This window comes from Gallinula chloropus (assembly GCF_964237585.1).
Source record: "Gallinula chloropus genome assembly, chromosome: 2".
NCBI classification, from domain to species: Eukaryota; Metazoa; Chordata; class Aves; order Gruiformes; family Rallidae; genus Gallinula; species Gallinula chloropus.
In genome coordinates, this window is record NC_140086.1 from 27,518,762 (window position 1) to 27,574,063 (window position 55,302).

At 40.9% G+C, this 55,302-nt stretch overlaps 2 protein-coding genes and 1 long non-coding RNA gene across 3 annotated transcripts; 1 reads left to right on the top strand and 2 right to left on the bottom strand.

Moving 5' to 3' along the window:
- Positions 1 to 595: 595 nt before the first annotated feature.
- Positions 596 to 13,338, bottom strand: OTUD6B (OTU deubiquitinase 6B). Its single transcript, XM_084260057.1, has 7 exons — positions 13,207 to 13,338; positions 10,535 to 10,689; positions 8,508 to 8,603; positions 6,870 to 7,182; positions 4,769 to 4,830; positions 3,732 to 3,838; positions 596 to 3,242 (listed from the first exon to the last, which is right to left on the bottom strand). The coding sequence occupies exons 1-7, from the start codon at positions 13,295 to 13,297 to the stop codon at positions 3,158 to 3,160; spliced, it is 909 nt and encodes a 302-aa protein (XP_084116183.1). The 5' UTR covers positions 13,298 to 13,338; the 3' UTR covers positions 596 to 3,157.
- Positions 13,339 to 23,292: 9,954 nt separating this feature from the next.
- On the bottom strand, positions 23,293 to 28,412 carry LOC311205384. Its single transcript, XR_014618150.1, has 3 exons — positions 28,324 to 28,412; positions 25,459 to 25,668; positions 23,293 to 23,326 (listed from the first exon to the last, which is right to left on the bottom strand). It is a non-coding gene; the product is annotated as an uncharacterized lncRNA (long non-coding RNA).
- A 1,538-nt stretch (positions 28,413 to 29,950) lies between these two features.
- On the top strand, positions 29,951 to 53,500 carry PIP4P2 (phosphatidylinositol-4,5-bisphosphate 4-phosphatase 2). The gene is made up of 7 exons (XM_084280118.1): positions 29,951 to 30,094; positions 36,077 to 36,225; positions 37,556 to 37,662; positions 39,418 to 39,541; positions 45,039 to 45,091; positions 51,837 to 51,927; positions 53,078 to 53,500. The coding sequence occupies exons 1-7, from the start codon at positions 29,989 to 29,991 to the stop codon at positions 53,219 to 53,221; spliced, it is 774 nt and encodes a 257-aa protein (XP_084136244.1). The 5' UTR covers positions 29,951 to 29,988; the 3' UTR covers positions 53,222 to 53,500.
- The last annotated feature ends 1,802 nt before the right edge of the window (positions 53,501 to 55,302 follow it).

Here is a 55,302-nt window from a genome sequence, read left to right on the forward strand (position 1 = left end):
ACGCATTTAGCTATGATAATTCTCACTTTTAAGATCCACATTAGAGGTGAGCAGAGCAGAAGGAAGGCTACAGTCACACAGCACCAGTGCTGCCCAGTCACACCACTGCCAGCACCTCTTACTCCTTGAAACAGAGTAGGAGTAGGTCGGATGTGCTCTGCAGACACCCAAAATAGATAGTGCTATTTTGCAAAGTGTCATCTGACAAAAATGACTAGGAGAATTTAACTTAACTTCTATGTATAGAGAAGTTCAAGAGTTTTTTTCAAACACAGCTTTCCAGATGACTCCCATTTAACCACTGAAATGCTGAGGATAAAATTCACTTAGAAACAACCTTTATCTCATAAACAGCAAAATTTTATCTGCTTCAATAGGAAGGGACAGTTGCTAGAGAATTCATAGCCATAGAATTGTCTTGGTTGGAAGGAACCTTTCAGATCAAGTGCAATCATCAACCTCATATGACAATTCAGACTACAGTAGGACCCTGAAGCCATAAAAAAATTAAATGAGGATACTTTTTAGTTCCTAGCATTAATAAGTGAAGAATCTAAATACAAAATAAAAAGTGACCACAACAAGATATGCCACAAATAAACCAATTTATTACTTTTTGGCAAGTCCCGTACAGCATGAGCAAGGATCTTTCACTCAGTATATTTAAAACATTATTTCACTTTATACAAATTGTAAACATCTTCAACAGGACAAACTGTTGGTACAGGCATTCCAGGATTCTGGCATCTTTTCTCTGTCAGTTGATCAAGCCAGGATGAAAACCCCATAAACCAAAGAACTTTTTTAACAGGGTATCTATAAAAAGCAGCATGTGCACTTCATATCACATCAATTCTAAGCAACACAGTGAAGAGTATTTCTGATTATTATTTTTAGTGAAATTCATAGTGGTATTAGGAATAGAGACACATTTTCCATACTGTTACATCCAATTTTTTGTTTGAAATTAAATCCATCATTTCATACAATCAAGGTAATAAAAATTCTACAGTAAGCCAGCTGCTATAAATACAGCTATATTTGCTAGACTGTATCACATAAATAAGGATGTAAAAACTCCTGATGTGGTTAATACTTTGTTTTTTTTTCTGGCAGGCACCAGTATAAAGAAGTTATAATCCAAGTTCTGCTTGTACAACACTCCCTACTATAACTGTCTGACTTTCCCCCCCTCCCACTCTGTCAAAGTGCTTTAAATCAGACACAATCTGATCTATACAGTGAACACTTTTCTCCTTTTTCTTAAGCAAGAGCAGATTTTTCTAATTCATAAGTCACATGTGTAGGGCTGCTTAGCTTTACTGAAGGACTGCAAGATGCAGGTCATTAGCTCACAAACCTCAAATCAGGGCAAAGGTGTTCAAAATTGACATGAATCACTTTTCTGTAAATCAACTCATCAGCACTAAAATACAGGCAATTATTATGTTACTAAGGCTTTTAAGGAAAAAAAAATCATTTCTATTGTTAAAACACAATTGTATGACAACTTTGGTTTCAGTATGCTGCTAATTTTTGAGTCACATTTAGATTTTTGTCTTTTAAGTCACTCTATGTATCTCATGTAAAAATCAAGCCACATTAAAAAACCCACCTTTGAAGTCTCTGTGCATCGTAAGGAGCAACAAACTTAATTCTTCTGCAGATGACCTTTAAAGCTACTGACAAAACCCAAGACGGTTTTCACACCTGTGTGCTACCAGCTATTTTACAGCATTGTAAGGCATGAGACTTCAGATCACAAAGTGCTTAGATCAGCAGATCCATCAACAATGAGTTCAGAGGAGCTTCTCTACCTGAAGTGAGGCCACTGAAGAGCTCTGTAAGATTTCCCTATCACTGAAACATACAGATGAAGGACTGTGAAGGATGAACAGCAGTTGACTTGCATCAGTGTTATAACAGATATTCATAAATATCTGTTGTTCAGATATTCATAAATACCCCCATCTGGAGTACTGTGTCCAGATCTGGGGCCCCCAATACAAGAAGGATGTGGAACTGTTGGAGAGGGTTCAGAGGAGGGCCACAAGGATGATTAGAGGGCTGGAGCACCTGCCCTACAAAGAGAAGCTGAGGGAACTGGGCTTGTTCAGCCTGGAGAAGAGAAGGCTGCGGGGGGACCTCATTGCAGCCTTCCAGTACCTGAAGGAAGCTTATAGGCAGGAGGGGATTCGACTTTTTAAAAGAGCAGATAATGGCAGGACAAGGGGGAATGGACTAAAGCTAAAGGAGGGAAGGTTTAGATTAGATATTAGGGGGAAGATTTTTACAGAGAGAGTGGTGAGGTGCTGGAACAGGCTGCCCAGAGAGGTAGTGGATTCCCCATCCCTGGAGGTGTTCAAGGCCAGGTTGGATGGGGCCCTGGGCAGCCTTGTGTAGATCCAGGCCTGGAGGTTGGTGTCCCTGGCTGTGGCAGGGGGGTTGGAGCTCTATGATCCTTGGGGTCCCCTCCAACACAGACCATTCTATGATTCTATGATTCCATGAAACAACAAAGCTCTTCCTACAAATTCAGTACTCAAACCTTGGTAAAGATCTTTGATCAAAGTCTTTTAAATGAAAAGATTTTTAATTTCCTTCAGCCAAGCAAGATACTCCACCACTGGATTTGCCTCCACCTCTTCTCTGCCCAGATAAAGAAGGGGATCCCTACTACAGCGTTAAAGGTAGATTCTGATAGAACTAAAAAAACACTGTAGAGGATATTCCATCAAAGTAAAATTATTTTAAATGCCTTAACTCTTCCATGATCATCAAAATCTGCCAGAAATAATGTAACAGCAACTGCCAGGTCATCTTAATTCTTCAGTATAAACACAGATTAACCAAAACATTTCCTACTTGGTATTTTCACTGCAGCATGGGATGAAGCTCTATTTAAAAAAAAAAAAAAAGTATCCTGATCTACACAGCCATCACTTTAGAGCAGATCTTCTAAACATGATTAATACCAACAAGTTTAAAATACTGTTGTGTGGTTTTAGTTTGGTTTTGTTTTAAATCTGATTTACAGTCAAACCTTTGATGTCTTTTTTCATTTTTAATCCATTCTTTCCAGTCTGTCTGGGACTTGTCTGGAGCCCAACAGATCAAGATGCAACTGTTATCCATGTGGATTTATGACTTTTATATGCTAGCAGCCGTTTTCTGCTGCAGTGTCTGTTAGAAGTTTTACAGAATTGTAATGTTCTCCTAATCCATAGGCATGTCTCATATACCTAAAAAAAGAAAAAGGAAAAAAAGGTTACAGAATTAGCATTCAATTTAACTAAAAGTATGTGTCATGACAAGCATTAACAGTGCTGGAAGACAGCTTAATTAAATTCAAGGTTTAAAACAGGAAATATGTACGGTCATGAAACAGGAGATCTGGTGATTTCCGGGCACAGACTGGTAACTTTGATGGGAAAAGTTTTCAGGCTGCATTTTGTATCAATTTCACTATCATTTCCTAATTATCTAACAGGTAAAATGACCCTGTAGCATTCTATAAAGCAGTGCCTGAATCATAGTTCTGAGTGATTGTCAGCATATCTTTAAACTGTGGCAGTCACAAACAATTTCTGACCTGCAAGATCATTATTCAAGCACCATTTCAACATCAGAAACATAACAGAAAATAAAAGATCAGGTGAGCATCAAAGCTGAGCCCTCCACTACAGAAATGAACACACTTATTTTAAGAAGAGATGAAGTTACATACTTACACAAGTATTATGGGTTTGCCTGAATATTCTTCACCAAGGACAATGGGACGGGAATCCATCTGCACTACTTCAATAGGTGTTTGCAAAATATGCGACAAAGCCCTTAGCTTGAAGACAAAAACAGTAACAGGCTTAAATCCAATGCAGGGAGGACCAAGGAATTCATGGCAATCAGTTTTAGCAGACATGAGTTTGGGCATAACAATTTGAATATTGGTATAAACTTTAAAAAAAATATTCTTTTAAACTCGAGCAGAGTAGGTTCAGATTAGATACTAGGAAAAAGTTCTTCACTATGAGGGTGGTCACACCCTGGCACAGGTTGCCCAGAGAGGTGGTGGAGGGCCCATCCCTGGAGATATTTGAGGTCAGGCTTGATGAAACTCAGAGCAATCTAATCCAGTTAAAGGTGTCCCTGCTTACTGCAGGAGGGTTGGACTAGACGATCTTTAAAGGCCCCTTCCAGCCTAATGCATTCTGTGAATCTATGACTAAAATAAGAACATTTATTTAAACACTTTAAACTTTAATTGAAACAAGGTTGCCTTAAGTTAATCATTGCTTTGATGGTGTAACACAGGTAACACTGGACTAGCTTCAGCAATTTGGTCAGTATTATTTCATAAACCAATACGTAATAAATTAAAATAAATGCATATTTTTCTCAAGCTCAAATTCTGGTTTACATTACAAAAATCTAACATTGCTCCTCTCTAGTCAGCGTTGCTGACATCTAAGTCTGCACATTAAAATGCTTTCTGCTTAAAGCCTTCCCCCACTCACACTGTCAGTCTTCCTAATGATATTTACAATTACTGAATTCCTTAACCTGCATCTTGTCAAGCACATCAGAACAGCAACGGGCCATCAGAAAAGGTACTCAGTTGGGAAAACAACTTATAAGCATTGGAGAAAGTTCTTGACAAACTACTTATGGCTATGTTCCCTTTTGCCTTTGGATATTCTTTCTTAAGATGACCTTTTTTATATATTCACATACTTTAGAATTTCACAAAAGTGATCAATGTAATACTTACTTCCAGCTGACCACCCCATGCAGCTGTATTTGCTATATCATCACAGTATTTTTCAAACTCCTCTGCAGGGAAAGAAGTGAGAACTTTTAGTACTTCTCTTGTTTGAGAACAAGCAACTGAGGAAAAGTACTGAATACAGTGAAGAACCACAACCTGTAGAGTACAAACACATTATACAGGAAAATCTGTATGTTCCCTGAAAAGAAGGAAAGGAGAAGAAAAACACCAGAAGCCAAAATACAAACCATAACTGTTTTAATTTATTTTTCTAAGACTGAACACATGAATAAAAACAAGTCTGGGAATAAAAAGTATTACAGGTTTATAAACATTTCATTCTGGGAGCCATTAACAAGAAGCATGAAATTGTATATGGTTTTCTTCCTGCTAAGTTGCAGAAGGTGTTGTTTTGAGACCCTACAAGGAAATGTGGCAGCAAGTAGTTGGCTTAGTTTTTACCTTTAGGAGTTGGGTGTGTTTCTAAAATCTTTTAACTGTATGTAGTGCAACCGTTGTTTGTTTGGTGAGTTTTCTTCTTTATTTCCCAATTAGCTGCCTTACTTTTAACCTACAAAGTATATATATATAGTTTCCCTCTTAATAGCTAAATTAACCTTTTGCAGATTATGTTCTACAGAAACCAAACTTCAGTTTATAGATTATAACCCTTCTGGCTTCCAAGCCCTGTGAAAGATCCTGACAAAGATATAACAGATTTTCTGAAGACTGCTTAGAATGATTTTTCATAGATTCCTCTTACAACAGACTTGAGACATAAGGAAACCACAACTCCCTGATGGTCCACAGAACTTCATTCAGTCTTCTCTTGGGGCACATCTATCCTGTGACAATTACCTCTGGAGCATGGGAAAGATGCCTCCTATCTCACAACGGCCCCAGTCACCAAATGAAGTCCACACCAATTGCTATTACATTAATGTAGGAATAAGTTTAAAAAAAAAAACCCACAAAAACATAGTCACTTGCATGGTGTTCCAGACACGCAGCAAGAAATGAATAAACTGCGTATTGCTCAAATAAGTCCATATATTTCATTTAACTGAATTTACTCAACCTACACCACTGCTCAACAATTAAGGCTTTATTTTTTACTTCAGTTTGTTTATAAGAAAGGGCTCCAAAAGACCTAGCATAGTGAAAATAAGGGGTACAACAAGCAACCATAGAAAATACTGTAACAAAGATTTGCTTGAATTTCACATTCATTTTTAAGAGCTATGATGTAAATTGAAAACACTGATAAAAAATTTGATAAAAATTTTTTCCCATATATGGTAGGCAAGCTGTTTCCTGTTGAGGAGTGGCTGACACACCAGAAGGCTGCGCTGCCATTCAGTGAGATCAGGACAGACTAGAGAACTGGGTGAAGAGGAACCTAATGAGATTCAACAAGGGCAAGCATACGGTCCTGCACCAGGGAGGAATAACCCCAGGCACCATTACAGGTTACGGGTTGACTGAAGAATCATGAGGATGGGGCCAGACTCTTTTCAGTGGTGCTCAGCAAGAGGACAAGGGGCAACGGGCACAAACTGGAACACAGGAAATTCCATCTCAACATGAGGAAAAACTTCTTCAAGAGTGACAGAGCACTGGGACAGGCTGCCCAGAGAGGTTGTGAAGTCTCCTTCTCTGGAGATATTCAAGACCCACCTGGACATGATCCTGCTTTAGCAGAGAAGGTGGACTCGATCTCCAGAGGTCCCTTTCAATCCCTACTGTTCTGTGAATACAATTTCAATCACATCCTGGAACATGGTTACCATCTAGTAACCAGCAAGTTCTCTTTTTCGTTGGGAGTTTGGTTTTTTTGTTTGGTTGGGTTTTGGTTTTGTTTTTTTAAATAGTAATATAATGCTAGCTAGATTAAATCAAATAAAAAAATTACAAAGATTCAGGTGTACCAAGTTTCATAGTGGATGATAATTCCGTGTTCCATGGAACACAGCCAAATCAACAAAGTAACAAAGTTAAGAACAATTCCTATAATGGGTTAGTCCAAATTCAGCTTTAACTGAGACTGAGAATTATCAGTAATAGATATAGTCTTTTTTAAAATTTCTTACGCCACAGATCTTACCTTTGCTATACACATGTCCAGTACTAGGGTTTGTAAGAAATGGCTGGAAGTCATAAAAATGACTTTGCATATATTTTGCTGTTTGGCTCCTCAGAGTTGCAACAGTCCAGGAATTCTGGCCATCTTTAAGTTGATCTTCAATAGCTTTGTACATGCAATGGCCATCTGAAGGGATCTGTTTAATTTCTAAATGCCTTGCTGCCAACAAGGCAGCAAGTTTCTGGCTTTCAAGATGTCTAGCACCCGTTAAATTTTCTATCTCAGCTTCAGCTATCCTTTCTTCTCTTTCTTTCTCCAAGGCAGCTTTCTTTTCCTTCAATTAAAAAAAAAAAACCACAACAAAAAAACCACATATAAAAATTACATCAAACATTAAAATTTAGAAGATGCTGGTACAGTTCTTGGCTTACACCCTTGCTTCCAGTTCTTCAAACGTTTTCTCAGTACATTCATATGTGTGAAACGTTCTCCTGAACCAGTGCTACCAAATCTCACGATACCTTCTAAACCCAAACTTTAGCAAATGTTAAGTGGCCAACATATCCTAATTGCCTCTGACACCACACCAAAAATTACATGATGAGAGAAATCTTAATTACATCAACGTGCAAAACACTTTACAATGCCTGTGCAAAGGTCATTAACTAGCAGTTGTTTCTTCTGGATCACCTATTTCACCACACTGGCAAACAATTTAAGTATGGGAATTCTAATTAGGCAACAGAAGTTATTGCTCTTTCATAGTAAGTGTGAGATCCACCCCTTAGATGTCTGATTGCATAATGGCGCTCATGTCATGAAACTGAAACTCCTTCAGGCCAGGTACTTTACATCATAAAAGACTGCTCCTGAACTAAAGGATGGATAAAAACGTATACAGGGAACACTAGAGAGGAATGTAATAACACACAACATAAAAATGACTTTTATAGAACGTAAGAATATAGAATCAAGACCAAACCAGCGTAGGCGACCACAATTTAATAAAATTAGATTACAGAGTCCAGTTTGCCTAGACATGGTGTGATGAATCAAGAACATCCTTTCATCTTGTTTGCTACAAAGAAGCTCTGCAGGAATGATCATCTAACAGCTAAGCAGTGCTCCTATGGCCTTGAACCAACATTCATGCAGGCACAATGAGAATGTTAATCCATCGCTATCTAACATCTTAACAAGACTGAACCCTAATGACATGGACACCAGGTAGTGTTTCTTAACAACTCAAAAATTTCAACAGTAATGCTCTTCAGTTAAATGTGTAAATTCCTACTACTTACATATTTCCCATTTAGAATTTCCCATTATTTTAATTCAAATGCTTTATTTATTAACATTTTTGTGAAATTCTTAAAAAAAAAAAAAAGGTAAAGGAAATGTTTTTTTACTGACTCCCACGTCCTGACCTATTCCAATTCCCAGCTCATGGCTGTGGGTGAATTAGTACAACTATTTATAAAATGCTTACCTATCTCTAGGTAGCAGCTTTACAGATTTTCAAGGCACCCAGTAAGTACAGCATCAATACTGAATTAGCCAGGTAGTGTCTCACGCAAAATTGTTTAGCTCTGGTTGTTACACTTAGGTGCATATAAATTCAATCAAATATTTGTAAAATGTTTAAGTGTTTAGTCATACCCGCCTCTTCTGTGCTTTCGATATTCGAGGTTGCTGAATCTGCTGCTCTCCTCCTTCAAGCTCTAAATTTGCAACCCCATCAACCACAGAATCTGTCTAAAAAGAAAAAAACACAAACACTCAATGTTCTTATTAATGTAATTGATAACTGAGACGTGGATCTCCTGAAACAGTTTTAAAAGTTGTTTTAAGTAATGCCAGGGCATGTTTATGAAGCTGAACCACAAAGATCTGTGTATAGCACAAAACCCATCAAAACAAACGTAAAACATTTCACATCCCAAACCTCTGTTGATCATTTTGTTCTGACCATAGAAAAAGTGACATAGAGAGAGTTATGAACTGTGCATCTCAAATACCACATCTATCTTCCCTTACAAGCTGCCATACTGAAGTGATGCTTACTGACTGAAAGTGAAAGGTTTTATCACCATGCCAATCAAGTGAAGTACCCAAACTGCTGTTAGCAAGTTCACAATTAAACCAGTAGAAGGTTCCGCCTTTCATACCAAGGTATAATTAGCAGTTGGGAAAAGTCAATTGACACTTCAAGAGAAGTGACAAAGCTAATCCTGTAACAGCATTGTCATGGCTTAGCTCAAACCCAGGACAGGTTTCAACTAGATATGACTCTTGGACCCAGGACAGGTTTGAACTAGATATGACTCTTGGAAGCATGGATATGTTCCAGTCTGAAGAAGCTGCAAGTGAAAGAAACCATACAAACTAAAACTAAATCCTCCCAGCTAAAGCTATGTCCAGGAGAAAGATTTTTGCTTGAAAGGTCCTCCATAGTAAGTTCTGACAGTTCACTGAGCAAAATGAAACAATTTCTTGAAAGTAATCTAAAGATAGAGGTAAACAGAAGCATTATGAATAATGCTTATGCATTAATCATCTGCTTAAGCATCTGATTAAGAACTGCTAAAGAGGATTGTTGTAGGGATATAACTCTCAAAATTTAAACCATTTTCTTCAGAAGGATTCTCAGCACATGCTTCTCAAATAACTCTATTTCCCTGAAAGTCATTCAGAAATGCTTTCACTCTCCTTTTCAAACGAAAGTACATTCTGCTTAACCCTTTGTTAGGTCACTAATAAGAAAGCATCTAGACCAGAAAGCATCAGGCTGGTTCTTGTTTCTTTCTTTACAAGTTTTAAACAGCCAAAAGACAGACACTGTTAGAGGGAAACACTTAAGGAGATGTATGAACACAGAGCATCAGTCACAGATAACAGTATTGCACCAATGTAACCATAAGCTCTATTCCCCATGAGGTAGCAGAAAACATATGAAAAGGCCCACTTGCACATACTGTCCTTAAATTCAGACACATGACACTAAGTATTTTCAGTACTGGATATACAGAATTAAGTCTATGGATGGCAGATTCACTGTGACAGGAGTTTCCAACACTCTACTTATAACTTAAATGCTAAAACATGGATGAATTTTTGTGTCACACAAGTATTTAGTAGAATCTAGTTTATTCAGGTGGTCTTATTTCCTGCAGCTAAATCTGAATAACACTAAGCCTCTGTTAAAATATAAGTGGTGTGCCGTCAAACAGCAAATTGGAAGCATTTAAGTAACTAAGACGACCATTCTCATCATTACAAATAATGTCTTCTTGCAAAAAGGTCAGTTACATTGTTGACAGAATTGCAAGACAACACACCACATGAGTTAAAAGCTTACCGAAGGCCAAGGATTCTTTAGTAGTCTACAGACAATAATTAGAGAGATAATGTAACGGGAATCTTAATTTAAAAATGATTGAGCTAGTAAGTAGCCCTAAGAGCAAAACCAAACACTGCTTAACAACAACAACTGACCATTAAATGGCCCTTCTAGCAATGTTCAACCACCCTACCAGCTCAATCTTCCCGTAGATGAAAAGATTACCAACACTGAGAGGAAAATAAGTAATTCATTTTAAGTGTTACTTCATTTTAGTTTTTAAGAGTTAAAGAAGCCCTAACATATATTTGATCTGTACAACTTCATCTGAAGTTAAGGTACCTACCTTATTCTGCTCAGGTGAAGCTTCTTTCAGCTGCTTTAATTCTTCCTTGTGCTTCTGTTCAAGTTCTGCCTCTAGTCTGGCAACTTCATCAGCCAGCTGTTTTCGTCTCTTTTTGTCGTTCTTGGGAACAGCATTTTTCATGCCTTGAATTTTTGCTGTTAGAGAAGTAGTGTAATAAAACGTTACCTTTTAATACAGATACTCCACAGTCATTGCAGAAAAGAGAACTGAAGCCACACAGAAAAAAGAACTATCAACACGTTAGTATGTTTTAACAGCTTAGCTATGAGACTGTCCATTACGATGATCGTTATTTTAAAGCAGCTGTATTTTTCTTAAAAGATGCAAACTTTATATCTGAAGAAGAGAAAAACTTGTACCAGGTTACTGTTATAAATATTTATGAATTTCATGTACACAGCAGACCTCAGCCTGCTGCCTTCAAAATGATTATCTGGGCATTGAGATCTCAAATCCTGTCACCAGAAAGACGTGTAAATGTTTAATCCCACAAGCAGCAGATTAGAAATAAAATCAGAGTTTTTTCTGTCCTTTTAAGTTTCTAAAAGTAAAACAGCTATTCAAGAAGGCCAACCCCCCTCAACCTGCTTAAACTGCATAAGAGAATACTTTGGTTAGAGTGGATGTCCAGATGGTCATCTGTTTCAACCTCCAGCTCAAAGCTACATCGGCTTACATTAATTCAGATTGATCTGGAATTTATTTTGATGTCTCAAGGGATGGACATTCCACAACCTTTCCAGGCAACTTCTACACCCCCTCTAATATGCAACCATTCTTGTTATGAAAATATCCAGATTTTTCCTGTTATCACTTTTAGCCATTGTCTCTGGTCTATTCTCAACACTTCACTTGGAAAAGTCTGGCTCCACCCACTACATATCAGAAAGTACAGCCATATCCCCCCCATCCTCTTTCTTCTCCAGGCTGAACAAACACAGCTTCCACAGCCTGTGCACTTACATTAACACTCCCTACTGGCTCTCATCACTTCTGTATTCCCTGTTTTCAAGTTAGAGCACCAATTATTTTATAGTCTGCTTGCTATTCATCACTGGTACATTTTCCCGTCCTTTACCCTTGACTAACACAGCTGAGCTGAAGATGATAGTGATGATAATGAATTTTTTTGAGATGAGGCAGCAAGAGTGCTCACACTGAAAGATTTATATTAAGCATTCAGCCTCACAAATGAATCAGAGGAGTCTGACAGACAGAAAAGCAGTTTTGTTCATAAAAAATAACATAATAGGGGAGTAGGAAATCCTGGACTTCAAAGGAGAGTATATGCAGGGTGGTAGAGACAAGAATCACCAACTGGAGGAGATGCTGCTTCTTCACACACTGAGATGCACCTTAAGTTAATTCTTAAGAAAAAACTGTTCTGCTATCTGTCAAACAGTTAATTATTGCATGTCTCAGGAATGTATTTTTCAAGTAGAAAAATGTGTGCCTACAGATCACCTACCTCTTCTAACTGGTAAGACCAGGGCTCTGTCTTCTGTATACCTCTCCCCTCTTTAGATAGCGGAGAACTGCAACTAGATTTCCCTGTATCTCCTTCCTTGGATGGAAAAACCCTCTGTCCTTCAGCTTCTCCCAATCCACATGCCATGTGCTCCAGCGACCAAACCAGAATGCTGGATTCCTACCCACCTCTTCAATTTCAACCAATTTTGTGGGAGTAAAAGGCATCTCAAGACAGTTAAGTTTCTATAGACTTAATGACATTATATGCAGCCCAATAGTGTCTCTCCTCTTCTTTAGCCCTCGAACTGATAAAAGGCTGCAGATGAGCTGTTTCACCGTGTGCCAAAAAGAAAAAAAAGCCAAAGGAAAAGGCCACACCAAAATACCACCAGTGAAAAGGGGCTTAACAAAACAGTTATGATCAGCTCTAGAACTTGAGTCAACAGAATCCGGCTAACAGAACCACTTTGTTATATTAATCTACTGCTATAGGGTAGGTAAAATGAGGCCACAGGCAGCACTGCAGGGCCGCACAGGTACCGCGTCTGTGGATACTTCGCTGCGGCTGGACAGCCTGGAAGTTCATTTGAGAACAACTGCGCTCTGAAGGAAGAGCCGCGGTTGCCAGGGCAGCGGCAAGGACCGTCGTGCTGGCTTTTCAATCCAGAATGCCTTAAAAGAACGTACGTCCTACAGCTTTAAAGTGAAGGGGCAAAACGCTATTGGTGCAGCATTACATCACGGCTCTCGGCATCGTTACGCTCCCAAGACTACAGCAACGCGCAGCCAGCAGGCGCCGGCATGACAGGAGCCACGCCCAGCAGCACGGCACGGCTCCCACACCTCTGCCAGGGCGCCGTGTTTGTTTTCCTTACCGGCGCCCCTTTCGCCTTACGAAGGCAGCCCAAGGGCTGCTCCCTCCTCCTGAGGAGCCGTGCAGTAGCGAACACGCCCGCCACCGTCCCCCCACCTCTCGCTCCGAGCTACTCCCGCTGCCGTCCTGGGCTTGCGGCTTCGTTTCCGCGGAGCTTCCTCCGGGGAAAGGCTGCGAGCGGGACGCCGAGCTCTCCCCGCCACCTCCTCCGGGCGAAGCGGGCACCGCAGGGAGCCGCTCTCCCCTCCCCCGCTCCCGAGCCTTTCCCCACCAGCTCGCCTTTCGCCGCACCCGTGGCTCCCCTCACCCTGGAGCTCTCGCTTCTCCTTGCGCTGCCGCTTCACCAGCTGCTGCAGCGGGTCGTCAGACCCCGGCTCCTCGTCCCCAGAACCCTCCATTGACGCCCGAACTACAGCACCTTCAGGACGCCCTCACCGCGCGGCACCAAGCGTAACCCTCGACCCCGGCGTGAGGCGGGAGCACGCCGCGCTTCCGGCAGCGCCGCCCCGCCCCGCCTGCCGCTGCTGGCGTAGCCGTGAGGGGGAGAGGAGGCTCGGCCTTGTCTTCCCGATGGGGCTGCTCTGGGTGTTTCCTGTCGTGCTCCGGGACCGCTTGGTCCCAAAATCGCCGCCGCCCCGGTCTCCAGGGGCCGCCTCTCCGGCGAGAAAAGCGGCCTCTGCCCCTGCTTCTGAGCCCGCGCGTTACGGGCTGTGAGCGCCGGTCGTAGTAGGAAAGGGAAGTGTTACTGTTGCCCTCGGCTTGGGGACTTCGTTACGGGGAAAGCAACCTCATTTCTGTCCCCTGACAAACATAACTGCGGAGCTACCTGCTTCGGTCACCTGTCTGGTCCAGAACTTACTGCAAATGTGTCTTCACTGAGGAAAAAAATCGTGCATTTAGCTCAACTAGAGGCAAATCCTATTGAGAGGAAGGCTGAGAAAAGGGTGAGAAAGGAATTGGTGGAGGTTTTCACGTTATCACATTGAGGGGGAAAAAGAAAATGAACCTTATCATTTCTGTGTAAAATACGCTATGCCCTGTTGTGCAAGGGTTTTTTACCCAAACTTACTTAAAAAAATACCCAGAAAGACACTCAATTTCCCCAGGCATCAGATTCGTGATTTGGGTCCCTTCAACTGTGAAATTATGTCTCATGTTAGATTTTTCTTACAGTAAAACCCAAATGTCCTCGCTGGGTTCAAATCCCCTGGGCAGCCTTGTGTAGATCCAGGCCTGGAGGTTGGTGTCCCTGCCTGTGGCAGGGGGGGTGGAGCTCTATGATCCTTGGGGTCCCTTCCAAACCAGACCATTCTATGATTCTATGATTTCCCACCTCAAAGCAGGGACTGTAAGTTCTTGCTGAGTGCTGGTGGGAATTGAGAGGCTGTTCTGTTCGGTGGAGCGACCAACGTTATTTTACGGAACGCTGGGTCCATCTGCGCAAAAGAAAAAAATAATAAACTTCAAAATTGGGTTTAAAATTATACAAATAGAGCAAAAATGTTGCTATTTGAAACAGTGAGTTTGTGCTTAAGTGTTATGGCATTGCTGTTACTCTATGTTCTTACCAACAGATCCTCTACGGGAAGTACGGTGTCAAGCAGAACAAATGGAAACAGCAGAATAGTAAGATGATGGATCAAACCCTCTTGCTGTGCAGAACCCCCTAATTTTTAGACCTTCCTTTACAATTCTGTTGAAATACAGATAATTTTCAGATTTGTGTATCTGTACCTGCATATATATATATCTATATATATATATATAAAATACATTTTGCCCTTTACCTCCACTTTGGTTTCCCAACCTGTTGGAATAAAACCAGATCCCAGACCAGCTAAGGAAAACAAAGTCTCATCCAAAAGGAAGGGGAAGGTGGCCTTTACCTAGGTGTGGTAGTTCAGCCCCAGGCAGCAGCCAGGTACCATGCACTACTCACTCATCCCTCTCATGGGAGGACACACACAGTGAGCCCCCTGGGTTGGGATAAGGACACTTACTGACAAACACCGCAAAAGGGGAAACAACAGACACTAGGAAAACAGCCACTGGAAATGGCTAGGGTGGCCCTATAAATATTGCTGTACACTACTGGCAATTCCTGAATAAGGACAAATCCAGGTTACATTTGCCTTGGCTAATGTATGTATGTGCTCTGTATCAGTTTGTCATTCATGTATATTTCTCCAGATGTGTAGCTTTATATGAATATGCTGACATTTAATACATGTTCTTAAAATGTTCAGTGTTGAAAAACAATAAGTACTGGTTCATGCCTTCTACATTTTAGTTTCTTTTGGAACTTGATAAAATTTCTGTGAAGAAAAAAAATGTCTGGCACTGTAATTAGACATTCAGACATATGACCTAATGCCATGCTTCAGGCAGGATGAGGTCTGTGTTTTGGAGGACTGCAGGCTTAAATCTCTCAATCAGAAAATAAAGGTACCAGAGGGTCTGTCCCTCCAGCAAAACTATTCCCACCCAAAGGGGGATACATCAGTGAGGTCCCTGTAATGACTACTGGTTTTAGTCCTGACTCCTGACGTATCTTTTGTGGTAATTGAAAAGAGAATATAGAAAAAATATCAACAACCATGTAAATAAATACCTCGTGACCAAATGTGAAGTGCTGATGGAAATGGGCTAAGTGAAGTGATCTCACGCTATGCTAACCTCATTTCAACAACACACAATGCAGTTGAACACAAAGTTATACAGGAATGGAGGTTTTTAGGGCATGCCAAGTATGAGGGAGTAGCAGTATGATGAATGCTGTGGAGGTCATGCTGCACAGGCAGATAAAGATGAGTTTCCTCTGCTGCCATGCAACCTGAAATTGGTGAAAGCTGTTGAGAAGAGCAGGCAGAGGCTTGGTGCCAACTTTGCAGGGACCCAGTACTGGCCTATGGAGCTTGTTACCAGCTTGTGGTGAGAACCTGACCCATGAACTGTGGCTGCATGCCAGACAGCTATTCAGGACCTGGAGTTTAATGTGGGACATTGGCAAAGGCCTTGATAATATTGTTGGAAACGGAGGCCCTCAACATTGTAAACTGATGGCCGATTACTGCTTGACAAAAACACACCACCGCAAGTTATGGAGATGACTGCTCTGAGCAGGCTAAAGGGAACAGCAGCTGAGCAGGAGAAACCCAAGCAGGAGAAACACAACCAAACAACAGGGTGTCTGCTGAGGCCGGAGAATGTAACTCTGTCCAGTATCACGAGCTATGCATATGGCTGTGGGGTGGAGACCAATGGCTGCTGGCTGCTTAGAAAGCATCTTATAAAAGGAAGAAACTCTGTAATTTGGGGAAGCCATTGTCATAGGGATCTGCAGTCCTGACATCTGTGTGGGATTGCTGGGGTTGCAAGAATGCCATCGGCTTGCCAAGGGCCCTGCCACTCCCAACAGCCCCACCTGCTTTGGGGGCCCTGCCGCTCCCTCCCCGCTTGCCCCAGCATCCCTGGCTCCTCAGGGACTTCTTGACCTGCCAGCTCATCAGGACCATGTACATCAGGATCATGTATATGCATTTCCTCAAAAAATATTCTGTGTGTTTTTCCTCTCTAACAACAAACCAAACAATGCCTTCCTGCATGTAAGCTCGGCTTGGCTAATAATGGTTCCTGGGTAGAAAGAGTAGTTTTAACAAGTAAGGTCATATATAGAATATAATGCTTAAAAACTGGAATAAGTAAATTTTAAAAAAAGAACTGAAATCTGAGGTAACTAGCTGTGAAGCACTTTATCTAGGATGTGGGAGGTTCATTATCACACAGTCTTTAAATACAGACTGAATGCATTCCTATGGATATGCAGAAGCTCAGCTGTAAGTTACAGGCTCCATGCAAGCAACATTTACTGACATTGTCTCAAAATTCAAAGTCAGACTGGATTACCGTAACAGCCCTATCTGGTATTAGAAGTTATGATTTCATTAATCTGTTTTGTAGGAACTTGAGCCTCAATGATAGCTGCAAGATTACTAAGCACAGGCTGTGCCTTTACATGCTGTTGAAATTTTCAGAATTAAGGGACTCTTTTGAAATGTTACTGAATATTGCCAAGTTAGTCACTTAAGTCAGTGACTGAGGGTTACTTTTGTTAACAGCTGACTTGGACACTGAATTAACCAGCTGTCATGTTCTCTTTGTTTCATGTTTCATTTCTGGTGAGGAAGACATGAGGCTATTTAAAGTATCACACTTTGACATCCTTTCCAGTGGTCTTGCACTGCTTAGTAAGCATGCTGAAAATCAGAATCACAGAATGGTAAAGGCTGGAAGGGACCGCTGGAGATTATTTAGATCAACCCCCAAAAATCAGGAAAGTCATTTCTTCATTGGTATTTTGTAAGTTGGGGTGGGACCCCTGGTACTTCTGTCACTCTAAAAATCTTGATTTTGTTTCTTTGTTTGCAAAACTAACAAGCAAAGGCTGTCTAGCAGATAGTTTTCAAGACAGCAGTAAAGAATCTCCAAATCTTAGTTCAGCTAAATGATATAAAATGTTGGTCAAGCGAAGAAAGTGTCTTCCTACTTCTAGCTATGTGTGTATCTCATTTCCCTCCATTATCTCCAGGATGGTTTTTGCTGAATATTAAAGGATTGTGTCCTGGTTCTGCCCAGAACAGAGTTAACTTCCCTAAGAAGCACATAGGGGAACCGTGCTGGCTTGGGCTCTTTTCCACATCGACCCAGTCAAAAGGGATGTGTCAGGAAAGGGTGGTTCCATGTGGCTCTGGGACAGTCTTGAGTGTGGCAGGGCTAATGTCCATCTGTCCTCAGGGAGAGGGGTGATTGAGCAATGTGGGATGCTCAGTTGCTGCCTGGGGCAGAACCACAACAGCCCTTTTCGGCACCCAACATGGGGCTTGAACCCATAACCCTTGGATTAAGTGTCCCATGCCCCAGGATTTAAAGACCTGTTTGGGTCTTAAAACTCTCTGAAAGTGGCTCTGTTGTTGCACTGAGAGACCCTGTTAAGAGTCTTCTGGTTTGTGTACTACATGACCAGTCAAGCTGGGTCACTTGATCCTAGATACTAAAGCAGAAGTAGCTAAACTTTCCTTTATTCATTGTCATTACATTGGCTGCTAGTAATATTTGCAAGTAGTCTACATTAATTCAGAAGTATACATGACCTTGCAATCAAGTCTCCACAGAACATAAGGATCAATACAGCACATTCCATCTGGCACCTAAAATCTCCTAGTGTGTTGTACGAGCTATGTATGGTTGCCTGAATATTCACTTGTATCTGTAAACAAACTAGCTGAGCTTTTCCTGTTGTTAGTTCATGTTTGCTAATAGAGTTTTGCAGTGGGACATCTGTAGCCAAGTTCACTCACCTGTGACTGTTTTCTAACACAAATCTGACAGGTGTCAGGACCTAGTGCAAATCTAGTCCTTTAAGAAAATCTGTAAGTAGTCATATTTATCAGTTAAGCAAAATAGTGGGGTTTATTTCTGGAGCTGACATTTCAGAGTACACAAAGCCCAATGTATTTACCTTGTCTATTTGTAGCACCAGAAGGTGTAAAAAGAATCTCAGGCCTCTGTTAATGCAATAGATTCAGGGTCACTCATTATTCACAGTTACCCTATGAACACAGAAACTGTGGCTGTTACCTGGAGACGTCCTTCTATGAAGAGTGCTATTGAGAACTGAGGATCTTAGTGGTAGCACCATTTTGCCAGCCTCTGCAAATGTATTGTGAGCTTTGCAGTGTTTTGCTTTCTTAAATCTCAACAGCTGGAATGGTGTGACTTCATGGAAACCCACGAGTCTGGATGTGACTGAGATGTGACCTCTGTTTGACAAGAGGTGACTTCAATGCAACCTAAATGCTCAGAAACAATGGTGAAGAAGGAAAAAGCCCATCTCCAGCTTTTCACACTGCTTTCAATAGGAAAAAAAAATAAAAATTGGACACTTGGGATTTCCAGTACTTAAGCAGAGTCACTTAATGCATTCAGCAGACTGTCAGTCAGGTTTCACTGGGTTAGCACTGAATGTCATCACGTTTTGCTGGTGTAGTCTTGGCAAGAATCTTGGCCAATAATCCACGCTCTGCTAAACCCCTTGAAGCTGCTGTCATTTTCACTATGATCTCTATTTACTCTAGGCTGTGGAGTTGCCAACTAAAGCTCAGGTTACTGCTATAAAACAATGAAAGAGTGTCCCATGTTAAGGAAACATTTTTTTTTCCCAGGTTATCTTCCCAGTTATCATGATAATAAAAGAGAAGAAAAGAGGGAGCCTAGGTACTCCTAAACTGATAAAAAAATATAACTAGACAGTTACTGTCATCTCTCAGACACTCAAAGTAGCATTCAATAGCAAAGCATTCCAGGTAAAACTGCATTTTACTTGTACATAGACTTCAAGACAAATGCATGACTAAAAATCTTCACTGTGTAATATAATTTCTTGTATCAATAAAATGCAATTATACTTTAGTCCAAACCACTGCTGCCCAGTATACAGAGCACTGGTTAATCCTCTCTATCACTGTCACAACTTAATAAAAAATATGTGTTCATGTCAGACAACCTGCTGATGCACTTGAGGAGAGACCTTCCACATGGATGCATGTTCATGGATGCATCAATGGCAGGGGGCGTAGGGGGGTCTAAGAGTAAACCTGTTAGGTGACACTCCTAAATGCTGGTGGTTTGTGAATAGTTTCAAATTCCACTTAGTGTACAGACCCCCATGCATTTAGATCTGCAAGTTGGACCTTCATCTACAATGCTACACAGGCTGGTGACACATAATCTGTCCAGGGATGAAGCACTAAACCCCATCCTCTAATCCCAGTACTGGGCTGTCATTATCCTCCACAGGGCTGAGTACTGGAGCCCACCTCTAGTGCTCTCATCTGCTGGGTACTTGGGGAGGGAAGACAGGAATCTGCCAAACTGAAGTGCCCTAAGGACAAGGAAAAGACAAACAGCAGACTCCCCTTCCAGGGGAGGGAAAGGACAAACTGAGACCTGTGAATGGAACATTGGCCTAGAGGGATGTTGGTTGGGTGACAAGAGGAAAGAAGGTCTGGAACTGGTACAGAAAATAGAAGAGGGATTTGAAGAAGGCATGCTCGGCAAAGGGAGAGGAATTTGGGGGACAAATTTTTTAATAGGGCCTGTAGCGATAGGACAAGGGATAATATTTTTAAATGAAGAAAGGGAAGATTCACACTAGTTACAAGGGAATAGTTTTTAACTATAAATGTGGTTAAATACTGGCTTAGGTTGACCAGAAAGGTGGCCAGATACCCCATCCCCGGAAACATTCAAGGTCACCTTGGACGGGGCTTTGAAGATGTCCCTGCTCATTGCAGAGGGGTTGGATTAGATGACCTTTAAAGGTCCCTTCCAACCCAAAGTGTTCTAGGATTCTATGCATTTTAAAATCGGGTATGAACAATGGGAGTAGGTCTACTCTGAGAAGGAGACAGGAGTCACTGATCCCTGCCACAGATGGGTGGAGTAAAGAGAGCGCTCTGGCAAGAAGCAAGATAAAACCGGGGTAAGCCAAGTGAGAAGAGAGAATCGAAGAATCATGCACACGGAGGGCAAAAGAAGTAGTAAAACAGGGTAAGGCCCTGGAGCATTAAAACACAAGTATGGTTAAAAGAGATTAACAAACCAGACAAATTCCAAAACTCTACAGTGCAATCTCAAAGCAAGTGGCCTGCATGGATACTCTGATTGACAGAGGCATTGCTGCACACGCTCCAAAAAAACCTCTCATGCTATGTTCAGCATTTACACACAAGCTGCTAAGTCAGGTGGTGAGTTTGGCAACAGACTTTTGTTTGCAGTTGCGGCGTTTTGGAGTGCACACCCTCTACATGGAATAATTCGTGACTAAATTGTGGAGGGGAATGAGCTGGAGTAAGACAACAAATGACTAGACAATGAGCACAACTGAATCACTTGAAAAGGTGAAGAACAGATGGAGGATAAGGCACTTGGTAAATTAAGAGAATAGGTCAAAGGACTCATAAATTTGCAGCTATGGGGCTGCAACTATGAAAGCACCACTTCAAACATTTCAAATCATGTTGGTACATCACATCAGCCATCTTTCAATTCTTCTCTCAAACTGCTTCATGAAGTTTTATCTCTACATTTGTAGAATCTATTAATAAGCACCTGCCAGAGCTGTCTATACCTTTGTATAGCATGCAGAAAAAAACCCAAGACCCACAAAAGCAGAACAAAAAAAGAAAAAATCCAGCAGCTTCCCTAAAACCAAAGCAGCACACAGACAAAGCTGTTGTGTATTTCTATTCATCCTAGAAAACTTTACACAAAAATATATTTCCATATTTGTAAGAAAGTTGCAGAAACAATTGAGATGACTCATTCCAGTTTTGGGGTTGGTGGAGTTTTTTTGTTGCTGTTGGGTTTTGGGGGGGCGTTGAGTAGGAAAGGTGCTTTTAGGGCTTGAATCTATGACAGAATGGAATTTTCAATTTCCTTGCTAATCCTAAATCAATGCCCTTTAACTCTAAAACTCCTCAGCTTCCATTAGCATGCTCTCAAAAATGTTGGAGAATTGAATTTGTTCTTGGTCTGTCGTTTCTTCTGGTAATGTGCCAAGTCTGAAGGCCATGTCAGAGAACTCTGATATGATAAATTTCATACAGAAGTTTTTTGTTTGGGTTTTTGTTGTTGGTTTTTTTTTTTGGTGATTTGTAATCAATAACATACTGAAAACCTGAAATGGTATAGCAGGTCATCTGGGAAGGGCTGTGGAAAGAAGGCAGAGCTGGAATTGTAATTGCTGCCTGCAGGAAATAAGGGAAGTGGAAGCTATATGCACATTCAATCAAAGAATGATGCAATGTTTTCCAGCTATGGAGGGAGAGAGCAAAATATTGTAACTTGAGTAACCCAACAGCAAGATCACAAAAGAAAATTAAGTCATTGGCTTTCGAAGCTGCTACAAAATAACTTCTGCAGAGATTCAGTGGAACAAGTCTCTTGTTTTTTCCAAATAAAAACATCACAGGAATCATATTTCATGCATTGTGTGCTGAGTAACAATGTGCAAAGACCCCATATTTATTAGCTCTTTATTAGGAGAACTACTTATAAAGATGCTTCAATGGCATTAAGTACCCTCATTTTGCTGCACATTTTTCAATTGTATGGATCTTGAACATTGCTTGTAGGACCAGTAAAGGGATTTTTTTCTACTCCATTGTAAGCTTAATTGCACCATTTCACATTCTTCTGCTTTGTTTTGTTATACATCCTGCATTTTTTCCCAACAATCTTAAGATTGTCAACTGCTAAGAGTAAGTAGCTCCTGGCTATGTTTTGACCTCTCTCAGGAGAATATAAATTTTTGTATCAAAAAGCTGTAAATTATTATTCTGCAGAAGATCACAATACTATTACCATGCTTCTCACATCTTTTCCATCAAGGGGAGAGTAATGTGTGTTTACACTTTTCCATTTTCAATCTGTATTGATAAGATCTAGATACAGATAGTGTCATTTTTATTCTTACAGTGGGAAATTCAGCATTCTAGTAATCCCTTCAGGCTTCTACTATGCTTTGCAGTTAATGACAATTTCCTCTTTATTGGTGGCTGTGATTGCACTAGCTGTTGCCCCCCTTGCATCACATGCTGAGACACACAGTAGGACTCTGCATCTTTAAAACTAAATTCTTTCTTTATGGAAAGAATCAATTAGAAGGGTTCTGCAGGTTGCAGACAATATTTAGATGAAAACAGTTTTAATTTCTTTATTAGTAAACTTACTCCTCCTCAACATTATTTCTTTCCCATACAGTTACGTGGTGTTTTTCTAACTCACCACGTCTTGCCAAACCCCAAAATGCAGTTCAGTGGGCAGCTGAGCACCATGCAGCCAGCCACTCACTCTTCCTCCTGTGGTGGGGTGGGGAGGAGAATCAGTGTAACTCCTGAGCTGGGATAAGGGCAATTTACTGGGACAGTAAAGGAAGAGGAAAATACAGCAACAATACTAATAAAAGAGTATATAAAGTAGGTGATACACAATGCAATTTGCTCACATCCCAGAGCCTGATGCCCAGCCCATCCTGGAGCAGTGACTCCTTGCCCCCAGCCAGTTCACCCCTTATACACCGAGCATGGTGTTATAGTACTGAATATCCCTTTGGCACGTTTGGTCAGCCATCCTGGCTGTGCCCCCTCCCAGCTTCCTGTGAAAATTAACAACATCCCAGCCAAAAAAGGACACAGAACCAAGCTCGAGGCACCCAATGCTGTTTAAGAATTTCTTTAAATCAGGTTTCCAACATCGGCAGCAACATCTCTTTTGGCAGCTCCCAGTAGTAAAGCTTATCTTGGAAACAGGCCATCACCAGCATTTTCACTCCCCCAGTCTGATTTCAAATGTTTGCTTCCAAAGTGCTGGTGATTGAAAGATTGCCAGTTAAACAGGACTACTCTTGATCACGTTTGAGCACTGTGCTAACTAATGCAGTTAAGTTTAAAAAGCAGTACCGTGCCACCTCTGTCCACACAATCCATATCTATGTGCAATTGTTTCGGCAAGATAATTTGCAATATTGCCATGAATCTACTAAGCATTAGATCATCAGCAAAACCGCTACTAACCTGAAATACAGAATGATGCTCACATAAAAGAGTAGCAATCATTGTCACGATTTTTTAGTTTTCTGGACAAATTATGAACTTCTTTATATTAATTCTTTCATCTGCTCCTGAAATAGAGCAACTCTTGCTTTAACGTGTAGCATGGAACAAGTTCTGGTTGAAAGCAAAGAAGGCTGCTCATTGAGACTGAAATGGCAACAGGAATTTCAAGTCAGACGAATTATGCAAACTGGAGTTTGACCAAGATGCTGCTATTCTTGTGATATGTGTCATGGGATAGCTCATGATCACAAGCTGTTGTAACCTTGACTTCAGTTTTAAGCTTCCTTTATAATTATGTTTTCACCTGGTACCAGGAGGGTACAGCAACCCTGTTCTTTCTTAGAGCAAAGGGTGCCATCTACTGAAGCACCAGAAGTAATTTTAGATCTTGACTGTTTCCCTTGGATGTATCTCATTTAGGTGTTGACTAAGCCTGGTATTACTTGATTTCATGACCAAAGGCTCAGAGGTGGTTTTTTGCTAAAAATTAGCTCCAATTGAAACTGAAAAAATTGTTTTAATAAAAGTCTAAAAAATTTTTTCCTTGTTGCTCCCCCCAAGCCCTCACTTCAGAACTAAAATCAGAAATCAAATTAAAATCTTATATGATGCCAGCATTTAGAAGTGTCTACAAATTTAAAACTATCCAGTTATCTTTGTGATACTCATCCATTCAAGAATAGAAGAATAAGGGAATGAAAAGGTTATTCAGAAGCTACTAGTCAATACCATTTGACTGACATGAGTAAACAAATGGAATGACTGCACAGAGAGTTCTAGATACAGTATTTATCAAGTAGCAATCTCTGAGAAATAATAAAGGAAGGAATCGAGTATATGTAATTTGATTTAGAGGAGATTAATATATTGAATAAAGATTTTTGAAAGCAGCTGGTGTACTCAAGATGACCAAGAAAGTCCTTATGGTAATACAGATATGAACTGGGCTGGAAAGGAATTTAAAACCCATAAACAATTTTCCTGCCAATCAAGATTACATTTTCCAGTGTGAACTGCTTCTGAATCGAGACTGAAAATTCCTCTATTATTCTAAAAATAAGGTTAACTAGACGTAGCACCAAGACTGCAAAAGAAATGACAGATGATAGCAAGAATAAGCTTTTCAAGAATTGCAATGCCAGTTAGGAATAACAGAAGAGGTCTCCCTTTGTGTAAATGAAGACATCTTTGCCATGGTAATTTCTGTCTGTCATAATCTACTGTAGTAAAATTAATGCAATCCAGTAAATTGCAGCTTTGTAACAGCAGCCTCCATACATATATTTGCATGACTGCTCTGTAAAGTGACAGGAATAGAATATATGGGATAAAAAGTTACCAAAAATAGACTTGTCAAGTCACTGGCCAAACGCTACCCGTCGTTTTTGGGAACAGAGGGTGTCGACAAGCAGAGACTGTCAGTGCAGTGAGCATGACCCTTCCTGCTGCTCTTGTGTGCTGCTCCCCTGCCTTCACAGCCCTGCAGGTGGGAAGGAGTGGGCTGGAAGGAGCAACCGCTTTCTGCAGCATTCGCTGCTGTCAGCCTCTAAGTCATCAGTGAATAACACAATGTTCTTTGTCTGTTTTGCCAGTGGGAGGGTGACTTATCGCACAACCTTAATGGGATGAGCGGTGTTGATGGGACTAGGGATAAAATTCTTCTGCATGTAAGAGGTTCATAATTAATTCCTGTGCTCTGTAGACCTGCTATATATGATTTTTGCTGTATGGAGAGGAATCATTCCTTTCCCAAGTACAGATAAATATGGAATTGCATGACATTCCCATTTTTGTGGTGCTTGTATACTTTTCCATACAAATAAATGACAAACAAACATTTATGTTAAAAGGAAAAAAAAAAAAAAAGCAGCATCCCACCATACCAGCAGTTGCAGAGGTCATCACACAGTTGTGCATGTCAATGCCAATTTATGGTCCTATCTCACGTCAGAAGTCTGCGCTGGGTTATGTCATGGCCCAAAGGGCAGAAGCGAGAAGCATTTTCAAAAGACTTGCTGATCTGTCCAATTATGCTCTCAAATATTGTCCTGGATCCTTTATCATAGATATTCGATTATGTTTCATTATCTTACCTGAAACCACATATGCAAACATATTCGTTAATTTTACAACTGGTAGTAGTTATTATATTCTATATTTCATGCTGTACAGAATAACGTTACTACATTTTCCAGACTGTGTATAGTATAAAATTGTATCTTGTTATAGACTTAATCTTGCAGCACAGGGTACCTCTGCAAATGAAAATCACAAGAGGGTATTTGTGTACGCTGTATATGCTGCTCCTAGCCAACTCTGTGTATCATAGTTTTTAAAATAAGCCAGGTTACCTTCCTGTGCCTCTTTCTAATGTAGCAGATCTAGGAAAAATGTAAGAATAGGCACTTTTCCTTCTATTTTTATTCAATATACTTGCCAGGTAGCAGAAGAGAATATTTCAGTAACACAGGAAAAGAGGCATTAATACAAAAGCACAGAAAGCAATCTCAGAAAGCTTTAGTTGCAGTTTACCTTCTCCTTCCCAGCATAGCCATATTCACTTGTTAAAGCAGATTTGTGTTGTTCTCTTTGATCGCCTTAGTATCACCTGAAAATACTCTTTCCACTGCATCTGAAAACTGGTCAGGCCATGGTGGAACAGGGAGCTGGGCTATGGGCAAGACAAGCTGCCCCTGGTTTTCTTTTCCTCTTCTTTTGGACATTAGGAAGAAACCTTATTTAGCAAACAGCCCTTTTACTGGCCTGGATAAAAACTCTCTTCCATTTCTTACACTAACAGCGAGATATTACATGAATTTGCAAAACCTGTATTAGGCCCAATTTTTTTCTTTTTACTCTTTTAAATGGTCAGGGTATTCTGTGTCTTTGAACAGCTCCTATCACAATGGATTAAGGTTTGCAGTCTCTAAGTGTTATTAAGAAAATAAAAATAGTAGACAGAGAAAAGGTCATTATTGGAGGTTATCTGTTCTTAAATACAACACAAAAACTTACTGCATTACCTGAAAAAAAAAAAGTCTGTAGGACACAAATAGTCTCCATGCAGTATTTTTTGCACTTATTAAATAGGCAAGATTAACAATGACTTGTAGGTGTCTGTAGTACTGGTGCACAAATACTTCTGCACTTGACAGTGAGCCTCAACATTTGCAGTGTTTTTTCTCATACCAAACTAGATTTTTTATCTGGGGGAAATCAAAAAGGAAAATAACCACTGAGGATGATAATATTTTCAAAGTGAAAACTACTAAAATGTGAGCATTAGCAAGCTTCTCAAAAGCTGACACTAAGTATGGGAAAGTAATAAAAACAGCAGAAGAAATTTATTATGCCCTCTTAATTTGTGCCTCTATTTAAACATGAGCCTTTTTAGAAGCTGATGTGCTGTCTGCTCAGCCCTCATTTATTTAGGCCAAAAGTTTATATGAAACAACCCGACTTCGGGGCAGGATATAGAGGTAAATTTGTGATTCAGTTCTGTGACACGGATGAAGACATCTTGAGAAACCTTCTGTAAGGTTGTTCTGAGAGAGTTGGCTCATTTGCCTGTGGCATTTTCAGAGCTCTGTAGCAGCATCTTCTCAGTTTAGCTGCATTTACAGAGATGTTTTCCATGAAGGCTCATAGCATTTGTGTCTAGAGGAAGAAAGTGACAAGTACTTACCTCTTAAGTTGTTTTCAAACTGGCACTATCCAATGTTTAAATTCTTCTCTTTACAGCCTGAGTAACATCCAATGAGGGTTTGTTACCAGCCAAGTGTTGTTTTTCTGAACACACCTTTTGGTACCCTCTGTTGTTACTAGCCTGGTCCATCCAGCTTCACGTGGATACTGCAGACAGCAGATCGACACGTCAGGCTGCAATGTTTGAGTTGGAAAAGCCCCATAGACCTTTGCCTGCCTTAAACACATGGGCTCAAAATACTGAAAACCAGAAGCAGATGACTGCACTATTACCTAATTTCTGCTGTTTAGTCCATTCAGCAACTCGGGTTTCTTGGCTTTGAAGAACTCTGACAAGTGAAGTCACAAGGGCTGGAGGAATGCTTTTTTGTGCCCATATGGGCACTTATTTAGATGACAATAACATTTCCAAGAATAGGTCAGTGTGCTGGGATGCTTAATAACAATAATTCTCAGCTGTATGTGCAGGCTTGTGCTGTCAGACTGAGTTGTGACATAGCTTTCCCTGCGGGGCCCTGGGAACAATGTTAAGGTTTTCAGTCTTCTTCCGAGGCACAGAACAGCAGTTCAGTGGAGAAGGAAGTCCCACACAGACAATTTGCTGTAATTGCACTGGGATGGACTGGGTGTTGGTGGAACTCTGTGTCACCTAGTTGGCAGCTTTAACAAGACACAAAATCTCTTCTATCTTACCTCAAACAAGAAGAATGGTAAGGAAACCTGGCTGTAAATGCCAGTTCCTGCATTAGGATTCCAGAAGAAAGTCTGCAGCTCTCAGCTTGTTTAAAACTGGGCATGTGAAAGCAAAATAATATGTTGAAGAAACGCTGAAGATATGTCTTGACTAGTAAGGATCTTCTTGTGAGCTGCCAATGTCAGCCTCACAGTACCTCAGCAAGATGAAAACACCTTGAGGCCTAAAAATCCTCACCAAAAAATAAGCTTTTAAATATTGATATGAGCTCGAGAGAGTTCTTTTAAAGTTGACTGAAACCTGAGAGCTTAAATAGTTTGTACCACAAAAGTATTTTCAAATTAGTTACCACATTTTCCGAGGGAAGAGCAGTTTGGCGTGCCGTGACTGCATCTCTCGCACAAAGACAGTTGGCATAACACAGCCAGCTTGTAGCACAATATTCCTTGCGTGGTAACATCAGAGCTCGCTCCCACTTGGAGTTTATGGAGTTTGTTACTGCGGGAAATAACAATGTGAAAAAATGTAATTTTGTCCCAAATGAGAGGAATGAACAATAGTTCAGAATTTGTGTCAAAGTAAACCCTTATGTTTTAATTTTTGGAAACATTAGCATCATCTATGAAAAATAATGTGTGTTTTGCCATTGCAAATACTACCATACCTTATTAATTTCATATTATTGTGGCTAAAGAATTCCATATTATATTTATTCAAGTAAAAATTAGTAGTTGGAATCTTACAGAAATAAGACACATTGGCCTCCATTTAATCATAGAATCATAGAATCATAGAATGGTCTGGGTTGGAAGGGACCCTAAGGATCATAGAGCTCCAACCCCCCTGCCACAGGCAGGGACACCAACCTCCAGGCCTGCATCTACACAATGTAATGTTTTGATTATTTCTCAAAGACTCTCAAATAGATCAGCCTGGTTTTGTGGAAGGGTTTTATTTCCTAGATTAAAATCTTTTCAGTTAAAAACTGCACTTGGCAGTCATGTCTGCCTGGGTACAAAGTAACTGCTTATCTTCTGGTATTACGGCAGCCCAGCAATCTCTGACCTACAGACAACGGATGGGCATGACACACGGGTGACAAACATCTGTTTTATCTCAACATAGGCCAGAAAATTCATCAGGGAAGGCTATTTTCCCTCTCTGAAGGAGACTTCCAGATGGTGCCCAAGTGGGCTGTCTAGCAGAAGGAAATGAAGTCCTTAGGTCCTCAGAGAGCTCAGCGACACTGGGGACAGACTTCTCGGTTAAGCAGCGGATTTGATAACGTGTAGATTTATCTCCTCACGTTTACAGTGCCCTTAGAGGTTACCACCATTTTCACACCTCGGTGAGTACCGCCTCACTCGCGTCCCCCACCGCCGCTCTGCATCCTCAGACTCCGGGGAAAAGGCGACTGGTGGCAGTTAAATCAACGGCCCTGCTGCTCTGAGATTTACAACCGCAGCGTCTCAGGAAGAAATTAAATCAAAATCACTTCTTTTTTTTTTTTTTTGTTAATAATTTTAAAAAGATTGTTCCGTTTCTCCTCCGGACGCCTTTCCGCTGAACCCGCCCTCGATTTACCGCTCCGTGCTACGGCCATCACCGACGGGCTGAGGGTCTTTCCCCCCTCGGGGCACGACGGGGACGAAGGGCGTCCGCACAGCTGCCCGGGACAGCGAGGGCCGAGCCCTCCTCCGGCGGCGCTGCGGCTGCCGGCAGGCCGCAGGAAGGCTCCCCAGCACGGGAACCCGCGGCGCAGCCCACCGCAGCGGCACTCCCCCCCCACTCCTCCTCCTCCTCCGCCGGAGGAAGCCCGGCCCTCCCCGCTCATTAGCCCGTGACTGGGGGAAGCAGAGAGGCAGGCCCAGCTGGCCGAGCCCCCGCCCCGGTCCCATTCATTCCCAGCCCCTTCCTCTGCGCTCCTTCCCCTTCCCCGGCGCTGCCGGTCCGGCCGCCTCCCCGCTCTACGCCGAGCGCCCGCGTAGCGGGAGGGGCCCTTCGCGCCGCAGCCATGGCCGCCGAGGGGGTTGATGAGCGCTCCCCTCTGCTCTCCGCGCCCGGCTCCGGCAATGTCACCCCGACCGCGCCGCCCTATTTGCCAGACAGCAGTCCCCGAGGTAAGGCAGCCGCCGTCGCAGCCCTCCCCGCTCGCCTGGCGCTGCCGACCCGCTACCCCGGACCTGTGCCGGGCAGGGGGGTGGCTGCCGGGCCGGGCGCTGCGAGGCTGGCGGGGGGGCGGGTCGGGCAGGCCCTGAGGGACTCGGCGCAGCCCTCGGGGAAGCGGATGGGGGGGGCAGGGCTGCAGACCCCCCGGGGGATACGCGGCGTCTCCGCCCGGTTGCTGCGGCACGGGGGCTCCCTCCGCCTTTGTCGGCGTGAGAAGTTACCCGCCACGGCGGGGCCGGGCCGAGAGGTGGTGGGGCCGGGCCGGGAACTCTTGCCCTGCCCCGACGGTGGGGGACGAGCCGGAGAACAACAGGTAACGCCGCTCAGGGCCGGGTAGGCCGTGCTCCGCGCTGTGCTCCGGCGAGAGAGAACTCTGTTCCAAAGGAGGAAAAAAAAAAAAAAAAAAAAAAATAATTGTTTGCAGCGGCAGCACAAGCCCGCACAGGTCTGCGTATTGTAACTCGCCCGCATGTTGGAGCTTGCAAGGTAATTGTTAGACTTTGGTTCCCCATTTACCTGCGATCTTGCCTATGCGATCCTGCTCTGGCAGGGGGACTGGACTGGGTCGTCTTTCGAGGTCCCTTCCAACTCCTGACGTTCTGTGATTATGTGGTGAATTGGGAGCAGGATTAAGTAAAAGGATCCTTAGCCAAAAGCAGCTAAACTCGGTACGGCGAGCTGCAGGGTGGCAGCCGGTAGACGTGTGAGGCAGAATCATCGAAGCAGAATAAAGTACGCAGATACCTTCTTCATCGCCCGTGACCAGGGGAGGGTGCTACCCGGGGGTGCCGGCTGGTCGGCTCCTCTTCTGGCACCCACATGTAAATACCGGAGGGGCTCCGTGCAGTGCGGTAGCTGAATGACCAAAACCACCAAGATGTCCTTGCAAACACATTTCAAGGCCATAGCTGGGTTTGGCTTTATTTTTAAAGCAAGTCAGATAACTGTGGTTACAAATCTGGAATTGTGGCTTAAAGATACAGCATTAACTTTCCTTTACAGACTCAGGGAAATCATCTTGTTGATCAATACTGAATATTTAGTAAGTAGGTGAAAAAAATACTTAGAAAATATAAATCAGGAAGCTTACAGACTACATTAACAGCTTCATTTTGTTGTGGGTTTGGTTTTTTTTTCTTCCAGCTAAACGTTTTAGAGCAGAAAGCAAGGGGGGAAGAAAGCTGCAAGCATCAAGACTAAATAAGATTAGTGTAGCTTTACTAGGAGTAGCCTTTAAAATGTAAGATTACAGTCCTGGTCTCACAGGCTCCAGTGTGTTGGCCCTTTCTTGAGGAATTCTATGTGCCTCTAATTTTATTAAGCATGTATCTAAAATGCTGTGCGTGAGCATCTGCCTGTTTTGAATAATATTTAAACCTGTGCAAAGCTAGTCCTTTTTGCCTTGATAAAAAGATGTATTTCAGTTAGTGCTGCAGCTGGTGTTGATAGTTCACTTTCATTTGAATTGTACAAATGAGCATTGGCTGAACAACCAAGGGTTTGGGTTTTTTTCCAATCAAATCACATAGGATTGGCATAATCCCTTAAATTTTGTAGTTTTGTACTTTTACATAGATTTCAATCTATTTTTTTTAAAAAGGTCTTCATAGATTTTAAAAAATAATGAAGATACAGCAGCAAGCTGGACCCAAACTCATCTTAGTTGGTAGCTGTGTCCTGCTGTGCCTTTAGTCCATGCCTGTGACTCCCGTGAACTAGCTCGGCACCAGTGTTGCACTGTGGCCCTTGAGATAAGTGGCTTGTTCCCAAAAATGAGGAGTGGCCCTAGAGCTCTCTTATATGTCAGGCATCTCTTTCCAAGCTGAGGATCTCTTGTTTGATCAGTCCAGGAGCTGCCATACTAGGTAGTTCTTAAAAACAGCTCTAAAAAACTTACAGAAAAGCTACCTGCAGAACAAAATGTTGCAGAGCTGTGGCATAGATGCTGTAGCTCTGGTTTCCTTGCTCTGTCAGTTATCCTTAGTGAAAGGAATCTATGCAAGCTAAAGAGCCCTTTCAGCTAATGGGCAGCCTTTATCTCTCTACATAGCACGTGTCTAACGTAGAGGGAAGCAGCAGTCTTGGGAGATGGAGTTCACTTCCAACCCCTTCCAGCAGAGCTTCCTTGCTTCACAGCACCTGACTGGTGTGGAGCTGCAGAGGAAGGAGGAAGAAGCCCTTTGCCCTCCAAATTACCACCTGAATGTACATTAATAGATTTATCCCTGTAATTATCTACAGTACCTAATGTGTCACCCTGAGCTTTAAATTAGAGAGGTCATGGTTTGACAGTAGCCTCTTCCCTTGTGGGGCTGCAGCTGAGACCCAGCAGATCCTTTTCACTGTAAACTGGTGGATGGTTGAATCCTGGTAGGGGCTCAGTGTTTGTTCCTAATGATGGAAGCAAGCAAGAAAAATCTTTGTGGACGCAGGAAACAGTATTCAAGAAACTTTTCACATAGACATGGAGTGGGACCATCAGCTCTGCTCCCTGTCCTAGGGTAGTTATTCAAGTGTTTGCGTTTTTTTTTTTTCACTTTTTCGTTTCTCCCTGGGCTTTCTCACTTTTCCAGTATCTGTCTGTGACATAAATCACTTGCTCTTTTTTTCCCCTCAACCACCCCATCCCAGACCAGGATAAAAAACCCCAAAAATCTTCCCTTTCTAACTTTTTTTTTAATCAAATAAACCAAACTCACTTCTGCTTGACCCAGGTAAGCTGCAAGTGGTTCCCTGTGGTTTCTAGCCTTCACATACCAAGGGAGGGAAGTGCACAAGCACCATGAGGAATTTCTGAGTTTGATTATCTGATATCTTCCACTGCATCTCTATCCTGTGGGGGCAAGGAGGTCATAGTAGGTTAGAGTCAAATGTACTGCATGGTAGGGCACTCTGGTAATCTTGCTGAGCTGGATTTTATTTTTTTTTTTAAAGAAAAACTAATCATGTACTTGTAAAGTACATGTAAGCAACAGGAAGTTCAGCATCTCATTAACTGTGTCCTGAAACCTCTGGTGTGTATGTGAAACTTGTCAGCTGTCCAGTCACATATAACATGATGGGCATTTATGATCTACCTGTAGATGTCATAGCCTGAAATTCAAACCATCACAAAAAGTCATTGAAAAGTATGATAATGTGCTTTAAAACCTTGTTATTAACAGCAGACGGAGACAATGCCTATATTTTCCTTTTCACTTCTCTCTCCCCCAGTGCATTTTTCTTTAACCTTAATTTTGATGGCTTTTGCTGGTTTGGTTTTTTTCGGAGGCCTTCCAGTTTCTTTAAGCATGAAGGTTGCAGTGCCAAGATACCTCTGGCTTTCTGCTCTGTAGCAAATGTTACTTGCTGCAGCACCACTTAGAAAAGCAGCCATTATTCCCTTGCAATCTGCTGAGCCAGCAGGACAGGAACAGTGAGGCTGCTTACCTGGAAGCTGAGAGTCTTCAGTAGGAGGCTGGAGAAGTGGCTCATGATGTCTGTAGGTGCTCAGACACCTTGTTCAACCAACTTTCAAAATCCTGAGTTGTCACTTATAAGTAGGGTGTAGAGTATTATAAGCACCTAGAAGGGTATAGTTGTCAGTTTTTAGAGTGTTCTGTGATGGTGGAAGGCTGGAGGGTGGTTGTGTGTCTTTGCCTTTTTACTTTCAGTATCCTTCAAGGTACTGCTTGCCTTTCTTTAGTACAGCTGCCCTGTGCCCAGTCAGTGGAGTTGGGAAGTTGCACTTCAAATAGAGAGGACAAAGCAAGGAAGCTCTGTAAGACAATGGTTGCTTTTCAGAAAAGCTACCTCAAAGCTGGGGTGGAGCTGTAGGGGCATCTTGACAGAGAGCTTGGTACCTGATCTGCTGGATGTGCTTTTTTGTTTTATGGCTGCCTGTTCTCCTAGCTAGAGTATGTGTCTGCTGCTCGCTATAGGAGCAGTTAAGCGGCCTGCTTATGGCCAAAACCCTGCCTGCAGCAGCCTTGACTTTGTCTCTCGTAGCTGAGACACTGCTGTTACCATTGTCCTAATCTCAAACCTGTTTTCTGCAGTGATCTAGCAGGCCTAGTTCTGGTTTCTGCTAGTGATCTAGTAAAGCCTGTGTGGGTCCGGGTTCTGTCTTCTGTTTTTATTAGTTAATATCTTGTAATATCCCCTCTCCTGGATGTGGCAGTCTAGTACTGAAAATAGGGTATTGCAGTACTGCAAAATATTGTTTGTTTTTTTGTTTGGTTTTTTTTTTGACTGGATGCTGTGTTTTCTCAGAATGAAATTCCTCAGAAACAGAACAAATCAGAACACTTCTAAGTTACCAGGTATTTCTTAGGGGTGTTGGTTTCTGCAACTGGTATATCAGAGCTGAAGGTGTGAAGTGCGATTGCTCAAGTAATGGCATGTTAGTTTGTATCATGACTTCAGAACTACATTGCTGAATATAAGTTAATTTTTTTTTCTCATCTGAAATAATTCAGGTATGTTGTATACAAGTCTGAGACCTCTCTGTGTTAATACCAAGTGTGGGCCTGGACTGTTTTGTAGGCCAAGTAGCAGAGAGAGAGAGTGCACACTGAGCAGCAATGCTGCCTCACAGGGTTGTGATGCTTTTTGGATCTGAAGGACAGACAGGCTGGGTTTCTTATCCCCCCAGCTCATGACATTCACTTTAAAACAGAGTGAAGGAGTGATAGATGAGTGCTTTCTTACAGGCTTAAATTTAATTCTTGGGCTTGTCAGCTTTGATTTCAGCCTGTGATGTCCCTCACCACCCCTCCAGCTGACACTGCTCTGTTCAGCACTGTTTGTAGGCTTAAGGCAGGTTGATCTCTCATTGCTTCCCTGAAGATTTTGTTGACTGCTTGGATGTAATTATGAAATTGAAGTTCAAGGCTAATGATTTCATATTAGTAGTATAAAAAAGTATAACTATGAATTACTGAACTTGTTCATTCCTTGTTTACTTACCTAGCCCTGAACTTGATGAAATAGAAGCCAATGCTACTACATGCCAAATAATTGCAATAATAAGCTCAGGAGGGGTAGCTGTGTTGAATTGTTTTCATTCCATGGATTCTTAAACTGTGAAGGATCTTGCTTGTTTCTTCCCTGGCTTGACATGGGCTCGGGACTGGTGAAGCTGAAATGGGCTCTTTCATGGGGGCCTGAGGCCACTGTGTTCTCCCTTGTGTTAGCTTGTCTTAAGTGACTTTAAAATGCACTTGTGCATCTGTGCTTTCAGTCATGGATGACAGAAATATTTGTAACCCTTAAAAGCAGAAGCTCAGAGGGTTCAGTTCATGTTTTTTTCTTCAAGACAGCACAAATTTGCTGCTGTTGCAGTCAAAAAAAGAAGCAGTTCATGCCACTTCCCATCTAAGACCTGTTCCCTTAACATGACTTTTCTGTATTTTTACCTGTAGTATTTGATACTTTATCTTAAATAGTTGAATATGTTTCAGTTTCTTCAGATTTTTGTAAATGCTGGCTGTGGCTCTTCTGCATACTGTGTCTTGTTTTATCTTCTGTTGGTTTTGTTTGGGTTCCTTTTTGCTATGAGCTAGTTTCTCATTACTAATCTGCCGTGTGTTTGGGGCTGGTTTATTTGATTTTTTTCTTTACCCCTTTTCTAAAAACTGTAAAAATACTGGTTTGAAAAGAAAGTTCCATAGATGAGACTTGTCTGATCCACTTTTCCGGTGTGATTTCTGGTATGTTTGTGTTCCTGGTATGCTCTATGTACACCTGTAGTTGAGGTTTGGGTACACAGAAGTTGTGGGGAAGGGGAAAGCAAACGCCTTTGTCTTCTATTTATACTAATAATTAAATAACTTCAACTTCTATTTTTTAATTAATATTTTTGGAGGCTGTGACTGTTAGAGACTGTCTTTGCTGACAGTGTTTTTGGATCCTCTTGTTTAGATTTTCAACTGAGATTTCCTGATCTCTTGCAGCTGAGCTTCCTCCTCCATATACTGCCATTGCAAGCCCCGATGCCAGTGGCGTTCCTGTAATAAACTGCCGCGTGTGCCAGTCACTCATCAATTTGGATGGCAAGCTACACCAACATGTGGTTAAGTGCACAGTTTGCAACGAAGCTACGGTAACATGGATTTTTAGCATTTATTTCTGGGGGGGGGGAAGTGGGTGGAGGCTGAAGTACATCCTTGGTAGAATTCCTGTCCTCACTTACAAAGAATGAGTCCCTTCCTGCCATCCCTGCAAAGGATTTGTTAGCGCAGCTGGTCGCTGGTGTGCAGATCCAAGGGTTTGCTGGCACAAGGATGGCCATAAGCAGCTGGAATAAATTTTTGTGCTGTATATGAGGCTTCATAGGACTTTAGAGGCAGAGGACAAAAAGCAAAGATATTAAGCCATTAATCTCCTGTAAAGAAGGATGAAACTGGTTTTGTTGGGATGAAGAGAAATAAGCATTTAATTGTTTTAAATGTGGAAGAAACAAAGTAACCCACACCTCTCCATGGATGTGGCTTCCTGCCTGTAATACTGATCAGTCAATTTGTTAGTTTGCTAACCACATCACAATAGTTTTGAAATGCAAAAATTTTAGGTTCTGTTTCTGTGATAACAAACTTTTTTGCTCCTTCTGCCCTCTTCTTAATTCAGGTCTTTAGCTTTTGGCCTCTTGCATTTTGGGTGGTTTTGGTTTTGGGTTTTTTTTCTTCCTGACAGTTGTAGTTTTGGGATCTGATCCTGCAGTACTCCACAGCTACAGGGGCTGAAAAGCACTGGATTGGATTTAGTTTATGAAAGAACTTTAAATTATGTCCAGAAAACAGGAAGTCTTAAATATGTAGGATTCTTTTCTTCCCCAATTAACCTGCCGATACATCATTTTTCAGGCCAATGTATCTTGCAGCAGCTTTTGAGACTTGTGACTTGCAGTTTGAAAGGGACCTAAGAAGCTTGACTCTAGGTTGGAGAAATTTTAAGCTGTGCTGAAGTTATCTAAGAATACAGTTCTGTGATGTCTGCATAGTCGCTTAGTGACTGAGAGCCAGACGGTCATCCTTTCACTCTTGAATAAAGCCATTGTGTCAGGCAAGGAGGCTTGCTTGATGTTTTAACACATTTTTTAAAAAATATGCTACTACTTAGGTTTACTTAAAAAAAAAAACAACAAAAAACAAACCTACCACCAAAGTCTTGATGCTAAAATATGATTTTCTTTTTTCCATTACTTTGCAGAATCTCTTAGTTTGTTGCAGTGAGGAGATTTGCACCTTTTTCTGGGTAGAGAAAACTCATGTTGTTTTGACTCAAGTTTCTCCTTAGAGGAACTGTGTTTCTGTGTTAGCAAGAAGTTGTTGCTGAAGTTGTTCTGCTTTGTCATACTGTTATGAGGAAAAAAGTGCATTACTATCACTTCTGATGTGTCTTCTTTGGTGTGTTTTTTTTGTTTGTTTGTTTAGCCAATCAAAAACCCTCCTTCAGGGAAGAAGTATGTTAGATGTCAATGTAATTGTCTCCTTATCTGTAAGGATACATCTCGGAAAATAGGCTGTCCACGACCAAACTGGTAAGAATAAAAAACTCCAAGCGCCTTGAGATAGTTTTAAAGAAAACTGTGGTGCTCTTCATTTTGAATATTTAAAGCTAGGAGAGGTTCAAGCCTGGGCCTCTGTACATGGACACTGACAGAGCATTCCTGAATTGCTACAGACACAGGTTGTGGTAGACTCAATTGTGATTTTTTTTTTTTTTGTTAACTTCAAAGAGGACTCTTTATTTAGTCATAATCTCAAATGTGTTTCCCATTTTAGCTACTTTATAAGAAATAAGTGGTGTAAAGAACAGCGGAGGAGCAAATCTCTTCTTATTTCCAGGACTTAACATCCATAATTTCTTGCAAACAGTTGTTGGCAACACAGGGGTTGCTCGCTTGTCTTAGTTCAGAGTGGGGACTTGAGAATGAGGTGGGAGAGGGAGCACAGTAGGCTGGATTCAGTCCTGTCCTCCTGTCTTTGTTACGCTGAGTTTTCGTTCTCTTCTCAGCTCCTGACTTTCTTTTATAATAAATGTGTAAATGAAACAAGTATGATTGCTGTAGTGAGTGTTCCTACCCTTGGGCTTAGGGTGTTAAAGATCCCACTGAGATAGGAGTAATTTGATGGTGAGCAGCCCTGCTCTAACAGGAAAAACTGAGCTGAGGCCTGGGTCTGACACACTTGAAGCCCTACCACAGCAGGTGCTCAAGGCACCTACCTGGCTGTTACTGTTTCTAAACATAGTTCGAGACTTGGGTGGATTTTTTTTTTTTTAAGCAGTGTTGGGGAAAAATATTCCAGATATTTTTTTCAGAGTGAGGTGTAATACATTATATGGTTGGTAAGCAAGCTGAATCAGAAACTCCTTAGTTTTAGTAAATACTCTCAGAAGTGTGTGTGTATATATATCTATTCGAGCAGTTTCCCTGAAGATACAGGCTATGTATTTGACGTACTAGAAGATAAGCAAAGCTGGGGTTTTTGAATGAGAGAGTTGGGAGTATGCCCTAAATGGAAGGCTCCAGATTGAAGGGAGGCCATCCAGAATACAGTTTTGGTTGTATATGGAGAGAGATGGTGTGGAAGTTAAATAATGCTGTCATTTTCACATTTGCTGATTTCATGCTGGGAAGTGAGATCTTTATTCTGCTTTGAGTTGGTTAATTTGGGTACTGTCATTTTGGATGCACAAATTGTCTCATTAAATTGGCAACACATTGACTATAAAAGCAAATACTTATAAACTGTTTTTTAAAGTCAATTTATTACATTTGGTCAACTTGGAGTGGTTATCTTTTTTAGTTCTCTGAATGGCATTTTTATTGTAAAAATGTGGATATGCTAATTATCTTGGCTTGCATGTCAGTACTGTGGGAAGGAGGAATATCTGACTTGGGATAGTCAGGTTATGGAACTAGGTTATGGAAGAGTCCTTACTCTGTCTACATGTTTCATATGGATATGTAGATTACAATTCACAGGCTTGCTCAGCCTGGGTATTAAGGTTTCATTTTCCTGAGGAGTATTTCTGCCATATGATGGCAAGCCTTTGATCTCTACAGGGTTCTGGCTTGCCTGGCTGATCTTGTAGTGAAAAGGGAATGTTTTCAAAATTGAAAAAGGAAACACTTTGGAGGGAGACCAAAACTGGGTGTATCATCTGTTTAAAAAGCAGATTATAGTTTAAAAGTGTAAAATATTTGTTAGTGGCTGAGCTAATTGTTTAAATGCATCATTCTTCTTGTTTACTAGCTTAATTACATGTACATCTAATGTTATTAACACAGTAGACGCATCATTACTCTTGGTCCAGTAATGCTGATCCCAGAAGAGCAGCCAGCTCAGCCTGCCTTACCAGTTCAACCAGACGGAACTAGAGTGGTATGTGGGCACTGCGGAAATACCTTCCTTGTAAGTAAAGCATCAGATTCTCCTTCTCACCTGGCCGTGCTATCGCTCAAACTATTGGTTGTCAGCACTTTTAAGAGCATATTGCCTCGCCTCTGTGGCATCATAGAGGAACTAGAGCTTCTTCTGTGCTTGTATTGCTTTGGATGTATGGTCTGTGTTTGCTCATCTTTACGTGCATTTCAAGAAAACTTTGTTACAGGCTTTCTTTGTGTGCTCGGATAACGCCCATGATGTGAGAGTGGACAGTGCTGGAAAAGGAAGTTACACTTCCAGGCTCTGTTTAGACTCGCAGTGAGGGCTATGTTTTGCCATGGTTGAGAGAGCAGTTCTGTTGTTGCTCTGTGGACCCCAGAAAGCAGTTTGCTGTAGCACTTGCTGTTAGCAGATCTGTCGGTTGTTAGGGAACTGGAGATTTTGGTTTGTATGTGAGGCTGAAAGTTGATCCCACTCTGAAGTGGAAGGATGGAAGAGTACTCTTTTGCCATTGACCTGTTTGCAGCCTTTTACATGGATAAGGAGCTGCAGTACTTAAATTTTGATTTGGGAACAGTTTCTGCACTACACCAATAAGCATCATCTAGCACTGCTGGTTTGTGAGATTTGTGAGCTGTGGGAAATGGCTGAGAAGTGGTACGGCTGAAGGGCCTTCATAATCACCAGAGTGGTGGTATGCTTCTGAAACAAAGGATTGTGGGATACATGAAGGCCAGAGAATACTTCATACTGGCTTGTATCAGCAGTGAGAGGCAGGTTTGCTTGTGATGGGCTCTGTAATGGAATAGGCTTGTTCTTTAGACTTTCACGTCAGGCTTACGGATCAGTGAGGTGCGCAGTAATACCTGAGCTGCTATGGTGGATGATGGATGCAGGGAGCAGGCAATGGCTCTTACACTGTTGGTTTTTTTGAAGGGGAAATAGGGATTTGGGTATGAATTTACAAGTAATGTAGTATCTGAGAAACCATTAGAGAGATCCTTGAGAAATACTCTACTAATTTTCCTATATATTAAGAAAAAAAATAATCCTATGATAACCCTTGCTGAAGAACAGTAGCATGTAACTGGAGATAGCTGGAGTGGGTTTTCTGTTTGCTTTTTTAAAATGTGTACCTATGTATGACCTTAACTAGTAACAGCATTGTATGCTATATAGAATAATGTTATTAACAAAACTATTTGATCTATGGAAGAAAAAGGCCATGTCAAATACATGTTCTAATCTAGGTGCCTTTTACTAGGGTTGCTTTTTTCCTTTTTTTTTTATTTAGTTAATATTGTAGGAAGTTACTGTTAAAGTACCTGCATGAATGTTGTAATTGGATGCAGTCATAATTTAATTTTGTAACAGAATTATGTTTTTTAGCACAGCTTTAAATCTGTATAGGCAAAAAACAGTGCTGCAGAAGAGTTACAGTAATAAGTTTTAATGTGATCTCTTAATGCTAGAAGACTACTATGTGACTTTAAAAAAAAAAATTAATAGGGAAAGTCGGTGTTATGAAGTAAATAACACCAAAGGCTAAATTATAGGCTTATCTTTGGGGGCTTTCATAAGCATGGGAGTTTTATTTATCTTTATCCCTTACTTTAATTACATGCAGCCCCAATTATTTCTGTACTTTACAATATGAACTTCTTTAAGTGAACATAAGAAGAAAACAAACCCATAAAGGCTGGTTTTGCCTATAGCTGCTAGATTATGCATTCAAAGGCTAAGTGTTGTAATTTGGAATCTGTGCATGTGACTTCAGATCTGATGGCTGCTTTAGGGATCTGCATTGTTTTGAACTTCGTATCTACTACTAAGACTGTTTTACCACCTTGTGGTACATTGAAATTAAACCCTCAAAACACTAGAAAATTGAAGCTTGAATTCTTTTATCCTGAGTTATCAGGAAAAAAAACCTTTTTTCTCACTTTATACAGTTTTCTGCCGCTCTTTTGCGTCTACCTTTTTCTGTTACTAAGTTTGAGATTCTGCAAATAAATTTTTTACTTAAGAAAAATCAGGAAATTGCTTGGGTTTGAGAGTCAGCAGAGAAGCAAAAAAACAGAAGTGCTTTAGCCAGTCTGGCAACTCAGCTTCTGTAGGGTATTTCTGTCCTTAGATATCTCCATGTTGTAAAGCAAATACATGATGCCAGATGCATCTCTCAGCAACTTAGTAAGGTATCTCCTTTACTTTAATTGGCAGTTAAAAAATAAAATGGATAACCAAAGCTGGAATCCCTGGGGTAGAAAAGTAAAATTGCAAAGTGGTTGTTCTGTGTTGCCCTAAGAATATCAACTTCCTCACTACCTTTCCAGTATCTTTTTGTTTCCATATGAAAGCATAAGTAATGGCTGTGCTTTCCCTGCATCTACATCTGGGGTGTGTTTTTATAAACTATTAAAAACAGTCTCCATGCTATGGAGTAACTTTAAATTTTGTTATCTCAGGTGGGAGAATGACTTAGTACTGAAGTCATACTGAAGCTGAACTATCAACAGCTAATCTCATTTTGATAATCAGATTTTTTTTCCTTGGGTCTTTTCTGTGTTAAGTTTCCAATCATTTCTTAGCAGATTTGGAGTTCAGATAAGTGGAAAAGTTGGTGGAATAGAAAAGGAGGGCAGAATGAGAGTTTAACTGCCCTGCAGAGTCATACTCTGATCTAGTTTGGGCTTTTTGGAGAGCTTCTGGACCTGTTCTGTGGCTGAGTTACTTGTTTCTGGCCTCTCCCCAGGGCCTTGGCCTGTATGTAGATTACTTGTGATGGTGGGAAGCTGAGTTGCCTTTAGAGATGGTGGCAAGGGGGGAAGGCAGTGGTGTGTCCCTGTCTCCCTCTGCCACCCACCCACCTACCTCTGCTACCATCCTGCTTTCAGGCAGACCCTCAAGGACAAGAAGCCAGGTCAAGCTATGTAAACCACAGGCTGCATTTGTCTGTCAGATTTCTCTTTTTGAAACCAATCAAGTAGGAAAAGTATCCCTTCTAAAATAAGTGAACAGAAAGCCCTTCAAATTGTTTGGAAAACTAAGAAAAGGTTTTATTCTGCAGAAGTGTTTTGCTTTCCCAAAGGACCTGGGGAGAGCAGAGGGGAAATTTTCTTGGCAGGACAAGCTGTATGTAGGAATGTGCATGCATATATGTGTATTTTTTTTTCTTCTCTTCTGTCTTGTATTGAACATTGTTTTAGGCTCAGAAGGAAGAAAGCTTGACACATTCTAGTAAACCCCTTCGTGGATGTCTGGTTTTGGCCACAGCTTAAACATTTAAGAGCTCTCTCAAATCGTCATGTGTGTTTCAGTACATCCAACCAGGGATTTGGGTTATCATTTATTGTATTGTTTTAGTGGGAATTCTACGGTCTGTATGGTTGTCAGGCAGCTAAATTTCACATAGCTAACTTTAAGTTTTCATACCAACATGAAACAAGATTTCAGAGTGCTTCAAAGTACCTAATATAGGTAAAAATACCAGATTTAAGTATGATTTAAGTTACTTGCTATGACCACCAAAGCTCCCAGAATTAGAATATGTATACAAATAAACTTTCCCTACTTTGCCAGTGTGGTCTGAATTCTTGTAGTTTGAATTTCTTTTTGTGCTTTGGTGTTTTTTCTGCGAGTGTATCAGGTGTGTGAAGAAGGCATCCTAACAGTCAGTGCTTCTGTTACTTCCAGGTAACTCTCAATGAAAACAGATTGGTTTTTTCCCAACAAAATCTGGAGCTCAAATGCATTTACATTTGACTTTGTATCCATTAATATTTACGGCCAGTAATCAGAAATCTTAAAATAAATAAAACCCTAGAAAGATCATTAATGAGTAACTCTGGAAATCAGGTTGCCCACTGTGAATTAAAACTAGTGTACAGGGCAAAGTTGAATTGCAAATGCATACAACGTAAGTCCTGGATTTAGATTTGCTTCGATTTCTGTAATTGCAGTTTGAAAAGCTGAAAGAGGCCTGTTTCCATCCCTGGTGGTGTCAACAGCACCTTGTCCTGCTTCTGCTGTGTAGAACAAAGCTAAGATGAGTAGTTTTTTATAGGGATGCAGGCAGATAGTTAACTTGCTCTTTTGGCAGGACTGTTGAAGTAAAATGAATGCTCTTAAAACACATTATTCTGGTTGGGAGTACTTACAGGAGCCTTCATTTTATTAAGGGATAAAATACAGCTACACAAAGTCAATTTGTTCGAGTCTTTGTAAAGAAATAAATTTTAAAGAACTACGTAGCTGGTGTTGCAATTGGATGTTTCAGAGCCAGTAGAAAAAAAAAAAAAAGATTAACTACTTCTTAGTGGGAGAATAGTGCCATTAGAAGTAAATAAAACTGTTCCAGAGGCAGGAAAATGCACTCTGAATACTACAGGTCAGAACCTTGTGCACAGCAAAACACGCTCGTGCTGGGCAAGGCATCACAAGCCACATCCTCTTTCTTTGTGGATAAAATAATAAACCTCTGTGCAGTGCTTCAGTGGTGCTGGAGCTGGGTCTGGTTTTCAGTACAAAGATGGGCTCTGATTGTGATTTATGTTTGCAGCAGTTACTGCAACACTTGACACTTCATTAGACCGACTTCTGAATTCTCACAGAGATGAGGAGAATCCGAATGGAGGCAGTGGCGGTCTGTGCTGTAGCGTCTTCTCAGGGTAGTAGCTTGCAGTGTGACTTTTGCAGAAATTAGGATGGGAGAATGATAATTAACAACTCCAGTGAAGAAAGATAGAAGACTGGCTTCAGTTACAATGGGACTGCTTACAAAGTAAAGAACAATAATCTTTTCCCCTTGTTTAAGGCAAACGCTTAAAATAGAAGCATTATCACCGAACAAAATGTAATAAAACCTGCTGTTTCTAAATGAGTAATGGCTAACCTCTGGCTGAGATAGCAAAAGTAATGCCCAGAACTATCTGTTTCCCAGATAGGTTTTAGTCTGTACATGGATGTAAAGGCTATGACCATATCATGTGCAGTTTTACATATTCCCTTTATAAAATGCCATGTAAGTAGCTAATAGTATTCTCTATGTTACAGATAGAGAACTTAAAGACCTCTATTTTCTGCAAATTTCCTTAGCTAATCTTTCTGTGCATGCTTAACGTAGTTTTTACCAGTGATCCAGGGGTTGGGGAAAGATGGGAAAAATGTATCTATCTGTAATTGTGCCAAAGAAAACACATATTTTGATTCAGGCTATATTCATAGTCAGGGAAGTGGGGGAAAAAAAACTGTATTAATGTTGTTGTGTTGCCTGCACTGTGCCTGTGGATGAAACCACATTACGTCAAGCCAATCTTGGTATTACAAGGCAAGTCATGGGAAATTTTCTCATGAAAATCCCAGTCCTACGTTGCTGCTGACAAAAGGGCATCCCGTTTACGGAAGAAAGCAAGGAACGAGTCAAAGCCTGAGGGGCAAAATGTTTTCATGGTGACACTTAGCATGAAGTACAAAAAACTTTTTCTCAGGATGTTTTTTTCAACCTTCTATTTTTTTCTTTTCACAGTGGATGGAGCTGAGATTTAACACACTAGCAAAATGCCCGCACTGCAAAAAAATGTAAGTTCTCTGAAAGCAAGGTTACCTAAATGAACTGTTAAATGAGTCGCTGATGTCTCTTCCGTAGAAGTGTGGAGTAAAATGTGTCTGCTGTGCTGATTGTTTTGCCATGTTCATCTGAATTTCAAGGCTAAAGATCATGTTATGTGCACATGAATCCTCCACTCTATATGCACAAATCAGTAAGTTTGACAAATCTGACCTGCATTTATTAAAATGGTCTTATTGAATTGCTAGAGGCAAAAATAAGCTGCTAACAATAGACAGGAATGGGGTGCTAAAATTAACAACTTTTGTCCTTGAAATTTTACTTCAGTTGATCAGATGTCATGCTTAAATGTAGAACTTGAATTGCTTTATTGTAAACGGTGAAAAGGAAATAATTTTAATTTGAAAGAGGTTTTACTGATTTCCTAAACTTGATGACTAACTTCTGTTAAGTATCTTAATGCATTAACTTGTCTAATGTTTATGAATGCCTGTGGAATAACTTGTCTAATCATTTGCCATTACTTCAGTAAGAAAGAGAAAAATTATAATACCAGAACTGTAAGTTTTCTTATGGTTTGGATTTTGTTTCAGGCTATTTTGGAGTAGTTGTTTGACCTTTCTTATCTGAAATTGGGAATACTTACTTAGAAGTGTTGCTAAAAGCTGCAGTACTGACATACTTCAAATTTGTATGGAATTTCAACCATGGGGTCTGAAAAGAGACTTAAATAATACTTCTCTTGTCCTGCTGATTTATTTAAATATTTGCCTTCCTTTGATAGACAAGGATGACTTCCAGTTAAAGGAGCAAATGTGTTTTCCACTGGGAATGGTGAACCACAGCTGTGTTGCCTGTTGTAGGAAAATTAGTAGGTCTCTTAGGAAGCAGAAAGTTTAGGATAGATGTACTGTAGATACTGGCATGACCTGATCTTCAACAGGGATTGAAATACTTTACTGGAGTATTTGATGAAGAAAAGGTGTGGAATAGTGGATCCGTTCTACTTTGCTTAGGTCAGATAAACTTGTGGTCTAGATGAGATGTTGTGGAGGATTGTTTTGGTTTGGTTTGTTTGTTTTATTTTTTACTGACTGTAATTGCCTTCAGGCTTTTCAGCCTTGGGGGGAGGGGTTGGTCTCTTGTTGTTTGGTTTGTTTGTTTTTAAACTAATTGCAACAATGTTTTATATTTGATCACCTCACACTTGATGGCTGACCTCAGCTTTTTTCTTGACTCTTCTTAGGTCCAAATTATTTATCATTTAACCTTTAAAAAACCAACCCCAACAGTAACAAAACCACCCCACCCCAAGCACCAGTCCAAAAGTCATACCATATGATCTTTTGGTCTGTGTTCTGTTGATTGATATTGCTTGTATTTTAAAATCTATCTGGAGTTTAAGGATTTACTATTATTGTTGTCTATGAAGTGCATGCTATCTGTGTGTAGTAAAACCAGAGCATCTCTGCGGTGCAGTTTGTGACAATGACAGCTTGCATGGCAACTGAATTGCAGAATACAAACCAAATCTTAACAAACATGCTTTTCTGTCCTTGAGCTGGTGATGCAAAGTACGAATATTGTGCTGTAGCTTGGAATGAGTTGTTCGGTGTCTGCCTGTAGTTGTGCTGGTCAGGAGTTCTGTGCTTTTAACAGCATCAACCTTCCTAATGCATGGATTTAGGGCACTGCATAGGTGAGGCAGAGCTCTGAGCTGTGATGGTGGAAGAAATAACTGCAGTCACCTGCTGCTTTCTATCAGCCCTTTGTCAGAGGTCACAGTACCTGTAGCCAAGTAGTCAGAAGGGACTGTCGGGTTCTTTATTTCAGCTTATTAATGCAAAACTTCTTTCATTAGTAGCAGATTAGTCAGACACAAAACTATTCATTCCTTCTGCTGACTCAGTTGATGATAGTTACTGAAAAAAGGGTACTGTAGACTGAGGCAAAACAGGCCTTGAGTTGCTGCAACAGTAGGAAGTCATCTGCTGAGACTTCCAGAGTCTCAAATAATTGTCATAACTTTGTTTTAAATGACTTTTAGAAGTGCAGTGAATCTCTGCAAATTGTTTGTGACCACCTATTTAGTTGATGAAGACTAGATAATTAAGAATGCTTTGTCAAAGTAGGGGAAGCTGAGAGTTGTTACATGAAAAGGCCAATAACAATAGTGTTCAGTGCAAACAGAGCAATTGTGCATCAGTGTGTAAACAAGGGAACTCTTCGTTCATGTGCAGATGTTGGGGGAAACAGGATCTTGGGTTTTTCTTTCAGCCCACCTACCTGCCACCATTATGGTCACAATTGTGTTATTTTGTGATTTATTTTTTTTTCTTTGTGTCTCACAAATATGCCCTGTCTGCTGTTCCACCCCCAGTCATTTTAATGCAGAATAACTTGGAAAATGTAGGAAATTAGTTGTGATGCAGAGAATAAAATCACTTAATTGGTAAAGGACCAAGTCTTTTTGAAAAGGGGCTACAAACCCGGTCATGCCAGTAAAGGCAAGGTGTTTGCAGAAGCCCTACTGATGGGTACTGGTTCTGCCTGATGTAGGCCATTGGTTGCATATGACCACCTGCTTTAGGACAACATATGTAGCTAAGGATGGAATTATTCTAACGTAGTTTTGTAGTATAATGACACCTGGCAATGGGGGACAAAGCGTTTCTTTCACAGTTTTAGTGTTTCTCTTGTGTTTCAGAATACAAAATGCCAGATGATTACCAGCCTGTTTCCCAAAAGAGTGAGAGGATTAAGGAAGGCTTCTGGTATTTTTCCCATTTAATGATGGAAAAGCAGTAGCAAGAAATGTTTTGTTTTGTCTGTTGCTCTCTTTCCCAAGCTGTATATTAAATCATCTAGAAACTTCAGGATCATGAATTCAATTAGAAGAGAGAATTGAATGGTACAAGCTTTTATTTAAGAATACCAATTTTTTTTTCCTTTAGAACCTACTTCTTTTTAAGGTCTCAAACAATTATTAATCTTTAATGAATTTATAACACTTGGACCCCATAAAATCTGCAGGACCTTTAGGAAAGAGATGTTGGAATCCCATTCACTATTGTGGAGGCTGGTTGCAGTGCTGCTCCTCACTTTCAAAATACTGGCATTCTGATCAGCCTCTTAAAAACCCTTCTAAAAGCGCCTCTGAAATCATGGCAGTGATTCCTATTATTTGGAGCACGACAGGCCCAGCCTTGCATTCTTTCCTGTGCTATTCTTTTAATAGCCTTTGTCCCTTGTAATGGCTTTCTCCTCTTCTAATTACTACCTGATGCTAAATTGGCTTTGGTGTCTTATGTATCTGCTAGTGCTGCCCAAAGGTCTGGCAAGCACCTTTGCTTCCTTAGCGGCAGCTCAGACAGAATTGACCCACTGTCTTCCAGGTAGCTTTGTACAGACCTCGCCCCAACTAGTCCCACAATGGGAACAGCAGCTGCTTCTGCATTTAAAAAAATGTCCTCTTGACCCAAGGTGGTTTTTTGGGGGGTTTTCCTTTTTTTTTTTTTTTTTTTTTAATGTGCCTGTCAGAGTTGCTGTACCTGATTTTGGGGTAGGGTTTCAGTTTGCTTTATTCAAAGTTAGTTTGGAGTTTTTACTTGTAACTTGGGGTGGGTGGAGGAAAACGTTGCTATTTTGAGTGGCCCAGTGGCTAATACTGCTGTCAGGAGAGGAAAAATAAGTTATGATTGCTTTGGATTGCTAAACATTCCCAGGTCTATTATGCGATCACGGAAAATTAATGTATTTTTCATCTTTGCTTTCTGTGGAAAGAAAGAAGCCATTAAAATTAAGACATTCTTTACATTTCCTTTTTGTGGTATTGGAGAGGATGCTTTTGCCCCCCAGCCTTTCCTACTGGATAGGAGGGGACAGAGCTTGAGATAAATATGGATGGAAAAACAGACATGGCACCTGCAACATTATGATTACAAAACCAAGATAAATCAGACAGGTCTGGAAGTGAAGGTTTCTTTCAGAAAGTCGTCTCCATGTGAAATAAATATTGTGCAGTAAATATTGTGAGTGATTTAGGCATATTGAACATGACATTTCTATTAGCTTATCTTAAGGTATCCAGCTCTGTAATAGAATTAACTTTCTGAGTACAGAGCCAGGAAATCCTACAAAGGAGGGAAATTAAGGTCAGTTTGGCAAGCTCAGTGTTCATCAGTTTCAGCTTTTGGAGACCCCTCCTCCCTGTCCCCTTTTATAAATGTCTTTGGGGTTTTTTTTCCTTGTCTAACTTTGACTGAGACAGCATATCCCTTTTCTGGAATGGCTGTAGAAGTATTCAGGGTGGCTTTTGGGAGTTTAAGGTGGTGTGAGAGGTTGATAAGATACCATTATTTCCCCAATTGGCAATTCTCCCACACTAATCACACTCCACCCCCCAATCCCATCCCGAGTCTGTTTGGTGAGGCTTTCAGTAAAAGTTAATTTCCCCATGGAAATTAACGAGCAGAACAGTTTTGGGACTTCCTCCTCTTCTGAAACGGAGTAACAGATGGCTTGTGCTCCCTGTATCCACCCCTTGCCTTTTGCAAGATGAAGGTCAGCATGTTTATGTTCACTTGAGGACTATGGTGGGGTGTTTTTCCTGAAGCATTTTAGAAATTCCCTTGTAAAGAAACAATATTGGAGTAAAGCTGCTTAAACCAATCTATTTGAAGGCTTTCTAAGACGAATGCTTAAAAAATTCTAGTCACATGCTGAGCATATGAGGCCTTGCTATGCGGTTAATTAGCTGAAGCCAGAAACTTGGTCAGTCATATGACAGATGTGCTACTTCAGTACTTCAGCAGTGCTTAATTCTGTTATACATTATCTTGAATATGTTTGGACTATCATGAGATGAAAGTTACTTTCCTTGCATCTTTGAACACAGACTACAAGCATCCCAGGAGATCCAAAGGTGCGTTGATCTCCCAGAATGGCATGAAGTACTTAACCTAACGATAACACGCTTTAGGATGCTTGTATTGAGGGACATGGTTTAGTGGTAATAGGTGAATGGTTGGACTGGATGATCTTTTAGGTCTTTTCCAACCTTGATAATTCTGTGATTCTGTGATTCTGTGAAGATGACCTGTAAGATAGATGGTACTTGTTTTATGAAAGCACCTCTGCCTCTCTAGTCCTCTCAATGGACCCACGTGTTCGCTGTGTTTCAGTGGAATTACATAATGTTCCTGTTTCCTCGTTAGAGTAGTTGTATGTGATTGTGAATGTGTGACTCAGGATGTATTAGCTAAATAACACTGAGCTGGAATATTTTTTCTAATGAGTAGTAAAGAATGTAATCTTATTTGCATTTCATATTCTGTTCAGCTGAAGTGCTGCAGTACATAAACGCAGCAGGTAGAGACAAAGCTGTCTGCCTTGGAGTTCAGAGTCTAGATGATGAATGGCAGAACTTCCAGGGTGTTTATTTACCTTAGATGTCAGCAATGATTTGTGCAGCTCATGTAGCTTGTGGTAGAACTCCAGATGAAATTCAAAAGTAAAAAAGAACCCATGATGGTTTTGAAATTACTAAAACTGACTTAAGTGTGTCTAAAGAATTTAATTCTTTAATTCAGGGACACCCTCCACTAGACCAGGTTGCCCAAAGCCCCATCCACCCTCGCCTTGGACACTGCCGGGGAGGGGGCAGCCACAGCTTCTATGGGCAACATGTACAGGGCCTCACCACCCTCACAGTACAGAATTTCTGCCCCATTTCTAACCTAAATCTACCCTCCTTCAGCTTAAAGCCATTACTCCATGCCCTTGCAAACAGTCCCTCTCCAGCTTTTCTTTTAGGTTCTGGAAGGCCGCTATAAGATCGCCCCAGAGCCTTTCCTTCTCCAGGCTGAACAAGCCCAACTCTCTCAGCCTGTCTTCATAGCAGAGGTGCACCAGCCTCATCCTCATGGCCACCCTCTGGACTCTGACAGCTCCATGTCTGTCTTGTACTGGGGACCCCAGAGCTGGATGCAGTAGTCCAGGTGGAGTTTCAGGAGACCAGAGTAGAGGGGAAGAATCACCTTCCTTGACCTGTTCATGCTGTTCTGATGTAGCTCAGCATAGGGTCAGCTTTCTGGGCTGTGAGCGCACACTGATAGCTCGTGTTGAGCTTCTCATCCACCAGTGCCCCCAAGTCCTCCTCCTCAGGACTGCTGTCAATCTGTTGATAATTTCAGTTTGAGAAACATTCTGTGATTGTGACTAAAGCAGTTTAGGATTTTTCTCTACAAGAAATGGGGTTGCTGAACTGTCGAGTGAACTATTCAAGGAAGTTGTGTAGTCGTTATTGTTAATGACATTTATGGGTGGTAGAACTCATTTCCAGTTACTTGGATGCAATGAATGTTTGAAAGCTGTGTATTAAAAGTCTCAGTGTTCTACAACCTACATAGAAGCTGCAAGGCAAACTTGAGTTTTGCAATCCAAAGGCTAGTCAAGATATTTACCTGGGTGCAGCATGGACGTAGGAGGTTGACACATTCAAAGTGCAGGTGTGGCACCACCTTGTTTAAGCACCTAGATTTTTAGATACTAGACAATTTTCATCAATAGTTCTCCTTCAAAACAAACATGTGGACTCTGTCTTTTACTGCTTGATATAAATGGAGGTTTGTGTACAACTTTATAAAGTTAAGGTGCTGTATGCCTATTTTCTTCCCCTCATTTAGCCTGAACAGTTACTGTTGATGTAATTTGTTTGGGTTTTTTAAATTTAAAATACCATTTCTCTTCTAACAGTTCTTCTGTGGGAAGTGCACTGCCACGGAGACGCTGCTGTGCGTATATTACAATTGGAATGATATGCATCTTCATTGGAGTCGGATTAACTGTGAGTGATGTGCTATCATCTACTTGCAACTGGGGCGGGGGAGGGGCAGGGCTATGTACAAAGGAGCTCCCTTAATCAACCAGGCCTTCTTTCCCCAGCATTTGTGTAAAACCTCCTAAGTTTGTATGGCTTTGTCACCTCTGTTAAAGCCAGGGGCTTAATCATCTGAGTTAGCCAGAAAAAATCAAATGTTCCTAAAAAAAAAATGTTCTGGCACTTTGAATCTCTCCTCTTCCTGAAGTTAAACTTGATTCTTCATCTCTCTAAAAAATTACAATTTTATGAAAAATGGTTTTACTTCACTGCAGAAATACTGGAACATTTTGCTCTTGCTAGGGCTTTTAAAACTTCCATGTTTCCAGAAATACTTTTTGCTGTATAGCCAGGTGTGTAAGTTCTACCACAGCAGAGGGGAATGGGATTCCAAAAGTTAAAAACACATGTATGTCTATAACTTGTAGAAGCTATAAGGAGTAAAGCCAGATAATGAGCTATTTACAAATTAAAAGGCTCACATAGTTTTCTGTGTAACAGAGCAACAACAATCTGGCTTGCTTTGCTCTGCAGTACCTGGTACTGCTTACTCTAGCCAGCTTTCTACCCAGCTGTCCCAGAAAAGTACATTTGAGAAAATACCTGTAGTTGAACTCACATGTGGGATTCTCACAGTACCTCTAACTTATATTTTAATTTCAATAATTAATTTTTCATGTATAAGCTTAAATGAGTTGTACCAGGACAGAAGGATTTTTCATTTTCCCTAGTAAAAACAGTGGCAGCCATAAATAAAAACAGATTTCCTTTGATGTTTTCTTGTAGAGATGAAAATGACAAAAATGTTTCACTGTGAGGTATGCCCAGAGGCTTGTGCATTCTTGGAGCTTTTTGGGACCCAGCTGGGTTAAAACACTGAGCAAGTTTATCGGACCTTAGAGCTGACCCTGCTTTGATCAGAAATTTGGCACTAGAGACTTCCTGATGTCCCTACCAAGCTCAGTTATCCTGCAGTTGTGTAGAATTAAGATAATAATCTATCCTTACCAGAATAAAAAAGGTGCTGAGATGCTCTCCTCAACATAGTTTGCTCTTCCCCAAAGAGCAGGTAGTGCTCTTACTTCATTTACACTTATTTCTTGTTTTCTCTTTTTAGGTTGGTACACAAGATTTCGCCAGGCGATTTCATGCAACCTACGTTTCTTGGGCTATTGCTTATCTCTTAGGTTTAATCTGCCTCATTCGAGCCTGCTACTGGGGAGCTATTAAAGTCAGTTATCCAGAGCACAGTTTTGCATAGAGAAATGGTTAGATTCTAGCAGATTAACGTCTAGTAATTCTGGATATTGCATCTTGGACACTTTTAAAACCTTTCCTGTATGGATTCCATTCTGTTCAAAGTAGTTCTAAGACTGGGGGTCTCTAAGAACAAATGTTCATTGCACTACATAATATGCAAATAGTTTGTTTTGCTGCTAGATTCCCTAGCTCTGATACTAAAGCTGTGTTTACATGTTCATAACTCTGTCTTTATAGGTGTTGAATTTTATTTCAACAGACAGTATTAAGTTTTACATTTCCTTTGTTATGTTAAAATCCGTCTGCCATTTTTCTAGATGATCAGTCAGAATTCAAAAGCAAGAGTGTTTATAAGTGTTTCTACAGTAGCTTTACATTTGTACTTAACATTTTACCTGAAATTATCTAAAAGTGGCTTGCTTTAAAACCTAAGCAATAAGCATTTTGCTTGAACTGCTTACTGTATCTTTTGCCTAAGATCATAGTGACCTTATTCAGGAAACAAAAGTCGCGAGTGTGCTTTAGAAGCCTGACACTGTTGCCAGAGACATTTGTAAACACTGTACGCTTTGAGATTTTTCAGGTAGAGAGAGATGCTATTTTGGTAGTCCAATTGAATTTCCACTTATCCGGGATTGGGTTTCAGTTAGGATAAATGCTTTCTTCTCAAGGATCCTGGGACTTAGGTGTTTGGTTTTGGTTTTTTGTTTTTAACTGGCAAATCCTAAAAGCCATGCTCGGATTATGGAACTTAACTCCGGTAATTCGTTCAAGTTCCTTTACAGGGTCTAAGGGAAGCATTTCATACGACTTGTTTCATACTACTCCAGTGTCACGTAGGTGACAGTAAGATGGTGATGGGTTGCCTCTTACCTTTCTCTGTTCATGTCAGATTTTCCCTGCTTGGGAGAGTTACGCACTGGTCACTGCAAAGGGAGACACTGTAAATTCACATGAACTGCTGTAATAAGAAAATGAGTAAACTATTACTTGGACCATTCCATCGAAGTACATCTGGTCAATTTAGCACTGACTTGCTGAGAGAATACGGAAACAGAAAGCTTTTTCTAATGATGTATTCGTGGTGATGGAGGGACCAGTTCTTGCACTGCCCATCTTTATAGTTCTAAACAAGTTTTTGCTAAATTCGGAAGGAATGTCCTGAGTGATTTAGAAGACTGTAGTAACTAGATAATGGGGTCAGATGGGTAAATTAATATGGATGTTTCAGGGATACATGTAATTTAAATTATCTATGTTCTGGCTAGGACAAAATGATATTCAGATAAGGATTTTGGAGCACAATAAATGTAAATGATCAAACTGTAAATGATCTGTCTTTGTATGATGCTAAATGTATAAAAGCAGTAGCTCAGGATTACAATGTACCTTTTACAAATAAACTAATAAAGATTATTATTCAAACTTAATATATCCATATTGATTTCTATATAAAAATGCACACATGGAAGAACTTCCTAGAACGAAACAGGAACAATGCGTGTTGTGTGGCAGAGGGTGGGCTCTGTTTTTTCTGAGTATCAGAGAGCAAAAACAAATTGCAGGTTTTTTTTATCTTTTGGGAAGAATGAAGATGTAGAGAGGTGAGACCAGTGTTGGGATTGTGTTGTCTTCAGTCAATGACTTACTAGGGAATAGGATAATGTACTGCTGTCTTTTCCTAATGCTATACCTGCATCCCTTTGCTGTAGGATTTGCTGTGCTCGTTTGCATTTTAAACCTTCAAATACTCTTTCCATTTGTCTTGTATTTCAGAATACCGCCTGCCCTCCTCAACATCCTGAAATAAATTAGGCAGGGGCTGTACAGAAACTCAACTGCTGCTTTTGTAACTTAGGTGCAGGCAGAGAGCGTGGGTATAATCTTTATTAATGAATTGAAGGAATTGTACTTTTCCTGTGTTTTAAGCTGTATTTTATTTCCTATCTTGTGTTTCTCCTTTTTTTTCTTCTCAGTCTTCCTGAGCGGAAGGGAAGATGTATGGATAAAGTAATTTTATCTTTGTCTGGACCAGGATGATAGCACTCCATTTGCTGCTGCTTCCTGTTGCAAAGTGAAACA

Coding starts and splice junctions, on each gene's coding strand:
- OTUD6B (XM_084260057.1), bottom strand. CDS start 13,297: ATGGAGGGTTCTGGGGACGAGGAGCCGGGGTCTGACGACCCGCTGCAG. Junction 10,690..13,206: donor GGAGAAGCGAGAGCTCCAGG/GTGAGGGGAGCC, acceptor CTTCTCTAACAG/CAAAAATTCAAGGCATGAAA. Junction 7,183..8,507: donor CGAAAGCACAGAAGAGGCGG/GTATGACTAAAC, acceptor TTTTAATTGAAG/GAAAAGAAAGCTGCCTTGGA.
- PIP4P2 (XM_084280118.1), top strand. CDS start 29,989: ATGGCCGCCGAGGGGGTTGATGAGCGCTCCCCTCTGCTCTCCGCGCCC. Junction 30,095..36,076: donor GCCAGACAGCAGTCCCCGAG/GTAAGGCAGCCG, acceptor GATCTCTTGCAG/CTGAGCTTCCTCCTCCATAT. Junction 36,226..37,555: donor CAGTTTGCAACGAAGCTACG/GTAACATGGATT, acceptor TTGTTTGTTTAG/CCAATCAAAAACCCTCCTTC.